At 42.4% G+C, this 72,089-nt stretch overlaps 1 protein-coding gene across 1 annotated transcript; it reads left to right on the top strand.

Annotated features, from left to right (window-relative positions):
• The first annotated feature begins 16,849 nt into the window (after positions 1-16,849).
• LOC132882486 (E3 ubiquitin/ISG15 ligase TRIM25-like) lies at positions 16,850-51,685 on the top strand. Its single transcript, XM_060915601.1, has 10 exons — positions 16,850-17,480; positions 26,895-26,990; positions 29,306-29,539; positions 33,044-33,203; positions 33,288-33,392; positions 33,479-33,577; positions 46,047-46,148; positions 46,235-46,348; positions 51,378-51,442; positions 51,580-51,685. Exons 1-10 carry the CDS (start codon positions 16,905-16,907, stop codon positions 51,598-51,600), a joined length of 1,572 nt encoding a protein of 523 aa, XP_060771584.1. The 5' UTR covers positions 16,850-16,904; the 3' UTR covers positions 51,601-51,685.
• The last annotated feature ends 20,404 nt before the right edge of the window (positions 51,686-72,089 follow it).

Genomic DNA, 72,089 nt, shown 5'->3' with positions numbered 1-72,089 from the left:
CTCATTCATGCAGTTATCTAATCAACCAATCATATAGCAGCAGCATAATTCATAAAATCACACAGATACAGGTCAATAGCTTCAGTTAATATTCACCTCAAACATCAGAATGGGAAAAATTGTGATCTCAAAGTGTGACTTTCTTTCACTGTGGTATGGGTGTTGGTTTGAGCCAGATGGACTGGTTTGAGTATTTCAGGAACTGTTGATCTCCTGAGGTTTTCACACACAACAGTCTCTAGAGTTTCGACAGAATGGTGTGAAAAACAAAAAGCATCCTGTAAGCTGAAGTTCTGCAGGCTGAAACACCCTGGTGTTAGAAGAGAATCACCAGACTGGTCTGAACTGATAGGAAGTCTATAGTAACTCAATCACTCCTGACAAATGTTAACAAGTAGTAGAAAAGCATTTCAGCATGCACAAAGCATCAAACCTTGAGATGGATGAGCTCCAACAGCAGAAGACCACATCAGACTCCACTCTGGACAAACAAGAATCTGAGGTTAAATAAGCATATGGCAAAATCTAAATAAAATTATAAAAAGTTCCTTCCATCATCCTTTGTTTCTCCATCAAAAAAACTATGTTCTCCAGAGCCCCTGGAAGGGACATTGTTGAAAAAAAAAAACCTGTTTTGCAAGATTTTACAGGATCTTGTAAAAATACATTACAGGCATTTAGCAGACAATCTCATCCAGAGCAGTTAGGGGTTTTGTGCCTTGCTTAAGGGCACTTTAGCCATTCCTGCTGGTCCAGGGAATCAAACCAACAACCTTTTGGTCCCAAAGCAGGTTCTCTAACCATTAGGCCATGGTTTTCCCTTTCCTTCTGGTAAGAAGGAAGGGGGACATTGAAATACATCAACATCCCTTCCAGGACTCTGTAATTTTCTCCTATCCCATATTGCTGACAATAATTGGACATCCCCAATAATAATAGCAGCTCCGGTTTCCGCCACAGTCCAAAGACATGCAGGTTAGGTTAATTGGTGGCTCTAAATTGACCATAGATGTGAATGTGAGTGTGAATGGTTGTTTGTCTCTGTGTGTTAGCCCTGTGATGACCTGATGACTTGTCCAGGGTGTACCCCGCCTCTCGCCCATCGTCAGCTGGGATAGGCTCCAGCTTGCCTGCAACCCTGTTGAACAGGATAAGCAATTACAGATAATGGATGGATAGATATTAATAAAATAAGTAATTTTTTTTTGCATGGTTATATTGTGTCATTAAAGGATAATGTTTTTTTTTGTTGTTGTTGTTGTTTTGTTTTTAACCTCCACCAAATGTTTTGGAGGCAAATGCAGTTTTTATTAAAATCCATGGAGCAAACAAACTAGAAGGGCAAATCTGAAATCAAAGTCAAATAACAAGCAAAGAGGTCATGTGATTTGTAAGCAATGTTGAGGAGATGGAAATAATTTTTTTTTTTTTAAAATCAGTGTGTTCCCCCACACTAGATAGTCATTAGTTGTTACGTAGCTGCCCCACTGTGAAAGGTTGTGTTTCTGGATTCTTTATGGAAATTGTGACTGGAATTAAACTATTTTTGAATGAATATCCAGAATTCTAGATCTTTAATCTGGTGGCATTTTGGAGTTATTCATTGTCACCAGTGTCATACCGTAAGTACAGGTCATTACATCAGTGACACTAACAAAAATGACTGTAACACCAGTGACTGTAACACCAGTGACCCTAAAACAGTGACTGTAACACCAGTGACACTGAAACAGTGACTAACACCAGTGAAACTGAAACAGTGATTGTAACATCGGTCACACTAAGACCAGTGACTGTAACACCAGTGACACCAAGACCAGTGATAGTAACACCAGTGACACTGAAACAGTGACCGTAAAATGAGTGACCCTAAAACAGTGACTGTAACAGCAGTGACACTGAAATAGTAACTGTAACATCAGTGACACTAACACCGGTGACAGTAACACCAGTGACACTAAGAACAGTGACTGTAACACCAATGATGCTGAAACATTGACTGTAACACCAGTGACCCTAAAACAGTGACTGTAACAGCAGTGTCACTGAAACAATAACTGTAACATCAGTGACAGTAACACCAGTGACACTAAGACCAGTGACTGTAACACCAGTGATGCTGAAACATTGACTGTAACACCAGTGACACTAAAGCAGTGATTGTAACATCAGTGACACTAACACCGGTGACAGTAACACCAGTGACACTAAGACAAGAGACTGTAACACCAGTGACACTGAAACAGTGAGTAACATTGGTGACACTGAAACAGTGACACTAACACCAGTGACACTAACACCAGTGACAGTAACACCAGTGACACTGAAACAGTGATGATAACACCAGTGACACTAACAAAAGTGACTGGAATATCAGTCACACTAAAACAGTGACTGTAACACCACTGACACTGAAACACTGACTAACACCAGTGACACTGAAACAGTGACTAACATTGGTGACCCTGAAACAGTGATTGTAACATCAGTGACAGTAACACTGGTGACTGTAACACCAGTGACACTGAAACCGTGACTAACATCGGTGACACACCAGTGACACTAAGACCAGTGACTGTAACACCAGTGACATTGAAACAGTGATAATTACACCAGTGACATGAACAAAAGTGACTGGAACATCAGTGACTCTAACACCGGTGACTGTCACACCAGTGACACTAAGAGCAGTGACTAATACTAATGACCCTAAAACAGGGACTGTAACATCAGTGACACTAACAAAAGTGACTGTAACACCAGTGACAGTGAAACAGTGACTGTAAAACCAATAACCCTAACACAGTGACTGTAACACCAGTGACACTGAAACAGTAACTGTAAAACCAATGACCCTAACACAGTGACACTGAAACAGTGACACTAACATCAGTGACATTAACGAAAGTGACTGTAAAATCAGTGATCCTAAGACCAGTGACTGTAACATCAGTGTCACTAACACCGGTGACAGTAACACCAGTGACCCTAAAACAGTGACTGTAACAACGGAGGCACTGAAACAGTGACTGTAACACCAGTGACACTAAGACCAGTGACACTGAAACAGTGACCGTATCACCAGTGACACTAACAAAAGTGACTGTAACACCAGTGACATGAACAAAAGTGATGGTAACACCAGTGACTGTATCACTGGTGACTGTAACACCAGTGACACTAACACCAATGACACTAACACCAGTGACACTATACCAGTGACTAACACCAGTGACTGTACAACGTACAAAACCGTTATACATTCATTACTCTGTGATGCATTCAATTGTTGTTTGGAAAATATTAGATTTCCATCCAGTCACCCACTTAAAGATGGTGTGTCATTGATTAATAATGTAGACTTCATCTTCCTTTGTTGTTTTGTTTAGGTTTCCTTTTTAGTTAATTTGTTTGACATATTATAGTGAGCATTACTATGGAATAGTATATGGTTTAACGACATGCTTTAAGATTTATGGAAAAAAGATCATTAATTTATTTAACAGAACAATAAATATCAGTACATGTTTCGTGTTGTAACAAATCAGTGCTGGTGTGAATATTTCAATGAATACACTGATGACAGTTTTTATACATGTTAGATTTAATAAACTCAGAATGAATTGAGGGCGGCACGGTGGTGTAGTGGTTAGCGCTGTTGCCTCACAGCAAGAAGGTCCTGGGTTCGAGCCCCGGGGCCGGCGAGGGCCTTTCTGTGTGGAGTTTGCATGTTCTCCCCGTGTCCGTGTGGGTTTCCTCCGGGTGCTCCGGTTTCCCCCACAGTCCAAAGACATGCAGGTTAGGTTAACTGGTGACTCTAAATTGAGCGTAGGTGTGAATGTGAGTGTGAATGGTTGTCTGTGTCTATGTGTCAGCCCTGTGATGACCTGGCGACTTGTCCAGGGTGTACCCCGCCTTTCGCCCGTAGTCAGCTGGGATAGGCTCCAGCTTGCCTGCGACCCTGTAGAAGGATAAAGCGGCTAGAGATAATGAGATGAGATGAGAATGAATTGATGACTTTAATCAGGTGAACTACATATTGTTGTTGATGGTCAATAGAGGGAGCCAAAATCTTTTCTTATCCTGTCTTTTAATGTGTGTGTGTGTGTGTGTGTGTGTGTTTTTCCTTCCTTTCCTCCCCACTGGTTTAAAGTTAGACAGCCTTTCGCTTTCATAAAATCGGTGAAATTTAGTTCTGTCTGAAATGTGGTGATATCTGTTTATTTCTGTAATATCTCACAAAATATCAGGCCATTCTGTGGCTGGGAAGTGATTTAATTTGAGGGGATTAAAGCAAATAATGTGCATGAAATCACTTGCTTCGCGCAGTCAAGCAGACAGAGGAAGTCCGTGTGCGCATGCGCAGGTTTACCTTCTTCTTTTGGGTTTTATGGCAGCTGGCATCCACAGTGTTGCATTACTGCCATCTACAGGTTTACCTTTGACTGTGCACTGACAGTTCAATCATTCTGTCACTAAATGAACAGCTGATCACACCGAGGTGCTCGCTGAGCGCCGATATTTATTAGTTTGGTCCTGCGTTTCCTTTCCTTTGTATAACATAATGTCTTTTCTTCTCACTTTCTGTTACTGTAGTCTGTTTTTACATTTCATTCACACACTCACATCCTCCATTTTTCTCTACTGTTTCAAATTTGTATCCCACAATGCCTTGCGTGAATGGGGAAATGTAACCCTTTAGAGATGGGAAATGGGAATAGATTAATGTATGTAATGATTACTAATGACCAAGGGAATCAGAAGTTCTATGTCCGACTACAGAGCCAAGGATTAACCAAAGAATTCACCAGGAATGACTCAGACACAGTTGTACTCTCTTTGAGAAAACAAACACTTCCCTTTTTATTCAAAGATGGGAAGGATGAGTTGACACATACAGTATACATGTACACTTTGACATAAATCTTACCTGAGTAAGTAGGAAAAATCTCATCTCATCTCATCTCATTATCTGTAGCCGCTTTATCCTGTTCTACAGGGTCGCAGGCAAGCTGGAGCCTATCCCAGCTGACTACGGGCGAAAGGCGGGGTTCACCCTGGACAAGTCGCCAGGTCATCACAGGGCTGACACATAGACACAGACAACCATTCACACTCACATTCACACCTACGCTCAATTTAGAGTCACCAGTTAACCTAACCTGCATGTCTTTGGACTGTGGGGGAAACCGGAGCACCCGGAGGAAACCCACGCGGACACGGGGAGAACATGCAAACTCCACACAGAAAGGCCCTCGCCGGCCACGGGGCTCGAACCCGGACCTTCTTGCTGTGAGGCGACAGCGAGTAGGAAAAATAAAAAAGGTAAAAAAGAAATCATTCAAAAGAAGATTCACAGCTGTGATTTTAAAGTAAAAAGTTCCCCCTTGTTTTCAGTCACTTCACACGTTTTAATTTCAGTTCTATTCAGTCCACTGAGGACGTGGAGAGAGTTTGTCCTACCGCACAGTTGGTGGTGTATGTGTGTGTAATGAAGTGTCGAAGTTCGGGCTCTCAATTCTCTGTAGGCGCCGTATCTCTAGTTCTCCTCTGGGCTGTAGCTCGCCATCAACGTCTCAATCCAAGCTCCAACATCCAAGCAGGCGAAAGGTTCAATGAGGTCCAACAACAAAAAAAACTGACCGATGCGTTTTCCTTCGTGTGGGAGACATCAAGTCTTTTCAACTGCACTCTCACAGGTCCAGGGCTCCACACGGAATGATTTCAATGAGTTTCCAGTCAGTTTTAACAACTTTTATTTTTAATATCTCCACGGAGGTAGGTATTGTGCTCGACACGAAGGTTGCTCTCTTTCTCCCAGAAGCTCGAGGTGGACATGAACTCTGCTCCGAGCAGGTCAACAGACTGAGCTTCTTCCCGATTGGCTGAGAGCACGTCTCTAACCTATCTCCTTCAAAATAAACTTCCTATTTATTTATTATTAATCTCTTTTCGCAATTCAATTGCTTTTTAGACAAATATCAGTTTTAAATCTTTAACATTAATAATATATGAATATACCATGAATTGGGTTTTTAATATGAATTTAACCCCTTATACAGATGTTTTAGTTTTTTTTTCATGTATTCAACTGTTCTTTTTAATATACATTTTTAATCTGGGTTACAGAAAGCCCACCACATGATGTGATGTAGTATCTTGAATTGGGTCATGGTGAAGCAGGAAAAAATAGCGGAGAATTTAGGGACACATGGAGATAAATTCATTGGGGCCACAACACTTCGGTCCTTTCCAATTACCAGTTAACCTGTTTACCTGTAGAATATTCCAGACAGGTGTTTTCTGAGCATTCCACAACATTTCAGTCTTGTGTTGCCCCTGTCCCAGCTGTTTTGGAATGTGTTGCAGGCATCAAATTCAGAACGAGTGTGTGGATAGATAGATAGATAGATAGATAGATATTCACACATGAAATAATAAAGTTTATCAGTTTGATCATTAAATTAAATGCCTGACCAGGGAAGAGAATATTTTGGATCACTTATACTACAACCCCGGTTCCAAAAAAGTTGGGACAAAGTACAAATTGTAAATAAAAATGGAATGCAATGATGTGGAAGTTTCAAAATTCCATATTTTATTCAGAATAGAACATAGATGACATATCAAATGTTTAAACTGAGAAAATGTATCATTTAAAGAGAAAAATTAGGTGATTTTAAATTTCATGACAACAACACATCTCAAAAAAGTTGGGACAAGGCCATGTTTACCACTGTGAGACATCCCCTTTTCTCTTTACAACAGTCTGTAAACGTCTGGGGACTGAGGAGACAAGTTGCTCAAGTTTAGGGATAGGAATGTTAACCCATTCTTGTCTAATGTAGGATTCTAGTTGCTCAACTGTCTTAGGTCTTTTTTGTCGTATCTTCCATTTTATGATGCGCCAAATGTTTTCTATGGGTGAAAGATCTGGACTGCAGGCTGGCCAGTTCAGTACCCAGACCCTTCTTCTACGTAGCCATGATGCTGTAATTGATGCAGTATGTGGTTTGGCATTGTCATGTTGGAAAATGCAAGGTCTTCCCTGAAAGACACGTCGTCTGGATGGGAGCATATGTTGCTCTAGAACCTGGATATACCTTTCAGCATTGATGGTGTCTTTCCAGATGTGTAAGCTGCCCATGCCACACGCACTAATGCAACCCCATACCATCAGAGATGCAGGCTTCTGAACTGAGCGCTGATAACAACTTGGGTCGTCCTTCTCCTCTTTAGTCCGAATGACACGGCGTCCCTGATCTCCATAAAGAACTTCAAATTTTGATTCGTCTGACCACAGAACAGTTTTCCACTTTGCCACAGTCCATTTTAAATGAGCCTTGGCCCAGAGAAAACGTCTGCGCTTCTAGATCATGTTTAGATACGGCTTCTTCTTTGAACTATAGAGTTTTAGCTGGCAACAGCGGATGGCATGGTGAATTGTGTTCACAGATAATGTTCTCCTGAGCCCATTTTGTGATTTCCAATACAGAAGCATGCCTGTATGTGATGCAGTGCCGTCTAAGGGCCCGAAGATCACGGGCACCCAGTATGGTTTTCCGGCCTTGACCCTTACGCACAGAGATTCTTCCAGATTCTTTGAATCTTTTGATGATATTATGCACTGTAGATGATGATATTTTCAAACTCTTTGCAATTTTACACTGTCGAACTCCTTTCTGATATTGCTCCACTATTTGTCGGCGCAGAATTAGGGGGATTGGTGATCCTCTTCCCATCTTTACTTCTGAGAGCTGCTGCCACTCCGAGATGCTCTTTTTATAGACCCTTTTCAGTCACATGACCTTCGTAAACGCGACCACCATTTTGGACATGTAGCGGACTTCGGCTTGAATTGGTTTGAATGCGAGGAAGGCGACAAATGGAGAACATACAAGAAAAAGGAGCGAGATGCAGAAAACACCTTCGCTATCCAGCGACGTAGGGCATTTACAGGGCGAGCAGAGGGAGAGGTATTTTCAAAAATTGAGGTTAGCAGGCTTAGAGAGCGACGTTTACCATCACACTGCCCTGGCGCTGTGTACAGTTTACCTTCTATGGTTTGTGCACTCACTATTTGCCATTACTTTCTCCAACCGTTGTTACAGATTACAGGGAACGGCCTGGATTTAAGAGACAAATACATGTTCCTCTTGTTTTGAACACTTATTTGTAGGCAGTGCTTAATTTGTAAAGTGGGAGGTCCCGGAGTGCAGAGGATGAGCGGCTCCGGTGCGGAAAAAAAGAGGGGGGAGGGGGGGCGCGGCGCTGCGCTTCTGGGCATGTTTTGTAATAACACTGCAAATTAAGTTCATCTGCAGATATTTTGTGGATGTCGTTTCATGAGAGAAATCACCAACAAGACAGATATCAAAATCAGACATTAACACTAAATAAACTTGCATTTTTTTATTTAATTATTTGGGGTTTTTTTTTGTTACATAGTCAAAAGAGGTATCGGATCACCGGATCCAGTGTAAATAGCTGCCGGAGCCAACGCCCGAGGTTCCGGAGCACGCTCCGGCTTGCTCCCCCTCAAATTAAGTGCTGTTTGTAGGACACTGCCTCTGATCTGTCCTACAGTCTACCAACAGCAAAGGAACACAACGCTAGCTAATGTCGTTAGCTAATAGCTACTACAGAGCAACAAAGAGGTTACAATGGGTTATTTTAGCCTATTTGGTTACACACTCGCCGCCACAGAATGTTAACAGCAATGTAATGCCTTTTCTGGCTAATTTTATTCGTCTTACCTCCAACAAAGTGGTCACTGCACAAGCGCTGGTATGCCGAGGGCTGCCAATCTTTCCTGTTTATGGCCGCTATCCATCTTCTCCGTCGGTCAGCATCTACCGGGATCCGATAAAATGATAAACCTTGCCTTGTTTGTTAATGGTTACTACATCCAGGTGCACAACAATATAGTGGCATGATGGAAGTCTTGCTGAAAATAAACACTTTCTTTGCTGCCGTTCCTCAATGCTGGCTGTGGTAAACTACTGGTAGTACATGTCCAAAATGGCGGCCGTGTTTGTCATGACATCACGTGAAAAGGGTCCATACCCAGTCATGTTAATGACCTATTGCACCTAATGAGTTGCAATTTGGTCCTCCAGCTATTCCTTTTTTGTACCTTTACCTTTTCCAGCCTCTTATTGCCCCTGTCCCAACTTTTTTGAGATGTGTTGCTCTCATGAAATTTCAAATGAGCCAATATTTGGCATGAAATTTCAAAATGTCTCACTTTCGACATTTGATATGTTGTCTATGTTCTATTGTGAATACAATATCAGTTTTTGAGATTTGTAAATTATTGCATTCCATTTTTATTTACAATTTGTACTTTGTCCCAACTTTTCTGGAATTGGGGTTGTACAGTTAACAGTACCTATCACGCTGTCTCCCATGCTGCACTGGGCCACTCTGACCATGTCATGGTTCATCTGATTCCTGCATACAGGCAAAAATTAAAGGTGTGTAAACCTGTACTGAAGACATTGAAACAGTGGAGCAGTGAGGCTGTAGAGGATCTTCAGGCATACTTGGACTGCACTAACTGGAATGTGTTCAGGACTGTTACCAACAACCTGAATGAGTACACCGAGGCTGTGACGTCCTACATCAGCTTCTGTGAGGACTTCTGTGTTCCATCACTGACCAGGGTGAGCTACAATAATGACAAACCCTGGTTCACAGCTAAGCTCAGGCAGCTAAGGGTTCAAAAGGAAGAAGTGTTCAAGATTGGGGACAGGAACAGGTTTAAAGAGTCGAGGAACAGGTTTAGCAAGGTGGTGAGAGAAGCTAAACAACTGTACTCTGAGAAACTCCATCACGTTTTCAGCCAATGACTCTGCATCTGTCTGGAAAGGGCTCAGACAGATCACTAACTACAAACCTACAGCTCTCCACTTTGTTAATGACTTGCGCCTGGCCAACCAACTGAACAAGTTCTACTGTCGCTTTGAAAGACAATGGGACTGTCCTGACATCATCCCTGTGACCCCACACACTAGCTTCTGTCCACCACCCCTACCACCCTCATCTCGGCTGCAGCCGGGGCCTTTCTACAACTTCACACCTTGGAGGCCCCCCTCAACCCACTACAGCCACAACTCTCTGCATTCTGGAGAGAGATGTTAACAGGCTCTTCAAGAAGCTGAACCCCCACAAAGCAGCAGGTCCTGACCCTGTCTCACCATCCACCCTGGAGTACTGTGCTGATCAGCTGTCTCCAGTGTTCACAGACACCTTTAACACCTCATTGGAGGCATGCCATGTGCCAGCCTGCTTCAAAGCCTCCATCATTATCCTCATCCCTAAAAAACCAAGGATCATGGGATTAAATGACTACAGACCCATTGCCCCGACTTCTGTAGTCATGAAGTCATTTGAGCGCCTTGTGCTTACTCATCTCAAAGCCATCACTGACCTGCTCCTGGACCCCTTTCAGTTTGTCTACAGAGCCAACAGATCTGCAGATGATGCTGTCAACATGGCTCTTCACTTCATCCTCCAGCACCTGGACTCCCCAGGAACCTATGCTAGGATCCTGTTTGTGGATTTCAGCTCTGCCTTCAACACCATCATCCCAGCTCTTCTGCAGGACAAACCCTCCTAGCTGAGTGTCCTTGACACCACCTGCAGGTGGAACACTGAATTCCTATCTGACAGGAAGCAGCATGTAAAATTGGAGAAACAAGTCTCTGACTACTGGACCATCAGCACCATATCCCCTCAAGGCTGCATCCTCTCTCCTCTGCTCTTCTCCTTGTACACCAACAGCTGCATCTCCAGTCATCAGTCTGTCAAGCTCCTAAAGTTTGCAGATGACTCCACCCTCATTGGACTCATCTGTGATGAGGAGGAATCTGCCTACAGGTGGGAGATTGATCATCTGGTGACCTGGTGCAGGCAGAACAACTTGGAGCTCAATGCTCTAAAGACAGTGGAGATGTTTGTGGACTTCAGGAGGAGCTTTGCCACACCCTCCCTCTTCACCCTGTTTGACTCCCCAGTGAACTCTGGAGTATTTCCACTCCCTGGGCACCAAGATCACACAAGACCTCAAGTGGGAGATGAACATCAGCTCTCTCACCAAGAAAGCACAGTAGAGGATGTTCTTCCTGCAGCAGTTGAAGAAGTCCAACCTGCCAAAGACAATGATGGAGCACTTTTACACCACCATCATTGAGTCCATCCTCACCTCCTCCATCACTACCTGGTACACTGCTGCCACTGCTAAGGATAAAGGAAGACTGGAGCATATCATTTGCTCTGCCGAGAAGGTGATCGACTGCAACCTTCCATCTCTCCAGGACCTGTACGAGTCCAGGACCCTGAGGAAGGCAGAAAGGATTGTGGCTGACCCCCTCAAGCCTGAAGACAAACTTTTTAAGACTCCCCCCTCTGGCAGGAGGTTGTGGTTAATCGGGACTAAAACCTTATGCCACAAGGTCAGCTTTTTCCAGTTGCAGTTGGCCTCATCAACAAGGTCAGAGACCTCCACCGACTCTGACCTCACACACACTCTGAATGAATCACATTAATGCATGTCCCCTTTGGATTGCTGTTTGCCTCATACTCTTTAAATATGTTTATTTATTTTCTAACTTTAGATTTATTCATATTTTTATTCTATTTATATTCTACTTTTGTTTCTTTAGTTAATTTTTTTAATGTTAATTGTCATGCAACAAACACCAAAGCAAATTCCTCATATGTGAAAACATACTTGGCAATAAACTTGCCAAGGTATTTCTGATTCTGAAATGGCTTGTCTTGTTGAATATAGGTAGAAATGGATTCACAAATCAGTGCATTCTCTTTTTATTTATGTTTTACACAGCATCCCAACTTTTTTTTTTTAACTGGGGTTGTACATCCCACCCCTTCACCTCTTGTAATCAATGTATATTCATTCTGTTCATTCCTTTTCCATGCTTTGAGCTCATCTACTGTCTTCATGCCTGTTTTGTTCTTCATTTTGAAATAAAAGAACGTTGTTTAGCACTTTGTATTTTATTAAACACGGAGCATGTCTGTGCTAAATCTCCTCTGTGTACAATGTTAACCATTCATTAATAAGGAACGCTACTGACACCTTGTGGTAGGAGGTAGAATTACACATCATGACATCCCCCTTTCTTTAAAGTAGATACTCACCAAATTAAATGCATTACAGGTGTCAGGTTTTTTTTTAATCATTTACCTTAGATAACTTTTCATTTAACTTGCATAACTCATTTTACTATTGGTAGTAGCAACTCATAACTCATTTCTCAGTACTCAGCTACTGTAAATCACAATGGCAAATTACTGTGACTAACTTGAGCATTAATGTAACCATAACACACAACATATAACAAAGCTCATTAACTCTTTTTTTTTTTTTTTTACAGGTCAAGTCTCTCAGGCTTCTTGATTTGTTCTTGTGGATCTTCTTGTCGCCATTTCACCTGGAATAAATGCATTGGTTAGATTTTCAGTGTGTGTTGCAGTGTGTAGTATGCGTAGAGTTGGACTCAGACTCAGCTTGTGCTTGACTGAGCTCTTGGTCTGGAATAGTCTCTGGTGTCGCTGGTGTCTTCAGGAGACTGCGCCGATTTCGTCTGATGATCTGTCCTTCTGGCGTTCTCACGGTGTAGGACTGTGGAGCGACCTCTTGAAGAACAGTGGCTTTCGTCGTCCATCCTTCAGGACTTTCAATCCTGACTGCGTCATCCCTGGACAGTGGTGGAAGCTGCTTTGCTGTTCTGTCATAGAAAGTCTTTTGTTTCATTTTCTGATGTTTCAACTTTTGTTCCAGCTTAAGGTGTTTCTTTTGCTTTGAACAGGTTGGAAGTGTTGTTCGGAGCTTTCTTTTCATCAGCAGCTCAGCAGGTGACAGCCCGCACTCCAGAGGTGATGCTCTGTAGCTTAGTAGAGCCAGGTAAGGATCAGAGTCACTATCTGAAGCCTTCTTCAACAGCTGCTTGAGGATGTGAACGCCTTTCTCAGCTTTGCCATTAGACTGTGCATACAGAGGGCTAGATGTGACATGCTTGAAATCATAGACTTTTGCAAAGTCTTGCCACTCTTTGCTACTGAAGCATGGTCCATTGTCACTCATTACTGTATGTGGAATGCCATGTCTGGCGAAGATGGATTTGGCATGTGTAATGACATAGTTGGACGATATACTTGAGAGTAATGCCATCTCGGTGTAATTTGAGAAATAGTCAATGACTACTAAGTAGTCCTTTCCTTTCAGGTGGAACAAGTCCATTCCCACTTTGTGCCACGGTGCTGTTGGCACATCAGTTACAGTCATTGGTTCCTTTGTTTGTTTGTTTCTGTATTTCTGGCATGTCTCGCATCTGCTTATCATGTTGTCAATGTCTTTGTTAAGTCCAGGCCAGAACACTGTCTCTCTCACCCTTCTTTTACATTTTTCAACACCTAGGTGTCCTTCATGAATTCTCTGCAGTAGCTCTTGTCTGAGCGTACTTGGAATGACTATTCTGTTTTGTTTTAACAAAAGTCCATGAACTACACTCGGCTCACCTCTGGCATGGTAGAACTGTGGACATGATCCTGCAGCCCATCCATTCCGCATGTTCTCCATCACGTGCTGTAGTTCTGGATCTCTCGCTGTCTCATCAATGATCTGCCTCGTCTTGGTGTCGGACACAGGAAGCGTTGCAGACACCGTGTTGACGTGCACCTGGACATCCTCTTCGGTTGTGCTCGCACAACCCTTTACAGGTGCTCTTGACAGTGCATCAGCGAGAATGAGGTGTTTGCCAGGTGTGTAGATGAGTTCAATGTCATACCTCTGCATCTTCATCATCATGCGCTGTATCCTTGGTGACATTTCATTTAAGTTCTTCTTCATGATTGCTATGAGTGGACGATGGTCAGTCTCTACAGTGAAGGTGGGTAGGCCATATATGTAGCTGTGAAACTTCTCAAGGCCAAACACTAATCCGAGACACTCTTTCTCAATTTGTGCGTATCTGCACTGAGTCTCTGTCATAGACCTGGATGCATATGCTACAGGTTTCCAGTGCTCACCTTCAGCTTGTAGTAGTACTGCACCGATTCCATCTTTCGAAGCATCTGTAGACACCTTGATTCTCTTGGTTGGGTCAAAGAATGTCAGCACAGGTGTGGCAGTGAGTGCATCTTTGAGCTTTTGCCACTTGCGCTCATGGTTGACTGTCCAGTCGAAGTTGTTGTCTTTGTGGAGGAGTTCACGCAGGTAAGTTGTCTTTGCTGAGAGGTTGGGTATGAATTTCCCAATGAAGTTTACCATTCCCATGATGCGTAGGATGCCTGCTTTGTCTGTGGGTTTCGCCATGTTCAGTATGGCGTTGATCTTTTCTTCATCTGGCTGTGTGCCCTGAGCTGAGAGCTTGTCTCCCAGGAACACGATCTCTTGAGCAGCGAACTGGCATTTGTTTTTGTTGAGCTTTAATCCATTCTTCTGTATTCGCTCCAGGACATTGGTCAGTCTCTGATTGTGCTGCTGGATTGTGGACCCCCATATGATTGTCATCCACATAGGCTCTTACTCCATCCAGGCCTTCGATTATGTGTTCCATTGCCCTATGAAAGATCTCAGAGGCGGATATAATTCCAAAGGGCAGCCTCTGAAAGCAATATTGTCCAAAGGGTGTATTGAACGCACACAGCTTGGTACTGCTCTCATCCAGCCTAAGTTGCCAAAAACCTTGTGACGCATCAAGTTTGGAGAAGTATCTGGTGCCTGCCATCTCGCTGGTGATCTCCTCTCGCTTGGGTATTTGATAGTGTTCACGCTTGATGCTTTCATTGAGGTCTTTCAGATCCATGCATATCCTCAACTCTCCATTCTTTTTCTTCACACAGACCATGGAATTGACCCACTCTGTCGGTTCTTCTATCTTCTTTATCACACCAAGCGCTGTCATCCGCTCCAGTTCTTTTTTCAAACTGTCCCTGAGTGCCAGTGGAACTCTTCTTGCGGCTGTGTGTTGTCTTTCAGCTGAATTTTGTATGTGAATGGCAGCACACCAAAACCTCTGAAGACGTCGGAGAAGTTCTGCACAATCGCGTCAGCAGAGTCAGGTGCGTCAGTTATGCTGGTGTTGATCTGATACACTCTTTTCACAAGCTCCAGACTTTCGCAGGCTTTGTCCCCCAGCAGTGAATCAAGTCCTTCGGGAACAACTGAGAAGAGCAGGTGATGCACTTGATCCTTGACTATGACTTTCAGCTTGCATGTGCCTAAGCACTCGACGCTCTGTCCATTGTAGTCTTTCAGTGTGAGTGTTTTCTTCTGTATTTTTGGTTTTTCTCTCATTGCCTTCACATCTGACATACTGATTAAGTTTGCTTTTGCGCCAGTGTCCAGCTTCAATGTGATTATAGTCCCATTTATTTGCAGTGGTGCTATCCATTTGTCTGCTTTAACAGCGTTTATCTGTGCTTTTGGTTCTTCTTCACAGTTCACCATGCCAACAAAGAATGTGTCATCTGAATCCGGATCTTCCACGACATTCACCGATTTTCCTTTCTGTTTCTCTTTTCTTTTTGAAAAACACTGTTTGGCGAAGTGGTTCTTGCCCTGGCAGTTGCTGCATTGTTTACCGAAGGCAGGACATTCTCTTGGCTTGTGCTGTGTGCCGCATCATTTGCACTGGAATTGCCCTGTTTTCTGTCCGCTACCCTTTCCTTGATGAGCGTTGTGTAGCTTGGACACGGCACCAACGTCTGCTGTTTCTCTCACACTCACGTTGCCAGTTGCTACTTCACTGAACGTCTGTACGTGCTTTTTGCTAAGTTCACTAGCATGGCAAATCTTCACTGCTTCTTCTAGCTTCAGTTCAGTTTCTCTTAGCAGTCTTTCCCTAACCTTCTTATCTTCGATGCCAAACACGATCCGATCCCTGATCATTGAGTCTTTGAGAGTGCCGAAATTGCATGACTGTGCCTTTATCTTGAGGTCTGTGACAAAACTATCAAAACTTTCTCCTGGCTGTTGCAGCCTCGAACGGAATACATCTCTCTCGTATGTCTCGTTTTTCTTAGGAGAACAATGAGCTTCGAACTTGGCTAGCACAGTGTCCAACTTTAAGCGGTCTTCTCCCTCCTCATAAACAAAAGTATTGTATACTTCAATGGCTTGTGGCCCAGCTATAGTTAGCAGTAAAGCTACTTTTCTGGTGTCCGGTTTCGAGTCCAGCCCCATTGCTTCGATGTAGAGCCGAAACTGCTGCTGAAAAGTGCGCCAATTGCTGTCAACATTCCCGGTCAACTTCAGGTGCTCCGGTGGTTTCAACTCCATCATCGTCGATTTCTTGGCGTTGCAGTCAGCTTTTCGAACCGTAGCCTCACTCAGTTTACTTTGTTCACTCCTGGTACCATGTTTTGTTCTTCATTTTGAAATAAAAGAACGATGTTTAGCACTTTGTATTTTATTAAACACGGAGCATATTTACATGCGTCTTCACTGAATCATGTCTGTGCTAAATCTCCTCTGTGTACAATGTTAACCATTCATTAATAAGGAACGCTACTGACACCTTGTGGTAGGAGGTAGAATTACACATCAAGACAATGCCCATGTTAATTGTGATTTTGATGGGTTCCTTTTCATTTGGTTGTCATTCTGTTTTGATTTTTTGGTAATGCATCCTTGGGTTGGCGAAAGGCACTATATAAATTAAACTTCTTGTTGTTGTATTCCTTGTGAATCTTAGTGAAGAAGAACTCTTTGACATGGTCTGAAGTAATGATCATAAAGGAAAGAAAAAAAAAAATTCTCAGTGAGTCACAAGGAAGCAGGAAGTCTTTTTCACTTATCTTATTGCCGAGTCGAAAGCAGACAGACGTTCAGGAACTTCACAAAGACTTTTCAGTGGTGTTCTGCTGAGATTAAAATGGCAATGTCAGTGTTCCGAGATAGAGATCAGTACAACTGCTCAGTGTGTTTGGATCTGATGAAGGATCCGGTGACGATTCCCTGTGGACACTCTTACTGTATGAGCTGCATCGAAGCCTACTGGTCACAGAATCAGATCGGTACAACTCGATGTCCTCAGTGCAGACATGAATTTCCTACAAGACCTGCACTGAACAAAAACACAATGCTGGCTGAAATCCTTGAGGACCTGAGGACCACCACGTATGAGAGTTCCCTTCCTGCTCTGGCTGTTGCTTATCCAGGAGAAGTTGAGTGTGATTTCTGCACTGGTGTAAAGCTCAGAGCGGTGAGATCATGCCTGGAGTGTCGGGCAGCGTACTGTGAAACACATCTCCAGCCTCACCATGACTTTCCTGCTCTTCGGAGACACAAGTTAATCGTTGCCACCAGGATTCCGACGTGTCCGAGACACGATAGACTGCTGGAGGCTTTCTGTCGCACCGACAACACGTGCATCTGTATGAGCTGTGTGGTGGACGCGCACAAAGGCCATGACACGGTTTCATCTGCAGCAGAAAGAGACCAGAAACAAGTGGGACACTTTCTTATTATTAACAATCATTTATTTTAGAGCACTGTCAGAAATAATAAATACCTTTTATTGCTTAAACTTTAGTGATTAGTTCATGCCTTATTTATAATGGTCTTATATATTTGTTTTATGTTCAACATAACTTCATAAGCAAATGAGCATTTTAAAACATAGGGCTATTCATTGTTTAACACAGCATGGGAAAGACTTTCTTGGGAAAAAAACATTTAAAATAATATTTTTTCTGAATAATATTAAAATGTTAGAAGTAAATGACTTCTTATATTTTGTAAAAATCCATGCTAACTTTTGACAAGCCTTCATTTGGGCTCTTGTGCTCTCACAGTCTTGGGCTGTAGGGGAGTTGCCTAGAATTCTGTGAACATTTCATCATGAACTTTGGTTTATTACTTTTAAATAAATTCACAGACTCTGAACAGATAAAACATTTCTGGTTTAAACTTGAATCAGGGATAATAAACTTGCTACACTGTCGCCTCACAGCAAGAAGGTTCTGGGTTCGAACCCAGCGGCCGGTGAGGGCCTTTTTGTGTGGAGTTTGCATGTTCTCCCCGTGTTTCCTCCAGGTGCTCCGGTTTCCCCCACAATCCAAAGACATGCAGGTTAGGTTAATATGGGACGACCTTGGGCTGAGGTGCCCTTGAGTGAGGCACCGAACTCCCAACTGCTCCCCGGGTGCTGTTAGCATGGCTGCCCACTGCTCTGGGTGTGTGTGTGTGCTCATTGCTCATGTGTGTGCGTTCACTGCTTCAGATGGGTTAAATGCAGAGAGGAAATTTCACAAGTGTGTGATGAATAAAGTTGTTCTTTCTTTCTTTCTTTCTTTCTTTCTTTCTACTCATCATTAAAGAGTCTCTTTTCATCATTAACTTTTTTTTAAACAAGCCATGTTATCACTTCAATAATTAGACCATTAAGGCTCAATGGAACAAAAAATAAATCTACAAAAGTCTGTAATTTTCAGCCCTTTCTGAATGTGTTGTAAGGAATCTTTGGTCTGTCATCAATAATTTACTTGAACAGATGTGGCTGGATAAACTGCAACAGAGGATTTGCTACAGAAACCATGAGTGTCAAGTCACTGAACTATGGCCAGTTCATACAGTTATCAGCTCTGCTTATCCTTGTTTCTGGTCATAAATATGCCTTGTACAGACCTCACAGCTTCTTGTAATCAACGCCATTGAGGAAATGGAAAGCTTTTTGTAACGTGGCATTGAGAACCTAGTTAAACTTTAAGGGACTTGCTTTGTATTCTTCTGTGTTCCACAGACTATCATGAATGCAGAGAAAACTCAACCTCAGACAGCCCCACCATTGCAATTAGCTAAATGAATCCTGTGAGCTCTTCAGAAAAACTCGTGTACATGTCTAACACAGGTTTCCAGGAGGAGTATTTCTACTACAGATTTGTCATAATACCATATGTGTCCTCCCCGTTGATCTTAGGAATGCTTTTCATGTAACATACTTCAGTCAGTATCCATATCTCATTCAGAGCTGTGAGAATTAACAACAATGGGGCCAACCCTATGATTGATATGGACAACCCAGCCTAACTAAACTTCTTGAAGGATTCAGAAATCAGAAATGCTTTAATAATCCAAGGGACAATGGAGTATATCTGCAGTTGCTCACATGCAAGTAGGGAAAAGTGATTACAATATTAAACAGATATGTAACGTATGAAAGATGCAAACATATATAAAATATGTAAAATGTAAACCATATATTGCATATAAATAGCCGTGTGGAAGGAAATAGCCATGCGGATGGAATAAATAAACTTATTGCACAGTTATTGTTAAATCCAGCCACTGCGGGTGCATAAGCGTACTCTTGGTGCTGGTCCCAAGCCTGGATAAATGGAGAGGGTTGCGTCAGGAAGGACATCCGTCATGAAACTGTGCCAAATCTCACATGCGGATTGAAAAGATCCACTGTGGTGACCCCTAATCGGGAGGAGCCAAAAGAAGAAGATGATTGCATAGTTATTGTTACAGTTATTACACATAAGCACAACCTCAATTCCAAAAAGTTGGGACACTGTGTAAAACATAAATAAAAAAACAATGTGAAGATTTGCAAATCTTGGAAACCCTACGTATATTTAATTGAAAATACTACAAAGACAACATATCAATTGCTGAACCTGAGAAATTGTATTGTTTATTGAAAAATATATGCTCATTTTGAATTTTATGTCAGTGACACATTTCAAAAAAGTTGGGACAGAGGTGTGTTTACCACTGTGTTGCATCACCTCTATTTTTAAGAACACTCTGTAAATGTTTGGGAACTGAGGAGACCAATTGCTGTAGTTTTGAAAGAGAAATGTTGTCCCATTCTCGCCTGATATACAATTTCAGTTGCTCAACAGTTCAGGGTCTCACATCTTTGTCGTATTTTGTGCTTCATAATGCGGCAAACATTTTAAATGGGAGACAGGTCTGGACTGCGTGTTAGGGTTTTGCTGGGATTCGAACCTGGTTCGTTGGTGTGATAATCCAGCAAACCCCCACTAGGCCACCAGGGGGATGACTCAAATGCAGAGGCGTGAGGCGGAAGTAGAAAAAGAATCAAAAGGTTTATTTAAACTATATACACTATATACAGGGCAAAACAAAAGACAAAAAAAAAACCAAAGAGTATAATCCAAAAGAAAAGCAAAGTGCAAAAATTCAAAAGCTAAGAAGATCAAAAAACACAGTACAAAGGAAACTGGAGATAAACATAACAGCACAAAGACTCCGTGACAAGAGGACTGAACTCAGGGGTATAAATAGACAAACTAATTAAGGACACAGGTGAAGATAATTAGGCAATTAACACAAACACAAAACACAGGAACAGTGGCGGCCTCTAGAGGCCAAAATAAACACGACATGAAAAGGAAATAACAGCGGCCTCTAGAGGCCAAAACAGTCCTAGTCCTAACAGGACCCCCCCCTCTAGGAGCGTCTCCTGACGTTCCCAGGGCGATCCGGATGGGCCGAATGGAAGTCCCGACATAGTTCTTTATCAAGGACATCCCGAGCAGGAACCCAGCAGCGCTCCTCAGGACCATAGCCCTCCCAGTCCACCAGATATTGCAACCCGCCGCGGACCCGGCGGGAGTCAAGCAGGCGATTCACAGTGAACACAGTCTGCCCCTGGAAGATGCGGGGGGGTGGGGGGTTCCTAGGGGCAGGGGCATACGTAGACGTCAGTACGGGCCGTAACAGGGAAACATGGAAAGTGGGGTTGATCCTCAGAGTCCGGGGCAACTGGAGCCGGTAGGAGACAGGGTTCACCCTGCGCACCACCTTGAAGGGGCCAATGTAGCGAGGAGCAAGCTTGCGGTTCTCCACCCGCAGTGGAAGGTCCTTAGTGGACAGCCAAACACTCTGCCCAGGGCGGAAAGCGTGTGCAGGTCTTCTATGGCGGTTGGCCTGAGTCTGGTTGGTTCTGGAGGTCTGTATGAGGGTCTTCCTGACCTTGCTCCAGGTCTTGCGACACCGTCTCACATATTGGTTGACCGAGGGCACCCCCGCGTCCTCCTCCTGGTCCGGGAACAGAGGTGGCTGGAACCCGAATTGGCACTGGAATGGTGACAGCTTGGTGGCCGATGACTGCAGGGTGTTGTGGGCGTACTCCGCCCATGGCAGCCAGGTGCTCCACGATGTCGGGTTATCCATAGCCAGGCCTCGCAGGGTGGTTTCCAGGTCCTGGTTGAGCCTCTCCGTCTGACCATTGGACTGTGGGTGAAACCCAGAGGAGAGGCTGGCAGTGGCTCCGATGACCTTGCAGAACCCGTGCCACACTCGGGAGGAGAACTGGGGCCCTCGGTCTGAGACGATGTCCTGTGGAAGACCAAAGACTCGGAAGACATGATTAAACAAAAGTTTCGCAGTTTCAAGAGCAGAGGGGAGTTTGCACAGTGGTATGAAGCGGCAGGCCTTGGAGAATCTGTCAACTAAGACCAAAATGACCGTGTTACCTTGTGACTCAGGGAGACCCGTGATAAAGTCGACTGCCACGTGGGACCAGGGACGCCGGGGAATGGTCAGAGGATGCAGGAGACCCTGGGGACGCTGTCGTGGGTTCTTGGTTCTGGTGCAAACCTCACAGGACAGGACAAATGACCTTACTTCCTTCTCCATGTTAGGCCACCAGAAGCGTCTTTTCAGGAAGTCCAGGGTCCTCCGAGCTCCCGGGTGGGCGGTGAGAGGGGAAGAGTGACCCCACTGGAAAACCTTGGCCCGGGCTTGATGTGGGACGTACAAGAGGCCTGGTGGCCCCGTCCCAGGACCGGGGTCCTGGCGTTGGGCTCGTCGGACAGCCTCCTCAATACCCCAGCGGACAGGGGCCACAATCCGGGACACAGGGATAATAGGCCCGACTTCATTCTCCCTGTTAGTGGCAGAGAACAGTCTGGACAGTGCGTCAGGTTTGGTGTTCTTGGAGCCGGGGCGGTATGAGAGGGTGAAGTCAAACCGACTGAAAAACAGGGCCCACCTAGCCTGTCGAGGGTTCAGTCTCTTGGCTTGCTGGAGGTACTCCAGGTTCTTGTGGTCAGTCCAAACCAGGAATGGATGTTGTGCTCCCTCCAGCCAGTGCCTCCACTCCTCAAGGGCCAGTTTGACCGCTAGCAGTTCTCGATCCCCCACATCGTACCGGGACTCAGCAGGACTCAGGCGGTGGGAGAAGTAAGCGCAGGGGTGCAGCTTTCCTTCCGAACGTTGAGAGAGCACCGCGCCGACACCACTGTCCGAGGCGTCCACCTCCACGATGAATGGTTGGGAGGTGTCCGGGAGAACCAGAATGGGTGCCGTGCAGAAGCGGTCCTTGAGGTCTTTGAACGCCTTTTCTGCCTGAGGAGACCAGCCATAAGATCCACCTGTCCCTTTGGTGAGGTCAGACATGGGTGCTGCCACAGAACTGAAGTTCCTGATGAACTTGTGGTAGAAGTTAGCGAATCCTAAGAACCGCTGAACCTCCTTAACGGACTTGGGAGTAGGCCAATCCCGGACGGCCAGGGTCTTGGCAGGGTCCATTTGGAGTTGGCCTGTCCGTACAATAAATCCCAGAAAGGAGACCTCGGGAACATGAAATTCGCATTTCTGGGCCTTGGCGAACAGATTGTTCTGTAGCAGCCTCTGGAGAACCTGGCGGACATGGTGGCGGTGCTCCTGCACGGTCTTGGAAAAGATAAGGATGTCGTCGAGGTAGACAAAAACGTATAGGTTAATCATGTCCCTTAAGATGTCGTTGATTAGGGCCTGAAAAACAGCTGGTGCGTTGGTGAGTCCGAAGGGCATCACCTGGTATTCGTAGTGCCCAGACGGGGTGTTAAAGGCAGTCTTCCACTCGTCTCCCTGTCGGATACGGATGAGGTGGTATGCGTTCCGTAGGTCCAACTTGGTGAAGACGGTGGTGCCTTGGAGCAGGTCGAAAGCTGTGGACATCAGTGGAAGGGGATATCCGTTGCGCACAGTGATCTTATTCAGGCCCCTGTAATCAATACATGGTCGGAGCCCCCCATCCTTCTTGCCGACAAAGAAGAAGCCGGCTCCAGCAGGTGAAGTGGAGGGTCGAATAAACCCAGAGACCAGGGCATCTTTGAGGTATTCCTCCATGGCCTTGCGTTCTGGCTGAGAGAGTGAAAACAGTCTGCCACGAGGAGGGGTAGTCCCAGGGAGCAAGTCGATGGCACAGTCGTAGGCCCGGTGCGGAGGAAGAACGGCGGCCCTGCTCTTGCTGAATACCTCCTTGAGATCCCAGTACTCTGTGGGAACTTGAGATAACTCGATGAGATCAGGGGGCTCGGCAGGAGACACAGGAGAGCTAGAGAGCAGACAAGAGGCATGGCATGCAGGGCCCCATTCCACAACCTGGCTTGTTACCCAGTCTATGCGAGGGTTGTGGCGAGTAAGCCAAGGAAGGCCTAGAATAACTGGGAACTCAGGTGAAGGAATCAGGTGCAGGGATATTTCTTCCTTGTGACCTTGAGACTGGAGGAAAACTGGAGAAGTAACTTGGGTGACTCTTCCATCACCTAACGCTTGGCCATCGAGGGCAGACACAGACAGTGGGACTTCAAGAGGTGCAGTCGGAATATTGATGCTTTGGGCGAAGTGAATATTCATAAAGTTCCCAGCCGCCCCTGAGTCTATCAAAGCTTGACAAGAGTGGACAGACTCACCCCAGGAGATGGAGACCGGGATGTAGATTCCTTGGCCAGGGAGTCCGGGAGAGAGGGTAGGCCCCGTCACAACCCTCCCTCGGCTGGACGGGGCGGTCCTTTTCCCAAGAGTTCGGGACATGATGCTCGGAAGTGACCAGGCTTGCCACAGTAGATGCAGCACTTGTCCCTCCTTCTGCGCTCCCTCTCAGATGCGGAGAGGCGAGTACGACCCACTTGCATGGGTTCTGGACAGTCACTGAAGGAGGTAGATGGTCTCCAGGTAGAGGTAGGGAGGCTGGGGGGGCTCAAGGCTTGGTGGCGTTCTCTCATCCTGTTGTCCAGACGAATAGCATGTGAGATGAGGGTTTCGAGGTCACTTGGGCATCCAATAGAGGCCAGACCGTCCTTGATGGGGTCAGACAGACCATGGTGGAAGGCTGACACCAGGGCAGTCTCGTTCCATCCACTTACTGCTGCGAGTGTTCGGAACGAGATGGCGTAATCTGCGACGCTTCCTCCTTGCCGGATGGACATGAGCTTTCGGGCTGCGTCGGTACTGATGTCTGCCTGATCGAAGACCCGAAGCATCTCTTCAGAGAACAGCTGGAAATCAAAGCACTCAGGTCCCTGTCTTTGCCAGATAGCAGTAGCCCAGGCTCGCGCCTTACCAGCTAATAAGGTGATCACAAAGGCAATCTTGCGGCGATCCGTAGTGTAGGTGGTAGGCTGAAGCTCAAAGGTGAGTTGACACTGGGTAAGGAACTCTCGGCACTCACTGTGCTTGCCATCATACCTCTGTGGTGCAGGAAGGCTGGGTTCGCGAGGTGAAGAAGGCAGCATTGCAGGAGGCACTGGAGCAGGAGTGGGAGCTGGATCAGGAGCAGGAGATGCAGGCAGAGATGTCAGCTGTGCCAGGGTTTTCCCAATTTGCTGAAGCAGTTCCTCGTGGCGAGCGAGGGCCTCACGTTGGCTGGTGAGCGTACGTCCATGAGCGTCCATGGTCGCTCCGAAGCGTGTCAAAGCTGCCATAATTCCCTGAAGGTTGGCCGGGTAGACAGTTGAAGCAGCCTCTGCTGAGTCGGTCATGACGGAGTCTTTCTGTTAGGGTTTTGCTGGGATTCGAACCTGGTTCGTTGGTGTGATAATCCAGCAAACCCCCACTAGGCCACCAGGGGGATGACTCAAATGCAGAGGCGTGAGGCGGAAGTAGAAAAAGAATCAAAAGGTTTATTTAAACTATATACACTATATACAGGGCAAAACAAAAGACAAAAAAAAACCAAAGAGTATAATCCAAAAGAAAAGCAAAGTGCAAAAATTCAAAAGCTAAGAAGATCAAAAAACACAGTACAAAGGAAACTGGAGATAAACATAACAGCACAAAGACTCCGTGACAAGAGGACTGAACTCAGGGGTATAAATAGACAAACTAATTAAGGACACAGGTGAAGATAATTAGGCAATTAACACAAACACAAAACACAGGAACAGTGGCGGCCTCTAGAGGCCAAAATAAACACGACATGAAAAGGAAATAACAGCGGCCTCTAGAGGCCAAAACAGTCCTAGTCCTAACACTGCGGGTTCGAGCCCCGTGGCCAGCGAGGGCCTTTCTGTGTGGGGTTTGTATGTTCTCCCCGTGTCCGCGTGGGTTTCCTCCGGGTGCTCCGGTTTCCCCCACAGTCCAAAGACATGCAGGTTAGGTTAATTGGTGACTCTAAATTGACCGTAGGTGTGAATGTGAGTGTGAATGGTTGTCTGTGTCTATGTGTCAGCCCTGTGATGACCTGGCGACTTGTCCAGGGTGTACCCCGCCTTTCGCCCGTAGTCAGCTGGGATAGGATCCAGCTTGCCTGCGACCCTGTAGAACAGGATAAAGGGGCTAGAGATAATGAGATGAGATGAGAGGTCTGGACTGCAGGAAGGCCAGTTTAGCACTTGGACTCTTTTACTATGGAGCCATGCAGTTGTAATATGTGCAGAAAGCAGTTTGGCGTTGTCTTACTGAAAGAAAGAACATCATCTCTGAAAAAGATTTTGTCTGGATGGCAGCATATTGCTCTGAAACGTGTTTATATCATTCAGCATTAATGATGTCTTCCCAGATGTACAAGCTCTCCATGTCATGTGCACTCACGCCCCCTCATACCATCACAGATGCTGCTTTTGAACTGTGCACTGATAACAAGCTGGATGGTCCCTCTCCTCTTTGGCCTGGAGGATGTGGGGTCCATGATTTCTAAAAAGAATTTCTACTTTTGATTTGTCAGACCTCGGGACAGTTTTCCACTTCACCTCAGTCCATCGTAAAAGAGCTCGGGCCCAGAGAAAGGGATGAGGTTTCTGGATATTGTTTATATCTGGTTTTAACTTGCGTTTGTGGATGCAATAATGAAGTGGTTTTTTTTACAGACAATGGTTTTCTGAAGTTCCTGAGCCCATACAGTGATTTCCACTACAGACACGTGTCTGCTTTTAATGCAGTGTCTCCTGAAGGCCTGAAGATCACAGGCATCCAATGTCAGTTTTCAGCCTTGTCTCTTGCATACAGAGATTTCTCCAGATTCTCTGAATCTTTTATTGATATTATGGACCATAGATGATGTGATCCCTAAATTCGTTGCAGTTTTACATTGAGGAACGTTATTCTTAAATTGTTGCACTGTTTGCACAGTCTTTCACAGAGTGGTGAACCCCGCCCCATCTTTACTTCTGAGAGACTCCACCTCTCTGGGAGGGTTTTTTATACCCAATCATCTTATTGACCTGTTGACAATTAACCTAATTAGTTTTGGGGGGTTTTAGCATTACACAACTTTTTCAGTCTTTTGTTGCCCCGTCACAACTTTTTTGAAACATGTTGCTGACATGAAATTCAAAATGAGCATATATATATATATATATAAACAATAAAATTTCTCAGTTTCAACATTTGATATGTTGTCTTTATACTACTTTCAATGAAAAATAGGGTTTCCATGATTTGCAAATCATCACATTCTGTTTTTACTTATGTTTTACATAGCATTCCAACTTTTTTGGAATTGGGGTTGTATAAACCAGCCTTAAAAGTACAAAAGATGTTGATGGTTCCACCTCAGAACAGTACAGTTAGACAGCTTTAATTTTGTGTGTGTGTGTGTGTGTGTGTGTGTGTGTGTGTGTGTGTGTGTGTGAATTTGTTAGGTTTTCATAATTAAATTTGTATAATTACTGTACCTTTATAGGTCATACTGCAGGATCATAAATGCCAATTTGTGGAGAAACGCAAAGAAAAAGAGGAAGCGCTTCAGGATCTGCAAAATGCCTTTGAGGCCCATGTAGTAAGTAATGAAACACTGTAAAAATGCTAATGTAAGAAGGAGGACGTGTTTCCAGCATGTTTCAAGATACCAAACATGGCGGCAACAATGCTTTTTAAAAACTGATACTTCCAGTTGGGTTACATGTAAAACATGCAATAGAGGTTCAGGAGAAAACAAGCATTAATTTATTATTATTATAATTTTTATTTATTTATTTATTTTGCTCTTTTTAAGCTCATGGGGGAAAAAAGATGTAATTTTACAAGATCTTGCAAAGTATTTCAATGTACTTCCAGGTCAGTTTGGCAACATGGAAACCACAACATTGGAGCGTACACACCGGTGGGGGAGGTTCATAGACTTTTGAATTTGCCCTCAAATATAAAGACATTACATCCATTTTGTAGATGTGGGGGTTTTATGTGTTTTCACAGCATTTGAGTTGAATGCTAACGCTGCCACTCAGTAAGTGAGGCATTCTGCCACTCAGTGGGTGTAACCACAGTGACCTCACACACATAATGGCTCTGATAGCCTCGAGAAAGAGACGATATAATTGATCACACAGTCTAGATACTGTAAATGGTGAGAATGCAGTGCTAATTTTAATATACTGCAGCATGCACTCATAATACAATAGGAAACTAATGCTAGGAGTTGCATAAACACTATTTAGAGGTGCATACAGGGCCGGCTCTAGGTCTTTGGCTGCCCTAGGCGAGATTGAGTTTTGGCGCCCTCCCCAGGGAAAAAACCCTCTAATAACATCTAAATAACACTTTAATCTAATCACTCTATTCTATTACTATTAAACAATGTAGGGTGCATGGACAATAAACAAGAAGTCATTTTTATCTTTTTCATTATTGTTATTATTGTTATCATTATTCACATAAAGTGTCACAAAGTAAAATGACCACACAAATTCAATACATATCTCCATATAATGGGCAAAAACTCTTCCGCACCCTGTTCAAAGTGTAGTACATGGACAATAAACAATAAATTATTTTTAGTTTCTTTTTTGCTATTAAAAGTTAAGTCATCTCTGAAGAATTAACAAATTAAATGAATAAAAAATTCTACAATTCTAAATTGTGCAAACTTAAGCACCCTGTTAGGACATCAATGGGCTGTATTTTCAAACAAAAGTGCTATTATGGGTACTTTGTTATTGAAGTAACATTACAATGGGACTCGTCTGGTCTTCCTAATGGCAAATTCCTTGATAATATCATCAAATGATATTTCTCTTGAGATCTCTTGGTTGATGCTCATCAGAGCAAGCCCATTCAGACGTTCTTGACTCATTGTTGACCTTAAGTATGTCTTCAGCAGTTTTAATTTTGAAAAGCTTCTTTCAGCAGAAGCTATACTGTTACAGGTAGTGTAACAGCAGAGGTAAGGAGCGCGTATTTCTACATCCCCAGCCGCATCAGAGGTGTTGTAAAAAAGGTTTTCAACCTTTCATGAGCCAGGGCACACTTTTTTCAATGAAAAAATCTCAAGGCACATCACCAATAGAAAATGTTGACTGAAACTAAAACGCTGTTGCCAATATTTACAATATACAGTCATTCTATAATTTTCCACGGTACACTTGGTGATCTCTCATGGCACACTAGTGTTCCGCGGTACTAGAGTTCGGCAGCACAGTGGTTGAAAACACTGTACACCACTGATGCACTTGGTAACATCTCCATTCAATAACTCCATCCCTCCTTTTTGGTGGGGTTTTGGTCGCCCTTGGCGCCCCTGGGCACACTTTGCGCTCTAGGCAATTGCCTAGGTCGCTTATAGCAATCGCCGGCGCTGGGTGCATATATGCTATTTTGTAAATGGAGGTGGTCCTATAGCCTCCACTACAGCCCTGTTTCCATGTTGCCAAACTGACCCAGAAGTAGATTCACCTCAGTAGAAAAACTTTGCAAAATCTTGCATATGTTTTTCATCATAAGCTTCAGTACTGTAGGCTGTGCCTCTTGCTTTAACTGTTTTCTAAAGCATTAATAAATAAAAAATGACCCATTAATTCACTGCATTATATTTATGGCATGTTGCCAAACTAACCCGGAAGTACATTGATGTAACTGAAAACTTCACAAGATAGCACATAACTTACGAGATCTCGCAAAGGTACATCTTTTCTTTTCCCCCTCCATGTCCCTTCTAAGGCTTCATACTCTTCTGGGTTAATAACACAGCTTGCAAGCTACAGCTTGAAATGTACAAGTGTTAAGTCTGCACGTTTTTACATGTGGAAATCACTGTATACTGTATATATATCTGATAATATTTATCACATATAACAAATTGTGTTTTTTTTAATACAGAAGTCTGCACAGCAGGCAGTGGAGGACACACAGCTAGCCTTCAGCTCACTAATCGCATCCCTTGAGAAAAGCTGCACTGAGGCGATTGACAGAATCAAAGCTCAGTTGGAGATTGACAAGGATCGAGCTTTAGGTCTTCAAGAACAACTGGAGCTTGAACTTGCCATGTTGATGGGAAAAGAAGAACTCATAGACAAGCTTTTACAGACAGAGGATAACATTGACTTCCTTCAGGTTAGATTCTGTTAGGGAGTGTGTAAAACTATTGTTAATATTATTACAAAAATGAAGAGTATAGGCCATATTTACGGTCAAATTTTTCTTGAATTTACACATGTTGGAATTCAGACCTTGGATCTTTTTCTTTTGGCTGCTCGCGTTAGGGAAGAGAAGTTGGTGAAGATGGTAAAGTTATTCTATGATGGCTTTCAATGTGCAATTGAAGAAGAGGGTGAACCAGGCGAATGGTTTGAAGTCACTACAGGAGTAAAGCAAGGTTGTAATATGTCAGGGTTCCTGTTCTTGATAGTACTTGACTGGGTAATGAGGAGAACAGTTGGGAATGGTGAAAACGGAATAAGATGGAAATTTACATCAAAGCTGGATGACCTAGACTTCGCGGATGATATTGCATTGCTCTCTTCCACCAAGCAACAAATGCAATATAAATTAAACAAGTTAGACGCAGAAGCTAGGCGTGTGGGATTGAAGATCAATGTGCAGAAGACAAAGATGATGAGAATTAACCCAAGCAGCCAAGAACACTTTACCATCGGAACACAAGACAGGATTGAAGATGTGGAAGAATTTAGTTACCTAGGAGCGACAGTATGTAAAGATGGTGGAGGCATGAAAGACCTGAAGAACCGTTTGTCGAAAGCGAGAGGGGCATTCATAAGACTGAAAAAGATCTGGAGATCCTGCAATATATCAAGGAAAACTAAACTTAGGCTCTATAAGACGCTGGTTGTGCCAATCCTGGTATATGGTTGTGAAACGTGGAAAATGAATCAAGGAGATAGTAAGATGATAGACGTTTTCAACAACAAATGTCTTCGAAGAATAATGAAAGTACGTTGGGAAGAACATGTATCCACAGAGGAACTCCTGAAGCAAGCAAACTGTAGGCTGCTAAGCAACGAAGTGAAGAGGAGGAGGTGGAAGATGATTGGACACATCTTATGGCAAGACAGAAACAATCTCATGAATGTAGCTATGACCTGGGCACCAGAAGGAAAAAGGAAGAGAGGAAGGCCAAAAACAACATGGCGCCGGACAGTTGAGAAAGAAAGAGCTGAAGCTGGATGGAGATCATGGGATGAGGTGAGGGAGACTGCTGCGGACAAGAAGAAATGGAGAGAAACTGCTGAAGCCTTATGTGCCACCTAGGGCGCGAAGAAGACAGGTGAAAGGTGAAGGTGCTCGCGTTAGGGGTCGCCACAGCAGATTGATCTGCATATTTGATTTGGCATATGTCTACGACACTGGATGCCCTTCCTGACGCAAACCTCCCCAATCAATCCAGCTTTGGGGATAATTTTCTGTAAAAGCTGTTTTGCAGCAATGTCTGTTGTTAAAAGCGCTAGACAAATAAACTTGACTCTTCCCCGTTAGACCACAGAAACAGTTCAGACCCAATTGCAGAGAATCCCAGGAGGCACAAGCATAGAGGAAAACCTCTTTACTGAAGGTAAACATAAACAGAGTCCACAGAGGTAGAAAAATAGTCCAGAGAGGAAAAAAATCCAAAGTTCAAACAAAATAGAAGGAGCAAAAATCCCAAAAGATAAACAACCCAACTCAAAACTTCTATGTAACAAATTCAAAGTAGTAGAGCAGCACGCGCCTAACAAGCAGCAGATAAGCAGAGTATTGGACAGGTACAAGCAGCAGAAAAAAACTATTTCAATCACAAAAAAACCCAACTATTGGCAAAACACAGAAAACTTCGGTTGCTCTAGAAATTATCCGAAGCTCCAGTAGCCAACAACGAATGCACTCAACAAAGGTTGATGAATGTGATAATTATAACTAGGACTATTTGTGGGGTGATATACAGTGTTAGTCACGGGCGCAGATAGAGGGTGGGACGGGTGGGATTCGTCCCACCCAGATATAAATTCACCTCGTTCGGTCCCCCCCACTTATAGGGAGGAAAAAATGTCTATGCTGTCTTTCTTTGCATAAGGCAAACCTCACGGAAAAATCAAAAGACTAATTACCATTCGGTTTATTGAGGTGCACAGCAGTACATACATAGTTGCAACAACTCACATAAAACAAAACAAAGACTGATATTCAGTTGGTTGAGCTGCGCAGACTGCACGGGTTGCGAGCTCGAGCTTGGTTGCTATGGTTACCCACAACAAGTTTGGCAGGCATATCGGGGACAGCTCCTAGTTCAGGACCCCAACACGGCATGATGAAGGGTGCCAAACCAAAAAGGCAGAAAACGATTGCATCGTTTTTTCATAAAACAACGACTGTAAGTAAACTGTGCCTTACTTTATCATATCACCTTGCAATTTATTGATAGTCTGTTCAAAGTAATGTCGTAGTGAAAGTAAAATCGTACGGAGTAGAGATGCCTTTCTGGTAGCCTCTTTCTTTCGGTGGTAGCCTGTAGATACAGTGCTCAGAAGGCAGTTTTAATGTTTAATCTGGCGTTCCCTGCCATAATTTCAGCGAGCATATTGTTTCATAAGGAAACTTTGCGAAGAGTTGTTGACTGACTGCCACTCACGCAACACACAGGCATAGTTAGAAAGTCAACACATGTTGACAACACATGGTGGGGTTGGGATTGGTTTGCTGGCAGCTTTGTCCCCCCCAGTTCAAAAAGCATATCTGCAACCCTGGTGTTAGTGATATACTACTGTACACTCCTATTAGATTTATCTCAATGCTAACTGTCTTCTCATTCATAGATCATCATATTAGTCTTTTTTATTTTTAATAGGTAAATTGTCTCTTTTTTATGTTACATTTGACAACAGAACGGAATCTGATTTTGTTTGGCTTAAAGGCAAGTGCTTGCTTTTAAAATATGTCTGTGAAGGTTCTCAGTCATCCAGATCATTGTAAACTGTAGGTGCTAAAGAAGGCAACTGGACTTGCATGAAATTCTTGAAGACGTTTCACCTCTCATCTGAAAGGCTTCTTCTGTTCTGTCTGACTGGTGAGGAATTCCAGGTATTTATCCTCTAGTGGACCAAAAACAAACCTAAGGAGAGTTGTTGAGGTCACATGAGTCGTTGACACTCAGTCATCCTGTAGTTGTTAGGGTCACTGGAGGCCGGTTGTGAATGGTGTTAGCAGCCTAGAGGGTCGTTTGGATGATCTGTGGGTTGTTGGCTCTTTCTGCCATCATGAGAGTCATTGAACTCAGCTGAGTCTTGGTGTGGATGTGTATTCAGTTTTCTGGGAAGTGTGCCAAGGACAGCATTGTAGGTGGCTGATAAGTGGTGTCTCAGGCCGCCGCCTATGTTCAATGATGGTCATTTCAGGTTGACGAAGATAGCTTCTTTAACTCCTCTTTCATGCATTTAAAAGTGGTGTTCTAGATGCCACTGAAAAACTTCAGATACTGAAAAATCTGGCAAAAATGCCAAACCTGCATAACCTGATTCTGAATACAAGGAACTTTCTGGATGTAAATATTGATGTAACTTTTGGACTTAATTTGCCAACTTGAACATGACTCTTTGTGAAAACATTTGTTTTTTTGTCCTCTAACAGAACTTTGAGACCATGCCCAGTCCCTCTGGAGATGAAGAGGTGCCCTGTCGGTCTTTAGAGCCACCCATCTCTTTTAGTGATGCGAGCAGCATGGTTTCTGAATTTATAGAGAATCTGGGGGCTTTCTCCAAGCAGACAGTAGACAACATGTTTGCAAACTGTAAGTAGAAATAGGTGAATCCTAATCTTCTGGAAAGTTCTTCCTTCTTTGAGAGCTGGCTCCTGATCCCTTTCTTTCTACTAGTCCATATCAAGGTTGGTGACAGAGTTCGAGTGAAATCTTCTGTGAACACACCTAAATTTAACTGGGGTAACACTGTCACACACGAGAGTGTAGGCCTAGTCAAATGTAAGTCTTCTGCTGGTTATAATCCAAGTTAAACCACAGATGAATTCAGAGTTTGATTATAAATTGAAATCTGTTCCATTTCACAGCCATAAGTGAAGAAACTGTGATCATTGACTTCCCAGAACATAAAAACTGGAAAGGACTCCTGTCTGAAATGGCACGTGTAACTGCTCCTGATGAATCAGGTATGTAAACCTACAACTTTCAAGAAGTGTCAGGAAGTATTGAAGTGTGTGCATGTGGAAAATTCACTATTTTATTATATAATCTATTTTTGCAGATTCCTTTGTTTATTTACCAACATTCATGTTTTTCTATCTCTCATATTTAAATAAGGTTTAGTTTTCATACTAGTGATATCGATAAAAGCTACAATTGTTCATCCTGTTCTCACTATACACTGTCAGAAATAGGGGTACAGGAGGAGTCCATTTCAGTCCTCCAAGATTGTATGCAATTTACACTAATGTACCCCCCAGGGCTCATTATTGGACCTACATTCAATGGTGTTGAATGTACAGTATGTGGTTAAATGTTTGTAGACACCTGACCATCACACCTACAGTGGATATAAAAAGTGTGCACACCCTGTTAAAATGATCGGTTTTTCTGATGTAAAATAAAATGAGACCATGATAAATCATTTCAAAACTTTTCACACTTTTAATGTGACCTATAACCTGTACAGTTCAATGGAAAAACAAACAAATCTGTTTCTTAAAGAAACTGTTAACATTGCTTATCATATTAAAGTAGTGATCATATTAAACTATCATATTAAAGTGATCACTATCATATTAAAGTGATCAATTAAACATTGATAAGCAATGTTAACAGTTTCTTAAAGAAACTGTTAACATTGCTTATCATATTAAAGGCCAGCGCGCAACTTTTTTTTTTCTCCGCCGGCCCACACTGAACCACCGGCCCACCGGGAAAACTCCCGCTACTCCCGATGGCCAGTCCGTGTGTGTGCGCGTGTTTAATGTTGGTGTCTTAACAACACACAAGCTTACGTTGTAGTGTGTGTGTGTGAGAGAGAGATTTTATCCTTGGCTGGCTACGAGCCAGTGTGGACGTTACGCAGTAATCACTGGTAATACCAGCGCTGGCTCCATCCTCTGTGATCGGAAATGTTGAGTGAGGAGAACGTGAGCCTTGTGCAGGCTATAGGACCTATGCGCTTGCACAGTAAATAGTTTAAGTAAAAGGCGTTTCAGGGTACAATGGGAAGGGTTGACAGGTAGCCTATGAGGCCTGTACTATAAAAATGTGGCCCGGTGCCTCGGGTGTTGATGATCGGGGCTTTAAAAAAAGGTGTATATCGTTTTAAAAATCGCGATATCAATATTTACTGAAAAAATCGTGATATTGATTTTTTCCAATATCGAGCAGCCCTATTTGAAATTCATAATCTTTGTGGCCTTCCTGTTTAGTGTTTTGTTGTACATCCAAAAATGTGAAATGACAAATTTAAAGAAATACTCAAGTCTTTAAGAAGTTGTGCATGGTAGGGCTTAACCCAATGGCTGCATGTCATGTATTTTGTATACGCAGGTGCCTCAATCGCACCAGACTAAATGCTTGATTTATTCGATTCCTTTTATAATAAATTTCAGCCCATTGCTGGTTTGTATGCGATGTGAGTGAGTGACGTGACTTTTTTTGAACTTCTGGACACATGCTGTAGCTGTTGCCACGGCAGTAAGTAGGCTAGTAAAAATATCGAATTCCGAATGCAGCTCGGCTCAAATGAACATGAATCGAACATGAACAAAGGTGTTTGTGTATCATAATTTCCAATATTTTGGCTTCACGCCTGATAGTCCATGTTAAACCTATGCAAGGTTTATGTTGAGTTCCAGCAGCAGAGTGGTGCTGTCTACGACGATGCATTCGGAAGGAGAAGGCGAATTTGTTCCTCTTTAGCCATTTCGGCATATTTATTGGAGACAAAATAAACCGCGGCTTTTCGCCATAACAGTTGGGCTGTACTGACAAACACGAATGAAAATTGCACACATAAAAATGTCTGAAAAAAAGTGTCTTCTTGTGCCCTCTTGTGTTGTTAAAAGAATGTAACATTTATACAAATCATTCATACCAAACATAGGCGACCAAACAAAGGCTACCGCTTCTGACATGATATCAAATCGATGACGTCACGAATCGCGTACCCCTACTTTAAAAATCTCCACTACACCACTGGATAATGCGGAGTACAAATTTTTGCCAGATTACATTAAAGTACAATTAAAACAAACCTTCTCTGTGGGTGTCTGAAATGAAATTCAAACAACCATGAAGTGCACTCCATATACACTATATGGCCAAAAGTATGTGGACATCTGACCTTCACACCCATGCATGGTTCTTCCTCAAACTGTTCCCAAGCACACAATTGTACAGAATGTCTCTGTATGCTGTAGCTTTACAGTTTCCCTTTACTGGAACTAAGATGCCTAAACCTGTTCCAGCATGCCAATGCCCCTGTACACAAAGTGAGCTCCATGAAGACATGGTGTGTTAAGGTTGGAATGGAAGAACTCGAGTGTCCTTCACAGAGCCCTGATTGAACTCAACCCCACTGAACACCTTTGGGATGAACTGGAGCCTCAACAACCCAACATCAGTGTCTGACCTCACTAATGCTCTTGTAGCTGAACTGAATGAACACAAATCCCCAAAATCTAGTGGAAAGCCTCCCCAGAAGATCGGTGCTTATTAAAACAGCAAAGAGGGAATAAATTTGGAATGAGATGTTCAACAAGGACATATACGGTGGATATAAAAAGTGTACACACCCTGTTAAAATGATTGGTTTTTCTGATGTAAAAAAAAAGTGAGATGACGGTAAATAATTTCAAAACTTTCCCCACCTTTAATGTGACCTATAACCTGTACAATTCAACTGAAAAACAAACACATCTGTTTGGGGGGAAAAACATAAAAAAATTAAAAATATACAATAAGCTGGTTGCATAAAAGTGTGCACACCCTTAAACTAATACTTTGTTGAAGCACATTTTGATTTAATTACAGCATTCAGTCTTTTTGGGTTCACACCTGCCATCAATTAAAATGACTCTGATTAACCCCAAATAAAGTTCAGACATTTACTCAGTTGCATCCTCCAGCAAAAGCCAGGGTTCACAGAGAGCTTACAAAGCATCTTTTTGAAAGGTATCAGTCAGGAGAAGGATACAAAATTTTTTTTTTAAATTCCACGGCATTAGATATACCATGGATCACAGTGAAGACAGTCATCAAGAAGTGGATAAAATATGGGACAACAGTGACATCACCGAGAACTGGACATCCCTCCAAAATTGATGGAAAGATGAGATGAAAACTGGTCAGGGAGGCTGCCAAGAGGCCTACAGCAACACTGAAGGAGCTGCAGAAATTTCTGGCAAGTACTGGTTGTGTACTACATATGACGACAATCTCCCGTATTGTCCATATGTCTGGACTATGAGGTAGGGTCAAAGAAAAACATCCAGGCCTGGCAAAATTTTGCAAAAAAAAAAATACATCAACTCTCCCAAAAGCATGAGGGAAAATGTGTTCTGGTCTGATGAAACCAAGATTGAACTTTTTGGCCACAATTCCAAAAGGTATATTTGGTGCAAAAACAACACTGCGCATCACCAAAAGAACCCCATACCCACGGTGAAGCATGGTGGTGGCAGCATCATGTTTTGGGGTTGTTTATCTTCAGCTGGAACATGGGCTTTAGTCAAGGTGGAGGGAATTATGAACAGTTCTTAAATACCAGTCAGTTTTGGACCAAAACCTTCAGGTGTCTGCTAGAAAGCTGTAGAGGAATTTCATCTTTCAGCATGACAATGACCCCAAAAAAGTTTTGGAATGGCTCAGCCAGAGCCCAGACCTAAATCCGATTGAAAATCTGTGGGGTGACCTGAAGAGGGCTGTGCACAAGAGACACCCTCGCAATCTGACAGATTTGGAGCGCTTTTGCAAGGAAGAGTGGGCAAATATTGCCAAGTCTAGATGTGGCAGGCTGATAGATTCTGACCCAAAAAGATTGAATGCTGTAATTGAATCAAAAGGTGCTTCAACAAAGTATTAGTTTCAGGGTGTGAACACTTTTATGCAACCAGCTTATTGTATATTTTTAATTTTTTTATGTTTTTCCCCCCAAACAGATGTGTTTGTTTTTCAGTTGAATTGTACAGGTTATAGGTCACATTAAAGGTGGGGAAAGTTTTGAAATTATTTACCGTCATCTCACTTTTTTTTTACATCAGAAAAACCAATCATTTTAACAGGGTGTGTACACTTTTTATATCCACCGTATATGTCCTTGTTGAACATCTCATTCCAAATTTATTCCCTCTTTGCTGTTTTAATAAGCACCGATCTTCTGGGGAGGCTTTCCACTAGATTTTGGGGATTTGTGTTCATTCAGTTCAGCTACAAGAGCATTAGTGAGGTCAGACACTGATGTTGGGTTGTTGAGGCTCCAGTTCATCCCAAAGGTGTTCAGTGGGGTTGAGTTCAATCAGGGCTCTGTGAAGGACACTCGAGTTCTTCCATTCCAACCTTAACACACCATGTCTTCATGGAGCTCACTTTGTGTACAGGGGCATCGGCATGCTGGAACAGGTTTAGGCATCTTAGTTCCAGTAAAGGGAAACTGTAAAGCTACAGCATACAGAGACATTCTGTACAATTGTGTGCTTGGGAACAGTTTGAGGAAGAACCATGCATGGGTGTGAAGGTCAGATGTCCACATACTTTTGGCCATATAGTGTATATGGAGTGCACTTCATGGTTGTTTGAATTTCATTTCAGACACCCACAGAGAAGGTTTGTTTTAATTGTACTTTAATGTAATCTGGCAAAAATTTGTACTCCGCATTATCCAGTGGTGTAGTGGAGATTTTTAAAGTAGGGGTACGCGATTCGTGACGTCATCGATTTGATATCATGTCAGAAGCGGTAGCCTTTGTTTGGTCGCCTATGTTTGGTATGAATGATTTGTATAAATGTTACATTCTTTTAACAACACAAGAGGGCACAAGAAGACACTTTTTTTCAGACATTTTTATGTGTGCAATTTTCATTCGTGTTTGTCAGTACAGCCCAACTGTTATGGCGAAAAGCCGCGGTTTATTTTGTCTCCAATAAATATGCCGAAATGGCTAAAGAGGAACAAATTCGCCTTCTCCTTCCGAATGCATCGTCGTAGACAGCACCACTCTGCTGCTGGAACTCAACATAAACCTTGCATAGGTTTAACATGGACTATCAGGCGTGAAGCCAAAATATTGGAAATTATGATACACAAACACCTTTGTTCATGTTCGATTCATGTTCATTTGAGCCGAGCTGCATTCGGAATTCGATATTTTTACTAGCCTACTTACTGCCGTGGCAACAGCTACAGCATGTGTCCAGAAGTTCAAAAAAAGTCACGTCACTCACTCACATCGCATACAAACCAGCAATGGGCTGAAATTTATTATAAAAGGAATCGAATAAATCAAGCATTTAGTCTGGTGCGATTGAGGCACCTGCGTATACAAAATACATGACATGCAGCCACTGGGTTAAGCCCTACCATGCACAACTTCTTAAAGACTTGAGTATTTCTTTAAATTTATTGTCATTTCACATTTTTGGATGTACAACAAAACACTAAACAGGAAGGCCACAAAGATTATGAATTTCAAATAGGGCTGCTCGATATTGGAAAAAATCAATATCACGATTTTTTCAGTAAATATCGATATCGCGATTTTTAAAACGATATTTATACACCTTTTTTTAAAGCCCCGATCATCAACACCCGAGGCACCGGGCCACATTTTTATAGTACAGGCCTCATAGGCTACCTGTCAACCCTTCCCATTGTACCCTGAAACGCCTTTTACTTAAACTATTTACTGTGCAAGCGCATAGGTCCTATCGCCTGCACAAGGCTCACGTTCTCCTCACTCAACATTTCCGATCACAGAGGATGGAGCCAGCGCTGGTATTACCAGTGATTACTGCGTAACGTCCACACTGGCTCGTAGCCAGCCAAGGATAAAATCTCTCTCTCACACACACACACTACAACGTAAGCTTGTGTGTTGTTAAGACACCAACATTAAACACGCGCACACACACACGGACTGGCCATCGGGAGTAGCGGGAGTTTTCCCGGTGGGCCGGTGGTTCAGTGTGGGCCGGCGGAGAAAAAAAAAAGTTGCGCGCTGGCCTTTAATATGATAAGCAATGTTAACAGTTTCTTAGAAACTGTTAACATTGCTTATCATATTAAAGGCCAGCGCGCAACTGTAATAAGCAATGTTAACAGTTTCTTAAAGAAACTGTTAACATTGCTTATCATATTAAAGGCCAGCGCGCAACTTTTTTTTTTCTCCGCCGGCCCACACTGAACCACCGGCCCACCGGGAAAACTCCCGCTACTCCCGATGGCCAGTCCGTGTGTGAACACGCACAATATAGAGACAAGTCCTTAAGAATTAACATACATGAAAATAGCTCAGCGGCATGTAAACATTCCCTGAAAGTGTAGGTGGCACTGCGGCTAGATGCTACGTGAAATGGCACAAGGCAAACACCATGCGTCGCTCAGTCAACAGACAAAATCCACGAACCCAGTAGTCCTCCTACTACTGTGGGTTAGTGTTCTGTGGCCAAAAACACCCTACGCACAGTCATTCCAAAACATCCCCACTAGTTGCAGGTTATGTCTCAAATACAGATATGCGTTGTGGATTAAGCGATCTATTTTCAAGCATCAGGCTTCTCTTCCTTCATCTTCCAAATGTGGACTCCGCTATCTTTTTGGCATGTCAGCATTGAAATACCATTTGCAGAGATATTTCACTCGAAAAGTAAAAGCAACACATGATTAGGGCTACATGATTAGCAGGGGGACACCGTTTTAAGCGCACGGAATTTTAAAAACAATGTAATTACATCTGAGTCCGTCTACATCGCGCAGTAAACCCGTCCTTAGCAGAACCTACTTCAAAGCATGATGCTAGCTGCAGATGCACAAGTCAAAATCAAATGAACCCAAGTAAACATGCCGCGGCGGGCAACATTAATAACCAAATTGCCTTACCTTAAAACGCTGCCTTGACCACAGGACGACTCGCAATTATTCCACTTAAGTCCACACGGTTTAACACATCTAACACAGCTAGCAAGCTGGATATGTGCTAATATTGTTGTGCTTGTTTTCTTCCGTAGATGCCATTTTTACATTACCCAGTCCCACATCCAAAAATATGACGTAAATATATGTTAATTGTATTATTATTATAACTATTAGCAAGCAAATCAAACAACATATTAACAAATCAATATATCAAATCACCCGACACGTATGAAAACAGAAGAACTGATTTTTTACTGTTGCGGAGATATCGCGGGAGTAGAATGGATGACGTATACAAGGCTACGGCGTGCCTTAGGGGACAGAAGGGTTGTTTTACCTTACAAATGACAAAAAATCGTTTCATATCGATATTATGAATTTTGATATCGTTTGACACCAATATCGATATCGTGATAAAAATACGATATATTGCACAGCTCTAATTTCAAATCATATATATAATACAGTATGTGGTGAAATTATCCGCGTAAGGATGACCAGGCAGGCGATTATATCAGTTCTGTTGCCCTCTCGGTGCTGCTACCATGAACGCCCGGAAATCGCGCACACACACAGAGAGTGTGAGTGTGTGACTGGTTATGATTGGTGATGGTGGCTCACTCAAGGTCGCTGGATTTGGTGTCGCTGGTGTCGGAATGCTTTTTCTTAAATAAAAATCGATGTTTTTCTGCCGAGTCTTTCCTGTCGAGTCATTTTCCCCTTGATCTGCCATTCTGTCGAAGCTCTCTAGTTGGTCGAAGCAACATTAAAATGGCAGAGTCAACCGTTTACATAATTTTAATATCTCGGCTGCGTTTAGAATGCATTCTACTTTGCGTCGCTACGTTTTACGTAACGTTCGATTGGGGGGGGGCATTGATGATGAGCACAAAGGCACGTGTCACTTACTGTAGAGCGTATAAACTCAGGCCATTGAATGACTTTTTTTTTTGAATCTCACCTCGGGAGAAGTGGGTGGACGGCGTACCCCCGCGTACCACGCCCACTACACCCCTGGCATTATCTCTATTTTTGCTAATATTCAAAGATTGACATTGGGCTTGAGTGATTATGATTTTTTTCCTGACTGATTTTTCATTTTAAAATATCATGAGACTTTCAAACATCCCAAACTAGTCTAAAAAGAGAAAAATGGGTATTTCCCCTATTTCTGTTTGAAGGAGAAATATGTACAGTTGGGAGATGTAGCAACTGGATGAGGGACTTTTAAGGGATTTTGCAGTGATACACAGCAAACAGTGAAATAAAACCATAACAGTACGTTTCCATAGAATCCTTTTACAAATTGGCTGTTTAATGTCCACATGGCTGACATTTTCTCAACTGATGATGTTTACAGGAGAGAAGGATGGTGCTGTATGTATGTATGCATACAGTATGTAACTCAAAAAACAGTTTACTTCATGAAGAAGATAGGAGACACAGACTGGGGTGTGGTATTGGGGGGAAAGTGGGATGGATGCTGTGTTCTATTTACCTCGGAAGTTGGAATTCGGGGCTGGGAATGATTTCACACCTGAGTTGTCAGCATGTGGAAAACCAGTACCAGCAATGAGCATAGTTCTAGACAGGTTTGGCACTGTTAGCAATACCAGTTGGTAAAAAAAAAAAAAAAATTGTGATATTTTGTGCATACAAACATCATAACAACGTGTCCACAGGTAGAAGCTGGACAGTACATGTGTACAACTGATCTGATGAGGTGTAAATTAAGACAGAAATTATAATAAACAGTATATTACTATAGCTTTGACTACTGTTGATGTGTGGAACAGCCATCTTGGATTTTGAAGTTGGAGTTAGTGACATTCCTTTGACTTTCCAACTTCAGGAGGCATTCCATTTGACATTTCTGACTGGGAACTCAGAAATCTTGACTTCCCAGTACAAATAGAATGCACCATGACCACCTGGGGAGGGTGGGAATGAAAATTTTGCTTGCAATTTTTCATTTCTAAATCATCAGTATCATAACTCACTTAAAATTGGCTGAATAAGTCAGGTGAGAGACTGAACTTTGTATCAATATAAAAAATAGTGGAGCCTCACTGATGGCATTTTTTTAGTTTTATATCTTTGGAATTGTAAAGGTGCAGGCACATGCAGGTGCAGGGGAGAGCGGGTGTGTAGCAAACTGGAAACCAGATCCAAATTGAAAGACTGAAGACATAGTCAGGGCCAGGCAAGGGTCTATTAATGTGCAGACGGAATATCAAAGCATACATGTCAACCTTTGGTCAATCAAACCTGTATAACCAACCTCCAAAATCCGTATTTCCCTTATAAAATCCGTATAAGATGCAAATTAAAATAAATTACCTAAAATTTGAATGATAATCAACAATGATATATCCCAGTTACTTTTTATTCAATATTAATAACAATAAACCTTCAGAATGAATACAAAGCTCCAATGTTTGACAAAAACACAAAGTGTTATCAGCATAGTTACGAAGGAAATACTTCGTTGTTTGGAGACAGGTTTCACCGAGCGGCTATTATGCGCGAGACTTCATATTAGCCACAAAGTCAGGAAAATCTGTTCGTAAAATTACGTTATAATGACCAAATACAATGAAAAGTATTTTTCCAGTCTCACCTGTGAAAGGTAATCCCATGTGATCTCGTTTGGACGGTAAACCTGTTGGTACAGTTAAACGCAGCACATGAATGAGGCATCTTTATTCTCGGGCGAGGATGACGTATGATTCTACGCAAAAGCCGGCGTCTATGACTTCACGGTTGGCGGGATTCTCGCAATGCGGTGTGCGCATGATCAAAAGTGGAACGAAGACCCCGTCCACACGTAGCCGGGTATCTGCTAAATCGAAGATATTTTTCTACGTTTTGGCCTGTCATCCACATGAAAACACATCAAAAACGAATATTTAAAAAAACTCCAGGCAAAGTGAAGATTTTTGAAAACTCCGTGTATGCCTTTTCGTGTAGACAGAGATAACCGGAGGTTTGCGTTTTAGAATGTCACAATCTGCGCCAAAAAAATGACAACAAATCTGCCCTGACGTCAAACGTGTGACCTTTGTTTACTGCAGAAGCCAGATTAAGCATGGACTTAAGCTAGCCGCACACCACGGCGATCCACGCGGTACCGAACCGACCCATTTCAGAGCCGACTCCCGACAGGGCACGCACATATCCCCCGACTGTTGACGAGTGCAGTCGCGATTGAAGCGACACGTGACAACTTAATAGCTTTGTGATTGGCTATTGGATATAGTTACTGTTAAATCCAACACTTGAAGATGCTACAGGCTGAATTACAAATGACACAACACGGAATATGTAGCGCACTATCTAGGCTGCATGAGCTATTATTTCCAACCTTAAATAGTGCACTTATATAGAGGAGTTAAAGCGATTTGGAATTCAGCCACACAACTTGAGCAGAGTGGCTTTCCAGCCCACTGTGTCTATGGATAAAGCTTCAGTCTATGGAATTACAGTATATACCTGCATTAGGTGCTACCAACACGTATTTCTCATGCTAGAAATTGTGTTTAATGATGTCACGTGTTATATGCGAAAGATATGATTGGCTATTGCTCGCGACTCTCGCCGATCAGTCTGGCTCCCGATTAGTTTTTCGAATCGGCTGTGAGATGAGTCAGTACCATCGAAAACTAGTCTTTACGCCTGACTCGCGACTTCAGTTGGCTCGGTACGCTGAAAATCGGCGTAGTGTGCGGCTAGCTTAAGAGTAATGGATCGGAGTAGTGCCTTGAAAGCGTTAATTATTGTGCAGGTGCTATTTACATGTTTAATTTTAGAAGCCCAACTACTGCTCCAAGAGCACAGGCGATGTGATTAGGGGGGAGGATTTGGGGAAATAATGCCATCTACAGGTTTGGAATGCTTATGAATGTGATTGAAAACGCAGATGTTCGGTTATGTGTGGAAGGGATTTTTTTCGAAGACGAGGTGGTGTGGATAAAACATTTTTATAAACGGAGGGGGGGAAAATGTTCGGTTTTAAAAATACCGGGCTACGTGTGTACATGGCAGAAGTCTCGCTACCACAAGATAACGCACGATTTCATAAGACTCTTTACTGGCTGTCTGTGGTGTACAGTACGTTTGTAAATGTTATGCGTTCTTTTATCATCATGGGAATTGATTATAGCTCTAAATAAATATTGAAGTTTTTTTTAAAGAATCCGTATAACTTTATTTATACGCCCGTATACTACGTTTATTGAATCAAATCTGTATAAAATACGGACATTCCGTATAGGTTGACATGTATGTCAAAGGCTAGGCGAGAAGTCAAGGTTGGGTATAAACAAACACAAAATCAAATTCATGGGAAGTCAGGCACAATAACTGAAAGGCTCGGTATGATCAGGCATGAGGACACAGAATGATACGTCACACTGAGGTGAGTGTTGAGCTTAAATGGAGTGGTGATTACTGAGATGATGGGGAACAGGTGCGCTCCTAATACTCAGTAGAGGCAGGGCAGTGTGGCACTGGGGAGATGTAGTCCAGAGCAGCCATGTTTAGATGCCACTCCGAACATAGACTTTTGGCACTATTACTGACAAATACTTAAATAAACATGAAGAAAGTAATGCTTTTGCAAGTAGGGTACTCCAAGCAAACCTTAAAGTATCCCTAGACTTTTCTTTACATACTAGACTAGACTACAGTATGTAAAGAAAGTGTGGTGAGATTTTAAACTGTGCAGAATTAAGCACATATCACAGATTATTATGACTTGTTTAAAAGTGATAGGAACAGTTCATTAGTCAATACCTTAATAATCACTACAGATTCATGTGTACTGTTGTTGGCTTAGTTATCGATGTGTGAGACACATGGGTCATGAGACAAAGGGAACCCATAGAGACCGCTTAAAATTTTGTGCTACACGCCTGAACACCAAACCACGAGTTGGCCTACTGGTTAGTGTGTATGCCTCTCGACCAGGCGATCGTGAGTTCTACTCGTGGTCAGGTCATAACAAAGACCATCATAAAATTGGTATCTACTGGCAAGACATGCTGCAGTACAGATGCGAGTAGGGAAGTCAAACCTTCATGGTTACCAGAAGACCTGCCCCCCACTGTAACCCTAGCTGTACAGGTGAGAGGCCGAGGGCTATGGAAACGGAGATCAGTGCTGCACCCTTGCACCTCAAAAAGAGCTGGTTAGTACTGGGATACAAGACTGCCTGGGAAGACCAGATTCTGGTGTGGAAGGGACTTTGACTTGACTTAACCTGGACACAAACATTTTAACATTAAATAAGACAAATATCTGTTTCTGGTGTCAAATATATGTGATAGAACATTGACAGTATGCCCAGTCCTCCCTGTTTCTGAGTCTAAAGAGAAACTAGAGATTTTCTTCAAGCAGGAAGTGGATAAAAACTTTGCAAAGCTATGTTTTTTTCTTCAGAAATAGTTGACTCCTAATCTTCTGAAAAGTTCATTATTGTTTGAGAACTGGTTCCTGATCTTTTTCTCTGTTAGTCCATATCAGGGTCGGTGACAGAGTTCGAGTGAAATCTTCTGTGAATGAACCTACTTTTGAATGGGGCCGTGTCACACACGAGAGTGTAGGCGTGGTCACCTGTAAGAGCTCTGCTACTTATCATCCTAATTTAAAAACAAATTAATTCAGAGTTTGACTATAATTTGAAAGCTGCTCTATTTTACAGCTGTAAATGATGAAATTTTGATTGCTGACTTCCCGGAATATGAAGCCTGGAAAGGACTCCTGTCTGAGATGGAGCTTGTGGACATCAATAAATCAACTGGTGCTGATGAATCAGGTATCTACACCTGCAACTTTCATCTTGTGTGTGTGTGTGTGTGTGTGTAATGTTTGGAATGTGTGAAACACGTACTAGATTCATGTCATGTGTCGGTAAATTAACTGTGATCTTTGTTTACACTGCTGAAATAAGGTAAATTAAGGCCAGACTTACCCTCCAATTAAAAAGTAAGGCTATGATGATGACACTAAACGGTGCAGAATAGTGTCCCTTGGCAAGAAATCCCTGTCTCCTGATGGGACAGCGGAGCTGACATGGTCACAGAGAAGACTTGTTGCTTGGATGCCAGAACTGTTGTTGTGTTAGCAAGCAGGACTGCCAGGGTGCCGGAACTGCTGCTAGTTTGACTGAGTAGAGCTGCCAGTAAATACCACCAAGCATACGATGGGATTTAATTTTAGGATTTACTCCCCAAGATCCGCTATGTTTTGCAAAGTTAACAGGGGCACCTCGAGTAGAATGTGGCTCTCCCACACACAGTCGGCCATCACACATGGAGAGGCTAGTGGCTACTTGATATCGACCATGTATTGTGCTTCATATGGTGCTGGATATAGGGAGACCAGTCTAGGATGCCACAATGGCCGACTAGAAAGGTGCTGCTTCTCCAGTGATCCTGAACCCCCAATTCCACTGCTGACTGAGCCTTAGATTAATTAAACTGTTCTAAATTGGGTGCCCCGCCAGGAGCATGTGGGTGGAGCTTGAAATAGTTCAGACTCGGACACCATAGACTTGGTAACAGGTTTTCAAATAATATTTATCTTTACCTCTGCCAACTTTGTTGGGGGAGGTTATGGTTTTGCCTCCATTTGTTTGTTTGTTTGTCTGTTCCCCACATAACTCAACACATAGTCAACAGATTTGGATGAAATTTGGAGGAAAGGTGGGCCAGAAACAAACGATTAGATTTTGATGCAAATCCGGATATTTATGTAAACATAGTAAACATCTGGATATTCTAATATGTGGTATACACTCTACCGAGTGACCTTCTAGTTTTGAATGTTTTAGAAGGGAAATAGCAATTTTAGCTCATAATCCACATTAATGCTTTACATTAGATTGTATTTACACACTCGCTGTGTTCTCTGGTCTCGAATACTGAATTTTGGCTCAGGTTTACATTTTTATTCCCGATTCATTTAAAATTCACCATTTTCATGCTGACTTAATCACTAATGGTTTCCTGTTCACTACATAGAGAACAACATGATGATGTAAAGTGTATTTATTGCTCCTATAAATCTCCTGGCATCATACACTGTACATACTCGACATTTTTTTTAAATTTTAGTGTAGGGATCTGTGGCATTTCCTGTTTCCTTTGCTGCCTTTCAAACAAACTGTGTTTCGAGGAAGACAAGAGAGACACAGTTTAATATAAAACAGGATACACATGTGTTTTTCACATAAAAGAAACTCAGTGTACAAATATTGGGCTGTTTTCAGAATTGAGTGAAACATGTTGTCATGTCCATGCCTGAAGCCTCGTGTACACACACAGCCTACAAACATGGCCGTCTCGGACTACAACACCCACACGTACACTTCACTGCCACATTCTCGGTCACCTGATGTCTAATTAGTTTCACCTGCACCTCATTACATACAGTACCACACCAGCAACTTTAAATGGACTCCACACACATACAGTATACACTTTGGTCCTTGAGCGTCTGTTCTGTTTTTTTTTTTTACATTGTTCTGGTTTCCTGGGTCCTGTTTTGATCTTTCCCTTCTGATATTTTGTTTGCTGATCGCTTGACCCTCCTGCCTCTTTTTTATGTTAACGACTGATTGCTGATTTGGATTTGTTTCTACAGACAAATACTTTTCCGAAGTTATGTGAGAGTTACACATAATGGGGGCGGAGTTTGTCTAAAATAGAGGCGTGACTCTGTTACATTCAAACATGTTTTTGTTTGTGTGATAACAGCTCGAGTGAGAAGCAGTATTAAATCCAGCACCTTATCGATCAGTGTATCTTCCTATCTACCTATCTTGTCAAAAGTTTGTGTACACCTACTTATTCATAGGTTTTTCATCAGTATTTGGACAATTCTCTACATTGTAGCACAAAACTGAAGACATCAAAAGTATGAAATAACATCTGGAACATATATGAAATTATGCGGTGAACAAAAAATATATATTTTTAAAAACCTACAAAAAAAGTTTGATCTTTTAAAATCTTCAAAGTATCCAGTGTTTACCTTGATGATGCTTTGCACACTATTGGCAGTATCTTATCAAGCTTCATGAGGGAGTCACCTGGAATGCTTTTCAATTAACAGGTGCGCCTCTTCAGAAGTTAATTAGTGGACGAGTTTCTTGCCTTCTTAATGTGTTTGAGATCAAACAGTAAATAGTAAAAATAACAATACAGTAAATATCCCTATTCCACACCACAACTGTAGAAAACCATATTATGTCAAGACCTGAACAGCTAAGTAAAGAAAAATGACATCCATCATCATTTTAGTACACAAAGTGACTTTTAATTTATAAAAATAAAGAAAATCCATTGAGTTAGGAGGTGTGTCCAAACTTTTGACTGGTACTGTATGTATCTACTAATCAGTGGCGGCTCCTGAATTTTTTTTCAGGGGGGGCAATTTTCCCCCGTTATGTCTACACGGACCGTAAATGTCCACAGGACTGAAGTAAATTGACCTAGGTAGCAAATCAATTGGCCGAACTTGTTTTTGCCTGGTAAATTCAGATATCAATATAGACAATATCTCTTCTCTCCACTAGGTGGCAACACTAAACAAGTTAAAGGTGGCAAACTAAGGTAGCCTAGTAAACTAGACCCATCCGCCTAGCGGCCAAAAATATTTTTGCCTACGAGTGGCAAATATTCACATTTAGTCTGGCTTGCCAGGCTAAAACTAAGGAAGATTCATTGTGAAGCCTTCAAAGCAAAACATTTGGCATCACAATCAATTAATATTACATTACTCATTTATTTTCTCATATTATTCCAGTATTCTATAATAAGTAGACACAAATTCTTAATTATAAACATATTCTAATTTCTTCATTCTAAAGAATGCAATTAAAGTGGCAGGATATAAATCCAAAACAAGTGTTTATTTAAGTTTTGAAAAAGATGAAGAAAAGCATAACCAAACAAACATGTGCAGCTTATGTGTTTTTTTTTATATATGGAATTGCACCATTTTAATAACAAATAATAATTCTAAATAAATTCTGCAGTTTTTTTCCCAAGAATTCCTCCAGAAAGCCATGCCTTAAAAGGAAATTTAAAATATTACAAGCATGTCAATGAACACAAAAGGCTTTAGTTATTTAGCTATATACACACAAGGTTACACAAGGTTTTGTAGTCAGTGCAACTTGGCTTAACAAGTTGGAAAAAAGGTGCTGCTGGCTCCAATGAACACATACTGTACAATATATAAAAACTGAAAATATGCTTAATTTACACCAAGTCAGAGAGAACTTGAGGCTACTGAAATATTCCAAGCATGGCAATGTTAAACTGCCATTGGTAAAACAAAAACATGGCAATGTTAAACTGCCATTGGTAACACACACACACACACAAACAACTTTTGCCTAGTAAATTCAAATATCAGATATCACTGTACCGTCTGCTGTGCTACTTCCAGGGTGGAAGAGAACGCAAGGGTAGCAAAAAAGAGCATTGACTACATCACAGCCAGCTAGCCAAGTTTTCCGGTGGTACCAGTTCTTGTTAAAACCTCTTGAGTAGGTCTTCTCCCCCTTCGTAGACACTTGCTTGATGTTTAAATTCGGTCTAGGAGGTCCTAGCTGTTTGATTGCCATTTTCTCCTCATTGGTACGACGACTAAAGGGAACTTCTTTCAGAGACGCTATCATATTGTTGCACTCAACACTCGCCATCTTCTTCATAGAATGTTCACACATTTCCCACGCAAGTTGCGTTTTCCAGCCCAAAATTATGTTCAAAACCCGCCAAAATGCACTTAAAACCGCCCAATCTGGCAACACTTGCGCAGCGCAACAGGCGTATGACGTAAGCACGCTGCTTGTGCGAGCATATAAAACCTAATAGAAAATGCATTGGGAGCATGATTTTCGAAAAAAACGCACGTACCATTAGTGTCAATGGGAGATTTTGGGGCAAATCTGAACCTGACAGAAATCGCACCAAAAGGTCGTGGCTACACCAGGCGTGACCTTAGCCTGATTGGACAATGACATTACTGTTGCCATGGTAGTAGGAGTAGATAAAAAAAAAATCTCCCTCCCTGTTTGGGAGTGCGTCGCCCAAATCGCCCCTATTAACGAGCCGCCAGTGCTACTAATATCATACCTTTAAAATTAACACATGAACATGAGATGCATCTTCAGAAGATGATCTTATTAAAACATTGAATTAATAATGTTTTTGTATTTTATTAATTCATAAAATAAAAAGAAAATAGTAATAAAATAGCTTGCATCCTGTGCACATCTTATGATTTCATGACTTTCATTTCGTATCTCATGGCTTCAGTAATTTGTGTGCATGAGTAACTGCTGGAGCAAGATGTAAAAAAAATAAATAAAATGCAAAATAATAGTCAGTGCTGCATCAAGTGCTATTTTATATGTTGCTGAATCATCAGGGTTAAATCATGTGCTTTAAATTGTATTCTTTCTTTTATGTTACATCATATTACATTTGACAACAAACAAAAATAATATTTCCTTCTCCTGCCACAATTATTATTATTATTATTATTATTATTATTATTATTATTATTATTATTATAGGTCAGTATTTAAAGGCAGTTTGTGTTTACTTCTACTCAAATAAATATTTATTTTCTGATTTGTTGATTTCACAAGTCTCCAGAGAAACCCCTCCTACTTTTCCACAAGTTCTCTTCTGCAATGGGAAACAGATAAAGACACTCAGCCAGGGCACAGCAGATTGTTTCAAGGCGATTTTATTTCTTATTGTAAATTAAGTGTTTCAGTGCTGACTTTATGATTTTTATGATATTGATTTTTTTTCTTTGCTTCATAGAACCTCCACCTCAACAAAAAAAAGGGAAGTTGAATGTTAAACATCGAAAATACAATTTTGGAAAGGTGAGTGAAGTGTGGGTATGGTCAAGAGTAAGGCTTTTGATTGACACATCTCTGAAACTGTACTGTGGATATCGGATGCTTCATTTTTATCTTGTGACATTGTTTTGCTATACATATTAAATCATTTTTCATAACAGGTCTTGCTGGGGAAGAAATGACTGGATTTCCTGGAGCATTCTGTGTTGGCATTGTCTCTGAGATGGAAACTGTGTCCTGAAGTACACAAGATTTGTATTCATATTGGCTCCATAGAATTATATATGTGTATTATAAATCAATTTGATTTTTGTTGGATATACACTCACCAGTCACATGTACTGTATATATGAGGAGCACCTGTACACCTGCTCATTCATGCAGTTATCTAATCAACCAATTATGTAGCAGCAGCACAATTCATAAAATCACACAGATACAGGTCAATAGCTTCAGTTAATATTCACCTCAAACATCAGAATGGGAAAAATTGTGATCTCAAAGTGTGACTTTCTTTCACTGTGGTATGGGTGTTGGTTTGAGCCAGATGGACTGGTTTGAGTATTTCAGGAACTGTTGATCTCCTGAGGTTTTCACACACAACAGTCTCTAGAGTTTCGACAGAATGGTGTGAAAAACAAAAAAACATCCTGTAAGCTGAAGTTCTGCAGGCTGAAACACCCTGGTGTCAGAAGAGAATCACCAGACTAGTCTGAACTGATAGGAAGTCTATAGTAACTCAAATAATCACTCCTGACAAATATTAACAAGTAGTAGAAAAACATTTCAGCATGTACAAAACATCAAACCTTGAGATGGATGAGCTCCAACAGCAGAAGACCACATCAGACTCCACTCTGGACAAACAAGAATCTGAGGCTATCATGGGAACAGACTCGCCCACACTGGACAGGTGAAGACGGGATTGTTTTGGTTTTTTTTTTTTTTTTGACAAATTATTTTTGAATGTATAACCAATAGTCTTGAGTTTAAATGTTGTATGTATACTTTTGAGGGTATTACTTTTTGAGGGCAGCCATGGCCTGAGGGTTAGCCTTGGGCCCAGATGGTCACTGGTTTGATTCCCAGGACTGGCAGGAAAAATATGAGGGAAGTTGAGTGAATGAACAGCACTTTCCCCTTCCTCTCTGTCTTGGCTGAAGTGCCCTTGAGTAAGGCATCTATCCTCCAACTGCTCTCTGGGTGCTGTATGCCCACTGCTCTGGGTATGCATGTGTGTTCACTGCTTCCAGTGAGTTAAATTCAGAGGAGGAATTTCACTTTGCTTGAGTGCACATGTGACCAAATAAAGGCTTCTTCTACTTCTTTAGGTTTATAAGCACTAGCCTGTTACCACTGACAAGTTCGAATTAATGTCTCCAAGATGCCATCAAGAGTATCTTAAAGCACACACCATTAACCACACCAACATCAAAACATTATTCTATTAGATCAATAAAAAAGGTTTTATTATTTCATTAACTTTAATAACATCTAAATTACAAGGAAAAGTAGAATTTACACATAAATTAATAACTGATAATGTGGAAAGGAAACTAAAAAAATATAGACAGAGTATGCTTCTGCAGTTGTCGATCTGTGCCACCATGGAGCCACCAATACGTCACCCAGAACAGGAAACAGTAACCAGGGGCAGTATGTGTACCCCAGTGGTGCAATAGTCTATAGAGGGATCCCGCATGACGTCACCACGCCACGAGATTTCGGTAGTCACCATATTGGAAGACCGTACACATCTATGCAAGTACATACATACATAAAACAAACTACACCTGAAATGTAGCCAGGGCCGGTTCTGCCCTAATCTGGACCCGGGTGCAACATCGCACAACCCCCCCCCCCAAAAAAAAAAAAATCCACACCAGTCTAAATCAGGACAACCAGTGTTCGAACTACGGGGGTACTCGGGGGATCCAAGATCCCCTGAAACAGACATGAGATCCCTTGAAAACGTGATTTGGGAAATGTTGGGGGGTCTCTAAAATATTGGCAAAATGATGTTTATTGGCATAGCAATCGTGTGTAACAGGAAGCATTTGCATATTCGAAGTGTTGTGTTTACATCAAAGGTAAAATAAACCGATATGACAACGACTGCTGCTGCCAGGTTGGTTGTTGAGTAGCCTGACTGTTTTTTTTTCTTGCGTGTGGTATCATTGTTGACGCGAGGTTGTTTTTTGAACATGCCAATGCGGACACGATTTCCCCTGATGAGTTACGACTTCAGACGCGATGCGTGTGTGGAGGTGTGGAGTCCGCGTGATATGTGCGTAAGATAGGCTTATCATGTGTTTGGAGATCTGCGCTCCGAGACAAGCGCAAGCACCCCCCAGGGAAAAAAGGGACCCCCCGAAAATATCGGCATAGTTCGAACACTGAGGACAACCATCACATAACTATAACTATAAACATTTTATATCAACTATTTTAACTAAATGTGCTATAATAAATAAGCCTGCAGGCAGCCACGGCGGGCTGCCTCAGAAAAGTAACCATTCAATGACACAACTGAAAGCCTGCAGCCACAGCGGGCTGCCTCAGAAAAGTAACCATTTGTCCTCCCTTAAAACTCGTTTTGCATTTTCTGCCTCCTTTTTTGTATTTTCGACCCTGCGTTTATTTTTTTTCCTTTTCTGAAAACCCGATTTGTGTCCAGACATTTTGTTCTGCTACCAAGGAACTAACTCGTCAGGTCTCGTCTCTCGAGTCCGCGATGATTCCCGTGGGAAGGGCAACAATTGATACATTTTTACAAACAGCCAATAAACAGCCAATAGGGAGGTTGGAACGTTCAGGCTCTCCTTTGCTCACAGACACTCAGTAATGCACTTATTCTCTGTCTCCTGGCAGAAAGCTCCTTAGTTTGCTCCCCTCGTGTCTCAATCACAGCTGGTTTTCTGAAGAACGACTTCTTTTCACCTTTCCCATCAGCTTTGTTAGAACACCCTAACACAGCACAAAAGTTTACCATTGTAGGTTTATGATGAATCAAGTGCCTCGTGGGTTTAAATTCCGCGCGCTGCCGTTATTTCCCCCTAATCACGAGTTTGTTGGTCTTCCAATATGGCGCAGGGTCTGTTTACTTCCGGTTTCCAGTGACGTCAGTGGGAAGGGTCTATAAGGCATTAGGAATATTTCTGCATAATGAAGCTACACTTAGGGGTCTGATTCACCATCTGTAAGGCAGGCCCGGCGCCAGGAACCGTTTACTAAGGGAGCAATTAGAAATCGCAAGGGGGCAAATATTTTTCATATAGTGTGTAGTAGTGATGGCGGTCTGACAACGCGTTTCAAACAATTAACTGCGCCAACCACAAAACCAAGGCCCCGAAGGTTGCTTTAGTCCGGGAAAATCATGTGGCATATTACCAGGGCAGTTGCGCTTTATCAACACCCGTGTCCACCTGTTACCCCTCCCCTCCAATTTTCTCACAGACACGCGGTACAACCGGAAAGATGCCAAACATAAAACAACACACACAAACCTACAGGCAAGTCCTTTAAATTTAAAATACATACAAATAGCTCCGCGGCATGAAAACAAAACATCAATGCAAGTCTAAGGTACTTGGCTCGGCGGCCAAAATCATAATTAAAAAAAATCAACAGACCCCGCGGCTGCACCAGTAATAGCCTTCCTGACTCGCACCGAGTCAACGCTAACCACTTAATCCGCGATCCCAGTTTAGGCGTGTAGGGGACAAAACACTCTGAAGTGATGAATTTTCACCCCCGCTGAATGGGGGGTGACGTCAACGACACACATTCTTACGCTATTTGCGCACAAAGCGGACCATATATGAACACATACACCAACATAAACGGAGATAAACTTAGCCTACAAAGAAAGAAAATGGATTCACAATATTGTGATTGAATTCGTTTAATTCGGAAGGGGAAAGACTACTCCCGTAAACTGACTGCATATTACAGGATATTGCAGAGACAGTGCACTTGTAAGTGTGCATGTAAAACCCCCGCCCGCCCGCGCGACCCCGCCTCTTGTCCTTATCACAGGTCTGTGTGTGCGCGGCTGTGTCAGCATTTCACACACACACCCACAATAACTCGTCCCCAGTAGTTAGGATTGATACATATGTCTAAAACAGGGTTAATATTAAATTCAGGCTTTTTGAAATAATCCTACCTTAATACAGTTGAATTCTATGATTGCAACGTAAGAATCATAACAACCAATCAGATTTGTTCTACCGTGCCAGTTTTAGTAGTGATTTATGTGAAATGTATTTTTGTGCAATGCTCAACCACTTAATATTTCGTATTTGAAAATGCAAATTATTAATACGTCTATAATACATTATGGGGGGGCGGGGCTGTAGCCACGAGGGGGCGACGCCCCCTTTCGCCCCCCCATGGCGCCGGGCCTGCTGTAAGGTTTTATTCCTTTGTAAGGATAAATAATTGTAAGTATTTATTCTTGACCAAGAAGGCAGTAATTTATTTTGTGACAAAATTGTAAGGATTTATTCTTAATATTATTCTGTTCTGTTCTATTTTACTATTTCAGCTAGAAGGCATTGAATTCTTCTGTGACCTTCTGTTTCCTGTGTAACTGTGTACCAAGCTACTGTGTGACCTTCCTCCAGTGGAGAAGACACACACTTCTTTGCTAGACTAGACATAAACATGTCTTTGTTTAAAATTGTCGTAAAAAACATCTCGCGCTTTGACGTGCGTAAATGCTGAGTTGCTGAGTTGTTAAAAAACATCCGTTGATATGAAATATATTGCTTATGATTGATCCAAGGTTTCACTCACACACACACATATAAAACCCCTTGTATACTCTCGTCTCAGGGGGGACTTGTGAATAAAGATTGCGAACTCATGGGGTTCCTATCTTTCTTTCGCGACTCACCCCCAGACGTCTAAGTGACACGGGGGGACTGATCTCGAGATGGTGAGGGCCAGAGGTGAAGAAAACCTAACACCATCCAATTATTAAATATTAAATATTAATATGTCAAGTTAGTATCAAATATTCTCAGTGCACAGATGCCTCTGATGTTTTTGCATGAGTCATCAAATCATATACATCACCACCAATAAAAAATGTTATATCTGTGATGACTCGTGGTGTTAAAACTGATTAAATGGACAGGCTAGTAGCTCATTTCCATCACACTTTGGAGGACGGCAAACAGTTCATGAGCTGTACATGATCAGGTCAAGAAGGCGAAAAAATAAAGTCAGGCAGTTAGATTTTGCTGTTTTCACAGCTATTGTGTCTCTACTCCATTGTTGTTTTGCTGCTGCTGATGAAGACGATGCTCAGCTCAGCCATTTAGACAAAAAGCCTCATGAACGCTGATCTGAGTGTTCTCATTCATGTCGCATAGCCATGAATCAGATATGTATCTGATCTACAGTAGGACCATATGTGAAAGTGACTCAGATCTGATTTGTGTGTCCACACAGCCCTGAAAATATCAAGGCTGTAGAGAGAATAAAGAGAATGCTACAGTGATATATGTGAGCCTGCATGTACACGCAGAATAAATTTCTTTTTGGGTACTTTAACTTTTAAATTTTATTGCTGATACAGCAATACCTTTAATAATAATTTTAATTGCAGAAGTATTTTTTACAACCCCGATTCCAAAAAAGTTGGGACAAAGTACAAATTGTAAATAAAAACGGAATGCAATGATGTGGAAGTTTCAAAATTCCATATTTTATTCAGAATAGAACATAGATGACATATCAAATGTTTAAACTGAGAAAATGTATCATTTAAAGAGAAAAATTAGGTGATTTTAAATTTCATGACAACAGCACATCTCAAAAAAGTTGGGACAAGGCCATGTTTCCCACTGTGAGACATCCCCTTTTCTCTTTACAACAGTCTGTAAAGGCCCGGTCCCACTGGCCGATGGACACAAAACGTATGCAAAAAGGACACAGCGGACGAGCAAAATTTCGGGGGTGGCTCTATCCATTTTCATCCGCTCCAGAAATGGACAAAATTGGCGAAAATTTGCAAAAACAGAACGGAAAAGAACGGACGTGGGTAGTATATAGCGGGGATGTTAAACGCATGTTCATAGGAAGCCTAGCGGATGAAAGCGGATGGAAGTGGATGACAGCTCCGAAGGGGTTACCGGTGATAACTGAGAAGCGGGCGCATAGCAGAAAGAGCGGATGCATAGCGGATGAAGGGGCTGCATCACGTACGCCTAACGGAAACAAAGGGGATGTTGCGCGGATGTATATCGGATGCAGACCGTTCACTGCGCATGCGGGGGGTATGAATTGTGTCTGCTCCGCGGATATAAAGGGATGCAGCACGCACGCCGTCAGCATAAAGCGGAAAGACGTGCTGGTGGCTACATCGAGAGATCCAGATGATTTTCTCCCCCTTTTTATACAAAATATCGATTGTCCGCTAGGTGTCCTTCTACATACTCTAGACATACTCCAGACATCCTAAATATACGAGATACATCCCAGATATAAACGCTTTGTCCGTTTTGAATACTTTATATACGAGATGCATACGCTTACATCCATTCTATTTCTGTGCTACTAACGATGAATAGACGTTTCATGTACCTTATCTTTCCTCCCTCTTTCCGTTTTCAGCTGCAGCGGATGTGAGTTGCGAGGATGCCCAGAGGATGCAGAGAGGATACAGCAGACGTTTAACGGATGATAACGGACATAGAACGTTTGTTGCTCGTATATGTCGCGGATTTACATCGTACACGGCGGAAAGTTCATCCGTTCTAAAAGTTTTGTGCAGCTCAAAACTTTTTGCGCGGATGAAATCACAGTGGATGGATGCTCGATGGATAGAGCGTATGAAGCACGTATGCAATGAGTACACAACGGATGCATAGCGTTTTCCAATGGATGGCAAAGATTTTTTTACGTTTTACATCCTCTTTGCATCCGTAAGTGCAGTGGGACCGGGCCTTAAACGTCTGGGGACTGAGGAGACAAGTTGCTCAAGTTTAGGGATAGGAATGTTAACCCATTCTTGTCTAATGTAGGATTCTAGTTGCTCAACTGTCTTAGGTCTTTTTTGTCGTATCTTCCATTTTATGATGCGCCAAATGTTTTCTATGGGTGAAAGATCTGGACTGCAGGCTGGCCAGTTCAGTACCCGGACCCTTCTTCTACGCAGCCATGATGCTGTAATTGATGCAGTATGTGGTTTGGCATTGTCATGTTGGAAAATGCAAGGTCTTCCCTGAAAGAGACGTCGTCTGGATGGGAGCATATGTTGCTCTAGAACCTGGATATACCTTTCAGCATTGATGGTGTCTTTCCAGATGTGTAAGCTGCCCATGCCACACGCACTAATGCAACCCCATACCATCAGAGATGCAGGCTTCTGAACTGAGCGCTGATAACAACTTGGGTCGTCCTTCTCCTCTTTAGTCCGAATAACACGGCGTCCCTGATTTCCATAAAGAACTTCAAATTTTGATTCGTCTGACCGCAGAATAGTTTTCCACTTTGCCACAGTCCATTTTAAATGAGCCTTGGCCCAGAGAAGACGTCTGCACTTCTGGATCATATTTAGATATGGCTTCTTCTTTGAACTATAGAGTTTTAGCTGGCGACGGCGGATGGCACGGTGAATTGTGTTCACAGATAATGTTCTCTGGAAATATTCCTGAGCCCATTTTGTGATTTCCAATACAGAAGCATGCCTGTATGTGATGCAGTGCCGTCTAATGGCCTGAAGATCACGGGCACCCAGTATGGCTTTCTGGCCTTGACCCTTACGCACAGAGATTCTTCCAGATTCTCTGAATCTTTTGATGATATTATGCACTGTAGATGATGATATGTTCAAACTCTTTGCAATTTTACGCTGTCGAACTCCTTTCTGATATTGCTCCACTATTTGTCGGCGCAGAATTAGGGGGATTGGTGATCCTCTTCCCATCTTTACTTCTGAGAGCCGCTGCCACTCCAAGATGCTCTTTTTATACCCAGTCATGTTAATGACCTATTGCCAATTGACCTAATGAGTTGCAATTTGGTCCTCCAGCTGTTCCTTTTTTGTACCTTTAACTTTTCCAGCCTCTTGTTGCCCCGTCCCAACTTTTTTGACGTGTTGCTGTCATGAAATTTCAAATGAGCCAATATTTGGCATGAAATTTCAAAATGTCTCACTTTCGACATTTGATATGTTGTCTATGTTCTATTGTGAATACAATATCAGTTTTTGAGATTTGTAAATTATTGCATTCCATTTTTATTTACAATTTGTACTTTGTCCCAACTTTTTTGGAATCGGGGTTGTACATTGTGTTATTATTTAAGTAAGAAAATGGAGTATTTCCTCCACAGATGAAATAAATGTACAAACCAGTTGTGTGTTTACTGCATGCTGTCAACATTTACATGTGTTTTAAATGTCAGAAGGACCCATGGGTACAAAATGGGTTTCCCACAAATATGTGCTTCCATTATGACTGGACAAATCCTGCTGTTTAGATTTAAAAAAAAATGTGTTACAAGAGTCCTAGCTCTCCATCCAATAACATCTCATCTCATCTCATTATCTCTAGCCACTTTATCCTGTTCTACAGGGTCACAGGCAAGGGTGTACCCCGCCTTTCGCCCGTAGTCAGCTGGGATAGGCTCCAGCTTGCCTGTGACCCTGTAGAACAGGATAAAGCGGCTACAGATAATGAGATGAGATGAGAAGAATGGGTGGAGAAGAGTACAGGGATTGGTGTGTACAATGCTGTACAGTGAAAGGGAGAAGATGGTTCATAAAGTGAAGCAGGGAATTGGTTACTATGGTTACGGCATGGCAGTCCTTCCCTACAGTTGATTTTTAAGTAAAAGGGAAAAATAGGACAAAAGATAAATCCATAAATGGCGTGGAAGTCGGTAAGTCAAAAGTAGCCAAAACATATACTTACATGAAAGAAGTTGCCTTAAACACATCATTGTACAGACCCAGTACAAGCATGAGTGGATTCCCATGAGAACACTGAGCACTAAGTTTCTCCCATTAGTTTTTAAGTTGGGTCCCTTTTTGGAAGACCCTCTCTAAGACCACCCCAGGACTGCGCCAACCTAAATGGCGGCTGCTATTAACATCATTGTAAAAGGATTTTTTTTGTTTGTTTGTTTGAAACACAGACTTCTGATTGGCAAAAACATTTCCCACTATTTTTCAAGAGAAAACAGACATACTAGAGTTTTTGTTAAAACCTTTGATGTCCATAGTTGTAACACAAGAGTAAAGAACAATATTCATATTGCAGTTGTCAAAATACTTTTTTCCAGTGTTCTGCAATATTGCAGAATGTCAAAATTTTGTTCTGCAATTTGGAAATATTTTCTGCAAATACATAAGCCGGGGCGGCATGGTGGTGTAGTGGTTAGCGCTGTCACCTCACAGCAAGAAGGTCCGGGTTCGAGCCCCGTGGCCGGTGAGGGCCTTTCTGTGCGGAGTTTGCATGTTCTCCCCGTGTCTGCGTGGGTTTCCTCCGGGTGCTCCGGTTTCCCCCACAGTCCAAAGACATGCAGGTTAGGTTAACTGGTGACTCTAAATTGAGCGTAGGTGTGAATGTGAGTGTGAATGGTTGTCTCTGTCTATGTGTCAGCCCTGTGATGACCTGGCGACTTGTCCAGGGTGTACCCCGCCTTTCGCCCGTAGTCAGCTGGGATAGGCTCCAGCTTGCCTGCGACCCTGGAGAACAGGATAAAGCGGCTAGAGATAATGAGATGAGATGAAATACATAAGCCTCCATACTACACCCTTCTCAACCTAATAATGCCTATATTTACATCATATCTAGCTTTACAACTCATAGCATTACTGTAATTCTTTATGCTCTCACTCTATTTTTAATTTCAGTCTTCACAGATCCTTCTCTGCAGCAAAGTTATCATTCCATGATCCCTCCACAGGTCTTTCATCCCCCTCGCCCTGACACTATGGGCTACTACAACTTGAAGTCTACCAACTAATTCATAAATGTACTAGTTATCACACCCACACATCATCCTTCCACACAACATACTAATAAAGGCATCACCACAATAAAAAATAGAACACAACTGATCTTCAAGAAACAAAACATTCATTTTCATGTTACACGTCATGCTACATTTTATCAAGATTAAGTTTCTAGCTTGAACAATAGATTGTTACCCAAAATGTACTTCATTCACAGTGTTTGCATCTGCAACCTGTAGTTTTAAATTGAAAGCAAGGTTTCAGTTCTACACTCTGTTACATCTTACGATGATGCAAAGAATTGATGCCATTAAGGAATAAAACCCAACTGGCAAATGGAAAGACGTTTGGGTTCATTGTGTTTGCCTGGCTTCTAAAGTGCAAGGTCATGAACTGAACTGAGAACTACTGCAGGGGCTTCACTGCTCTAAACTAACAACAGAGAACTGGGTACAAACTAATCATGGCAGAACTGAGAGCTACAGAACTGAACCTATGAGCTTTGTCTTACAGGGCAACTGTTTTACTTTGTGCTAGTCTGCACCACAGGCAAGACAGCGCTTCTCTGTAGGCCTCGCTTGACTGCGATGTACCCGCCACAGCAATCCAACTATAACAGCGACCGTCTTCATTTTTGTCCCCCTTGTGGACGCGCGATCTGTCGCTGTTGTTGTTGGAGTCATGCTTGCTGCCGGTTTTGCTGAGATACGACAAAATCGTCCTTGTTTTCTTGGCGTTTTTGTCAGACTCTTGCCCCGAAGAAACAATCCTCTTCTTGGGAGCCATGTTTGTTGTGCCGCATTGAATTCTGGGAGATGCATGGCGGAAACTGCCGAACACTGCCGAGGTAGTTGTCGGGTCCTCCCAGCGGGTATTAAAAGTAATGAAATCTTACATTGGAAAATGGCAACTGCCCTTATTTGGATGTCGTCGCCTTTCGTCGGTATTGCATAAATATTGCTCAACTTTGACCTGGAAAACACCATCAGGTTCGCGCGGCGAAGGCTTCAGTTTATTTACAGCACCGCTAGTTTACTAAATTGAGAACCATTGAATCCTGAGCCTGATTTTTGCATTCTGCAAAATTGCAGGTGTTTAATTTTTCTTCTGCAATCTTGAAAATCATTCTGCAAAATGCAGACTGCAGACGGGTACTTCGAACACTGTATTGTGAAAATAAACTCAAAATCAGGACACAGGACTTTTGCTTTTTCAGTTGCCATGTTATATAATTCTATGCCCAACTATGTTAAAACTCTGAGATGATGAAGAAATTTAGAATTAACTATTGGAAACACTTTTCAGGTATTTAGATACAAATTTTAATTCATTATCAATAATAATAATAATATGTGGGGCGGCACGGTGGTGTAGTGGTTAGCGCTGTCGCCTCACAGCAAGAAGGTCCGGGTTCGAGCCCCGGGGCCGGCAAGGGCCTTTCTGTGTGGAGTTTGCATGTTCTCCCCGTGTCCGCGTGGGTTTCCTCCGGGTGCTCCGGTTTCCCCCACAGTCCAAAGACATGCAGGTTAGGTTAACTGGCGACTCTAAATTGAGCGTAGGTGTGAATGTGAGTGTGAATGGTTGTCTGTGTCTATGTGTCAGCCCTGTGATGACCTGGCGACTTGTCCAGGGTGTACCCCGCCTTTCGCCCGTAGTCAGCTGGGATAGGCTCCAGCTTGCCTGCGACCCTGTAGAAGGATAAAGCGGCTAGAGATAATGAGATGAGATGAGATGAGATAATAATATGTTTGTCTCACTATACTGTATATGTATGTCACATGAAATGCCTTTACAGTGATGATCCATGGTGGAGAATACAAGGCAATCACATATACATGAGGTCCTCTAAACATTTAAACTCAGTGTACTTAGGCTCAGCTTAAGGAGCTTCATGTTAAAATACCTCCCAAGTATATCATTCATAAATTCATGCTAAATAATACAACAGTTTCACCATGCTCTAAAAAATTAAAAAAAGAAATTGTAGTGAGCTAAAACAGTTTGTCTGTGTGTGTGTCCAGTGTGTGACTGGAGGTGTGAGGCCCATAAAATATTGAAATGGAAGAGCAGTCTTTCTAAACTAATCAACAGTGGATCAACACGATAACTATGGCTCCACTGTGGCTACAGAGACAGAGATCTTTACACCCTTTGGTGGCTCCAGAGACAGAAAGTCTACAGGAATCCCAACACATTCTGAAGCTTAAAACCACAAACTAGAGAACTAGCTTAAGCCACAAACTCATACCAACTCATACTGCTACACTTCTCTCCACAGTGAATAGTTTAGAGACAATAGTTTGAACTGCGTTCTTCCAGTCATTATAGGCTTTAATATTAGAATCTACTGAAACAGAAGGACAAAAACAATAAATGCTAATAAACTGTACTTTTTCTTATAGCTGGCATGTGTTTAATGTGCATCTTTTGCTCATAAAGTGGAAGATGTGAGCCTTCAAAGATTTTGGCCAATGACCCCAATTTAAGGGAAAAAACAAATGTGAAAATATGCTGAAACATTGATTGTGAATGGATTTATAAGCAGGATGGTGATTAATGAGGAGTAGTAACTGTCAGGGGCGGCACGGTGGTGTAGTGGTTAGCGCTGTCGCCTCACAGCAAGAAGGTCCGGGTTCGAGCCCCGTGGCCGGCGAGGGCCTTTCTGTGCGGAGTTTGCATGTTCTCCCCGTGTCCGCGTGGGTTTCCTCCAGGTGCTCCGGTTTCCCCCACAGTCCAAAGACATGCAGGTTAGGTTAACTGGTGACTCTAAATTGAGCGTAGGTGTGAATGTGAGTGTGAATGGTTGTCAGCCCTGTGATGACCTGGCAACTTGTCCAGGGTGTACCCCGCCTTTCGCCCGTAGTCAGCTGGGATAGGATCCAGCTTGCCTGCGACCCTGTAGAACAGGATAAAGCGGCTACAGATAATGAGATGAGATGAGTAACTGTCAGGTATGTGAGGTAGGCAGATATAAGTGCAGAAGTAAGTTTAATAATAAGGTGCAAAACACACACGCAGGCAAACAATCCAAATCAACAGGCAAAATACAAAATGTGAAACAAGCAAAAGAGTCAGGCGAGGTGCAAACAGGATATCAGAGGCAAAGCGAGAATGGGAACGAGAAACAGGAACAGGAATCAAGAAATGGGAAATCAGAAACACAGGTAGAAAGGCTCGGTAATGCATAATGACGTATCGTAATACTTCGCAAAGAGCATGCCTCAGCACAGTCCTTAAATAGGTGCACATAGCTCCTTAATTGAGTTCAGGTGCACGTCGTTACTGGCAGGGGTGGATCTAGAAAAATATTTATGGGGTGGCAAGAGGGGGGCAGGAATTTTTGAGGGGTGGCAACGTATTACAGACGTATATACAGTTAGGTCCATATATATTTGGACACTGACACAAATTTTGTTTTTTTACCAGTTTACTGAAACATATTCAAGTTATAGTTATATAATGGACATGGACATAAAGTCCAGACTTTCAGCTTTCATTTGAGGGTATCCACATTAAAATTGGATCAAGGGTTTAGGAGTTTCAGCTCCTTAACATGTGCCACCCTGTTTTTAAAGGGACCAAAAGTAATTGGACAATTGACTCAAAGGCTATTTCATGGGCAGGTGTGGGCAATTCCTTCGTTATGTCATTCTCAATTAAGCAGATAAAAGGCCTGGAGTTGATTTGAGGTGTGGTGCTTGCATTTGGAAGATTTTGCTGTGAAGAAAACATGCGGTCAAAGGAGCTCTCCATGCAGGTGAAACAAGCCATCCTTAAGCTGCGAAAACAGAAAAAACCATCCAAGAAATTAGTACAATATTAGGAGTGGCAAAATCTACAGTTTGGTACATCCTGAGAAAGAAAGAAAGAAAGAAAGAAAGAAAGAAAGAAAGAAAGAAAGCACTGGTGAACTCATCAATGCAAAAAGACCTGGACACTCACAGAAGACAACAGTAGTGGATGATCGCAGAATAATGTCCATGGTGAAGAGAAACCCCTTCACAACAGCCAACCAAGTGAACAACACTCTCCAGGAGGTAGGCGTATCAATATCCAAATCTACCATAAAGAGAAGACTGCATGAAAGTAAATACAGAGGGTTCACTGCATGGTGCAAGCCACTCATAAGCCTCAAGAATAAAAAGGCTAGATTGGACTTTGCTAAAAGACATCTAAAAAAGCCAGCACAGTTCTGGAAGAACATTCTTTGGACAGATGAAACCAAGATCAACCTCTACCAGAACGATGGAAAGAAAAAAGTATGGTGAAGGCGTGGTACAGCTCATGATCCAAAGCATACCACATCATCTGTAAAACACGGCGGAGACAGTGTGATGGCTTGGGCATGCATGGCTGCCAGTGGCACTGGGTCACTAGTGTTTATTGATGATGTGACACAGGACAGAAGCAGCCGGATGAATTCTGAGGTATTCAGAGACATACTGTGTGCTCAAATCCAGCCAAATGCAGCCAAACTGATTGGTCGGTGTTTCATAATACAGATGGACAATGACCCAAAACATAAAGCCAAAGCAACCCAGGAGTTTATTAAAGCAAAGAAGTGGAATATTCTTGAATGGCCAAGTCAGTCACCTGATCTCAACCCAATTGAGCAGCATTTCACTTGTTAAAGACTAAACTTCAGACAGAAAGGCCCACAAACAAACAGCAACTGAAAACCGCTGCAGTAAAGGCCTGGCAGAGCATTAAAAAGGAGGAAACACAGCGTCTGGTGAGGTCCATGAGTTCAAGACTTCAGGCAGTCATTGCCAACAAAGGGTTTTCAACCAAGTATTAGAAATGAGCATTTTATTTACAATTATTTAATTTGTCCAATTACTTTTGAGCCCCTGAAATGAAGGGATTGTGTTTAAAAAATGCTTTAGTTCCTCACATTTTTATGCAATCATTTTGTTCAACCCACTGAATTAAAGCTGAAAGTCTGAACTTCAACTGCATCTGAATTGTTTTGTTCACAATTCATTGTGGTAATGTACAGAACCAAAATTAGAAAAATGTTGCCTCTGTCCAAATATTTATGGACCTAACTGTATACTGAATTTAATCACAGTTATCACAGTTTGATGACAAATAGTATGTACACACTACAAAAGGGCACAGGCTGCCATTTACAAACTCATACAGACAAACTTAATCTCATGCTTTTATTGTTCACGAAGAACACACATTCTCAGATGAGGTCTATACCGTTTCTGGACAGTTTTATACTGTATATGCAAAAGAACAGACACTAAAAAACAACAATAACAACACTGCTTCAAGTTCAGCATGATTTAAACCATTTACACCAGTGTCACATTTTATAGTTTTTTTTCTCACGCTTTGTAAAGGCTCACCAGTGAGCATAACATGACCTTGTCATGCCTACAACAGCTGAATGCGGCGATTCCCATGTTGCTCAGCAAAACGCTTCACATTACATGTATAGTTAGCTAAATAACGTTCTCCAACCTGATTTTTATCCTCTCAAAATCAGCATCGCAACTATGTTAGCACTGTTCATTCATTATAATTTCATTTCTTGATAGATAGTTAATCAGCTTTTACCTCTTTCCTCCTGTGTCTCCTTTCCTTGCGACTTCTGGCTCCCTCGCTTCGCGCCTCTCAATTTTCCAAAACAACCAATCTCTGGCGTTATCTCGTGCTGCATTCGCCGCAGTCGGACATTGGAAATTCGCGCATGTAAATGTCAAATTGGCCATAATTTTTCTTTGAATTCGTCGCTGCCAACTGGGGTAGCAGCAGGGGTGGCAAGGCTTTCTATGCCACCCTATGCCACCCCGGTAGATCCGCCCATGGTTACTGGCGTGTGTGCTGGAGTCCACTCGATGCGTGCGCAGCCCGGGACGTGCAGGACTGACAGTAACAGTAGGTCCTCTTCACATGAGGCCTCATAACACTACCTCAGCAGGGATTATTTTCCTATGAGTACAAATGATCTGTCATTTTTTATTCCTTGCATTACATTTTAGGCTGGAAATGAGATAAAAACACATGTTAAAACAATACGTCCTTACTCTATGAAAAGGTGTGTCAAGGAATTCAAGCTCACCCATCCTGCTATCCTGGTAAGTCATTGGATATTCTTTTGATTTTTAGTCACTAATTTTAGACATATGGGGAAGCCATGGCCTAATGGTTAGAAAAGCAGCTTTGGGACCAAAAGGTTGCCAATTCAATTCCCTGGGCCAGCAGGAATGGCTGAAGGACTTTGAGCAAGGAACCTAACCCCCAACTGCTCCCCAGGCTGCCCACTGTTGTGGGTATGTCAGGGTCCTGTTATATGTCACTCTAGATGAGATCGTCTGGAATGTCATGTAACATATAAATATAATTTATTTTAAAATTGTATAATTGTCTTAAAGTGGGGCAGCACAGTGGTGTAGTGGTTAGCACTGTTGCCTCACAGCAAGAAGGTTCTGGGTTTGAGCCCAGTGGCTGACGGGGGCCTTTTTGTGTGGATGTGTGGAATTTACATGTTCTCCCCGTGTCCATGTGGGTTTCCTCCGGGTGCTCTGGTTTCCCCCACAGTCCAAAGACATGAAGGTTAGGTTAAATGGTGGCTTTAAATTGACCGTAGGTGTGAATGTGAGTGTGAATGGTTGTTTGTCTCTATGGTGGGGTTTACATTAGACCGTATCAACGAATCATCAGATTAACGTTTTTAAAACGATTAGCGTGCACACAGCAACGCCAATACACGATTCACGTGCACACAGCAACGCCAATACACGGATACGCTCGGCTCCGCAGGCATCCTGCGCTCCAAATCACTCCGCCCTGAACAGCGAGTGCCCTCTGGAGGGTGCGCACTCCGGCCCTGCGCAGCTCACAGAGCGCGCGAGTGAAGTGCACGAGCAGTGATTCGGGACTGAGCCGCTATGTGTGTGATCTCAGTGCATATTGGGCATGCGTGTCACTTACCACTTGCAAGTGGAAGGATGGCAAGCCTAAAGACAATCATAACTACACAATGGGCAGTATTTGCATCAGTATTTGCAGTATTTTCATACTTTTATACTCTTTAATGAAAGGTGATACAAGGCGGAAGTCCGCGCCGTTTTTCAGCAGTCGCATCACATGACTAACGCCAGCGAATCAGGAAGGTGGATGTCACAGTGACGTTGTCCAATGATGACGCCAGCTAGAGCTCAGCACAGCGTATCCGCGTATCTCAATGTTTACACAGCACCGGACCAGACACGATCTGGATTGAATACGTGGACCCTGGCGGATTCCCGTTTCCCGGCGTTTCCAGGCGTTTTAATGTAAACGGAGAGTGCATCCGCGAAGAAAACGAGACAGATACGGTCTAATGTAAACTTGGCCTATGTGTCAGCCCTGCGATGACCTGGCGACTTGTCTAGGGTGTGCCCCGCCCCTGGATTTTAATATGCATGCATCACAAATGCTAATAATGATAATGATGATATTTTATTAATATCAATTGCAAACCATAAGTTTGAAAAATAGATATTTACAAATGTAAAATTATAATCTTGTTACTCTGTAAAAATATAATAATCAAAAAATCAAGACCTATAAAACATAATAATTCACGGATTGGTCATGGACGTTTCAGTACATTACAGGTTACCAGTTTCACACAGATGATGCATCACGGATAAAAATTAAGCAGTCTAAAACAATTAAATGTTTGGACTGCCAAAGTTCATAATTAAAATATATTATCTGCATTGATATGTTTACTTTATTAATTTACTATTGATATTTCATGGAAAATCACATATCCATAAATAAAAGATCCGTGCTTTGTATTATTTTTTTTATTTTCCGTGAATCCGTATTCCGTGAATTCATGATGCAGTAAGGACGTACAAAGATGTCTGGGGAAAATAGCACGTGCTCAGACACTGTCACATGTAAACAATTACCTGATTGGTCAGATGTTTTATCGGATCAGGTCCAGGCCTGGAAAAATCGCTCCAGAAGCAATCTCACTGATACGGATAAACCCAGGCCTATGCTATAATACAGAAATATACGTAAGCCCATCTTAAAGTGATGTAATGGAAATGCAATAAAGGTTTTGCTTTTCAGTGTAGGAGGTTTTCCCTCATGTCATAAATGAAAAGCAATACCATCTGTGTACTGTATTTCATGTTTCTCCACAGTGTGCCCAGTGTGGCTGCTTTTTTATTTAAAGCTTATCTGTTTTTTAGCTTAAGATGGTTGGAACAGGGTGGCACGGTGGTGTAGTGGTTCGCACTGTTGCCTCACAGCAAGAAGGTTCTGGGTTTGAGCCCAGCAGCTGACAGGGGCCTTTCTGTGTTGAGTTTGCATGTTCTCCCCATGTCTGTGTGGGTTTCTTCTGGGTGCTCTAGTTTCCCCCACAGTCCAAAGACATGCAGGTCAGGATAATTGGTGGCTCTAAATTGACAGTAGGTGTGAATGTGAGTGTGAATGGTTGTTTGTCTCTATGTGTCAGCCCTGCGATGATCTGGTGACTTGTCCAGGGTGTACCCTGCCTCTCACCCATATTCAGCTGGGATCAGGTTCAGCTTGCCTGCGACCCTGCACAGGATAAGCAGTTATGGATGATGAATGGATGTCCTAAATTCAGATGCCACAGAAAACCCATAAAGTCCTTTTGGTGTCATTTGCATGAAAATTGGGTGAAAGTGTGAGTATCTCATGTTGTTCGAGGCCATTGTTATTAATATCGTCCAACAGCACAGGGTGTGGTCATGAGATGCTGCTGATATGAACTCAAACAAACGCAGGGAAATGGATGGATTTGAGTTTATATGAAAAAGTTTCAGAGGAAACGTGATGAACACTAACCCTAAACCCCTGATCATGCAAAAGAGTTATAATATCAATCAATCAAACAATCATTTACTTTATCCCTTGAACTAGACTATGGTATATTACATTTAACAGTGGACTCTTTGACAGAATATTTTCTGCTTTTTATTGCTGTTGTTAATGAGTCAAGGTTCACTTTCCTTTCATCTTGCATGATCTTGTGATTAGGTTTCAGAAAGACTAGAATATTGAAGTTTTACAATGGGCATTGCATTAGGATCGTGTGCTGGAGTGAACATTCATAAGAGCACATTGATTACGGTCACAGTGTTTAGATATTATATTTAATCATAATACATTAAATTCAGCTCAGGATGGACTGATGACTTTAGTCTGATATGAATAACAGATTGTTGTTGCTTTTATTGGCCAATTGGGGGGGGACATTTCTTATCTCAACCCTCTAACACCTCTTTGTCCTTTAGTCCTTCTCTTTTTGTATTTTTTTATCTCTTTTGTGCACGTTAATAATCTCATCTCATCTCATTATCTGTAGCCGCTTTATCCTGTTCTACAGGGTCGCAGGCAAGCTGGAGCCTATCCCAGCTGACTATGGGCGAAAGGCGGGGTACACCCTGGACAAGTCGCCAGGTCATCACAAGGCTGACACATAGACACAGACAACCATTCACACTCACATTCACACCTACGCTCAATTTAGAGTCACCAGTTAACCTAACCTGCATGTCTTTGGACTGTGGGGGAAACCGGAGCACCCGGAGGAAACCCACGCGGACACGGGGAGAACATGCAAACTCCACACAGAAAGGCCCTCGCCGGCCCCGGGGCTCGAACCCGGACCTTCTTGCTGTGAGGCGACAGTGCTAACCACTACACCACCGTGCCGCCACGTTAATAATATTTTTATCATTTTTTTATTTAAAAATGTAATTAAATCTGAAATTAAATTGAAATACCCATTTTTATTAAAGTCTCATTTTCTCCGACTGTGAAATTCTGTTTATTTTTGATTCGCTGATATGGACATATATTTTATTTTCACTTTTCTCCCCTCATTCATTCATTCATTCATTCATTCATTCATTTTCTTTTTTCTCTCATTCCTTATTAATTTTAGTGAAACACTCTTTTGCACACACTCACCAGGTCTGAATGAATGATTAAAAAAAACAAAAAAACAAAGATCTAGTTATAAACAGGGCTTTGAACCGGTTCAAGGAACGAAAACGAAAACCGGGAACTTTTTCTATTTCACATGGAACAGAAACGAAACCAGAAACTTTATTATTTTTTATGTTCCGGAACAGAAACGCTTATTAAAAATAATGGTAACCGGTTAATACCGGTTTTTATTTCGTTCCTCAAAGTTTCTGTAGCCTACAAATAGTCAGTCTTCTCCTGCGCAAGTTTCTATGACCCGCTGGGGTTCACTTCCTGTGTGACGTTCGCTGACTGAATGGAGAGCGCGGGAAGGTGGACTGCCATCACGTCTCCATTACTGAGTGTCTGAGCAAAGAAGAGCCTGAACGATGCAGCCTCCCTATTGGCTGTTTGTAAAAATGTATCAGTTGTTGCCCTTCCCACGGGAATCATCGCGGGCTCGAGAGACGAGACCTGACGAGTTAGTTCGTTGGTAGCAGAACAAAATGTCTGGACACAAATCGGGTTTTCAGAAAAGGAAAGAAAATAAACGGAGGGTCGAAAATACAAAAAAGGAGGCAGAAAATGCAAAACGAGTTTTAAGGTAGGACAAATGGTTAGTTTTCTGAGGCAGCCCGCCGTGGCTGCAGGCTTTCAGTTGCGTCATTGAATGGTTACTTTTCTGAGGCAGCCCGATTTATTATAGCCCATTTAGTTAAAATAGTTGATATAAAATGTTTATAGTTA

The sequence above is a fragment of the Neoarius graeffei genome, chromosome 3, assembly GCF_027579695.1.
Source record: "Neoarius graeffei isolate fNeoGra1 chromosome 3, fNeoGra1.pri, whole genome shotgun sequence".
Lineage (NCBI taxonomy): Eukaryota > Metazoa > Chordata > Actinopteri > Siluriformes > Ariidae > Neoarius > Neoarius graeffei.
This window is presented reverse-complemented; position numbering and strand designations above follow the sequence as displayed.

What these genes read in the sequence shown, in the direction of transcription:
- LOC132882486 (XM_060915601.1), top strand. Translation starts at nt 16,905, where the DNA reads ATGGCAATGTCAGTGTTCCGAGATAGAGATCAGTACAACTGCTCAGTG. An exon ending in ATAACATTGACTTCCTTCAG is followed by an intron (nt 29,540 to 33,043) that starts GTTAGATTCTGT and finishes GTCCTCTAACAG; the next exon opens with AACTTTGAGACCATGCCCAG. An exon ending in AACTGGTGCTGATGAATCAG is followed by an intron (nt 46,349 to 51,377) that starts GTATCTACACCT and finishes TTTGCTTCATAG; the next exon opens with AACCTCCACCTCAACAAAAA.